Source organism: Mizuhopecten yessoensis, unplaced genomic scaffold (assembly GCF_002113885.1).
Source record: "Mizuhopecten yessoensis strain PY_sf001 unplaced genomic scaffold, ASM211388v2 scaffold897, whole genome shotgun sequence".
Taxonomy (NCBI): Eukaryota; Metazoa; Mollusca; class Bivalvia; order Pectinida; family Pectinidae; genus Mizuhopecten; species Mizuhopecten yessoensis.
Window position 1 is genome coordinate 334,686 of NW_018403776.1, and position 72,089 is coordinate 406,774.

The 72,089-nt window shown below is 35.8% G+C and overlaps 3 protein-coding genes across 5 annotated transcripts in view; 2 read left to right on the top strand and 1 right to left on the bottom strand.

The window, feature by feature from the left end:
• Positions 1 to 2,266: 2,266 nt before the first annotated feature.
• Positions 2,267 to 26,449, bottom strand: LOC110453882 (centrosomal protein of 131 kDa-like). The gene is made up of 20 exons (XM_021503088.1): positions 26,300 to 26,449; positions 23,134 to 23,289; positions 22,629 to 22,671; positions 21,522 to 21,603; positions 21,166 to 21,274; positions 17,975 to 18,685; positions 17,004 to 17,273; positions 16,321 to 16,519; positions 15,890 to 16,083; positions 15,335 to 15,514; positions 14,240 to 14,365; positions 12,960 to 13,066; positions 10,472 to 10,568; positions 9,932 to 10,149; positions 9,560 to 9,785; positions 8,965 to 9,188; positions 8,287 to 8,371; positions 7,821 to 7,907; positions 6,951 to 7,168; positions 2,267 to 5,974 (listed from the first exon to the last, which is right to left on the bottom strand). Exons 2-20 carry the CDS (start codon positions 23,278 to 23,280, stop codon positions 5,842 to 5,844), a joined length of 3,456 nt encoding a protein of 1,151 aa, XP_021358763.1. The 5' UTR covers positions 23,281 to 23,289; positions 26,300 to 26,449; the 3' UTR covers positions 2,267 to 5,841.
• A 212-nt stretch (positions 26,450 to 26,661) lies between these two features.
• LOC110453890 (CCR4-NOT transcription complex subunit 3-like) lies at positions 26,662 to 46,356 on the top strand. 3 transcript variants are annotated; one of them, XM_021503099.1, is made up of 19 exons: positions 26,662 to 26,832; positions 28,667 to 28,734; positions 29,265 to 29,351; positions 29,656 to 29,745; positions 29,973 to 30,101; positions 30,432 to 30,521; positions 30,748 to 30,861; positions 31,224 to 31,329; positions 32,376 to 32,503; positions 33,325 to 33,375; positions 33,857 to 33,975; positions 35,153 to 35,256; positions 36,393 to 36,488; positions 38,085 to 38,401; positions 39,304 to 39,406; positions 40,311 to 40,560; positions 41,377 to 41,509; positions 42,136 to 42,261; positions 43,177 to 46,356. In XM_021503099.1, exons 1-19 carry the CDS (start codon positions 26,808 to 26,810, stop codon positions 43,273 to 43,275), a joined length of 2,235 nt encoding a protein of 744 aa, XP_021358774.1. In that variant the 5' UTR covers positions 26,662 to 26,807; the 3' UTR covers positions 43,276 to 46,356. The 3 variants fall into 3 exon arrangements, with proteins under 3 accessions (XP_021358774.1, XP_021358782.1, XP_021358792.1); XM_021503107.1 differs by having other exon boundaries at positions 30,754 to 30,861; XM_021503117.1 differs by lacking the exon at positions 36,393 to 36,488.
• Positions 46,357 to 63,584: 17,228 nt separating this feature from the next.
• The window catches only part of LOC110453941 (inorganic pyrophosphatase-like), a 21,388-nt gene continuing 12,883 nt past the window's right edge, over positions 63,585 to 72,089 (top strand). The window contains exons 1-2 of the mRNA XM_021503195.1: positions 63,585 to 63,833; positions 69,640 to 69,761. Coding sequence (XP_021358870.1) covers positions 63,602 to 63,833; positions 69,640 to 69,761 — 354 coding nt within the window. The 5' untranslated portion in view covers positions 63,585 to 63,601. The remainder of the gene's footprint in view (positions 63,834 to 69,639; positions 69,762 to 72,089) is intronic.

Below are 72,089 nucleotides of genomic sequence, written 5' to 3' on the forward strand. Positions count from 1 at the left end.
TCACCCAAGTCCTACAGTATTTATTTTTGTTGTTGAAATATGTACCGATTTGAGTAAAAAATTGTTAAGTATAATGTTAACTTAAGTTTGTCAGGACCATGAGCTGATCTTTCCTAGACCGATTTTCAGTTAGATCGGCCTATTAGAACTTGTTTCTAAGTTTGAAATAGGTATTTTCAAAATAGTGGCCATGGCAGCCAAATTGTATTTCTGATCGACCCGAAAAAATAACAAAACTTTGTCAGGACCATGAGTCGATCATTCCTACAAAGTTTCAGTTTAATCCGCCCATTAGAACTTGACTTTAAGTTTGAAAGAGTTTTTCAAAATGGCGGGCGTGGCGGCCATATTGGGTTTCTGATAGACCGAAAAATTAACAATACATGGTCAAGGAGATGTCAGTAACCTTCCCATGAAATATTAATGAAATCCCTTTGCCAGTATTTCAGCTTAAGCTGAAAATGTAAAATGTTAACGGACGACGCACGACGGATGAAGATGGATAGCAATAGGTCACTTGAGCTAAAGCTCAGGTGACCTAAAAATGGTGATCTTTCCCTTTTTGGTAAGATTATTTCCAATTCTTTTCAAAATAGCTAATTGTTTGGAGGCCTTTCTACAGATCTTATAGATACATGGTCATCAAATTAAAATAAAGAGTCAATTTCCACACCTAGCAGAGTATTTTTACAATCAATTACCTGGTCTCCAATAGAAAAGGATTTAATGTTGTCACAGGGTTTTTTCCCTATACATATGGCCTGAAATTTGCTAGGATTTGCTTACATATACCATTTGCTGAAAACCAGTTTAGTAAAAATTTACTTTTTCTAGAGTAAGTTTAAGGTTTGAAGAACAGTTGCTGACTTTTTCTTAATCTTAACAACAAGGTTTCTCTGATACCTATAAGCTTCCCAATTTTCTGCATTTTTGAAGTTATTGTATTTATTAAATAACATTTGCTTCCTGTAAATGGCTTTTCTAAGTACACTATTGAAAAAAGGGGGCTTATTTACCTTTGGTCTTCTCTCCTTAATTGGTAAATGTTCATCAATTACATCTTTAAGCATACATTCATGGGCCCAATAAACACCATCAACATCATCATAAGTAAAAGCTACGTGAAAAGGTACATTACTTAAATCATGATTAAAACTTGCTTTGTTAAAATTTCTGTAACTACAAAATTCACATTTGTCCTTGGGTAGCCTAGGGGCTGTTCCCTTAATTACTATGCCAATATAGTTATGCCAGTCGCTAATGCCACATCCAAAATTAACTGGGTGGAAGCAAACGGTAGGACGGTTAGTGAGGATTACATCAACTAAAGATGGATTGCAGTCTTTGACATAGCAGGTTGGTGATGTGATTTTATTTGAAAGATAAAAGAGATCACACAAAAAATGTGAAACATCAACGTTTAAATCACCCACAATCATTACATTGTCATACTTCGTGAAAATTTTGTCTTATACGATGGAAGCGTCATCCCTAAAAGAGTTGTCGTTCATGGAAGGGGCTTAATATGAACCTACGAGTGCCCATTTCCTTTTTTGTACAGAACACTCTATGACAATTGATTCCACCTCACCGAAGTCTAAACCATCTCGCCTCCTAGCAGGAAGGTGATCTCACGTACGCTAGGAGACCGCCGCGGCGAGCGTTTCTGCATGTCTTTCCTGAAGGCTTTAAAGCCAGGTACATTAAAACATGATCACAATACAACCTATTGTTTATGACGTCACAATTTCTGCCATTGTTAATGATGTAACTATACATATATATATATGAAGAACAATCGTATGTGCCCACATTTTTTGTACTTCAGGGTTAGAAGTTAGAAATATCTTATAATTTTGTCCTGAAGAAGCCCACTATAGTGGTGAAACCGGTGACACTTCTTATAAACTACAAGACCTACCTATTGCTCCTTACCCTGTTGTGATTGAATCTATTTTCTGATGTACTCATTTTTACTTAATCCCCTGCATACTTTCAGGTATCACAACGAGGAATAAAGGACCAAATTATTCCACCATTAAGAAAACCACGGCGTTGGCTCTACACTTGCCTAAATTAAATATATGTACACTTTGCTGAACATCAAACTTAATGGGCCAGGCGTTGAGAAAGTATATATCCTTAGCAGGTTTCATCAACACCTAATTATTCTTTTAAAAGATATCATACATGTGACGACTGAAAAAATATCCCCTGTAAGCTGCTTAGCAGGAAACATAAGAGAATAATATAAAAACAAGCAGAATTTAGAGTTGAAATTATTTAATGATCTGATTAAAAAAATGGTACACAAAAATTCAAGTCTGACGTAAACATATGATAACACAGCATAAATAAATAACAAACTGATATTTCTGTACTGAGTAAATTTCACCTAGATTTTTTTTTACAACCAATTTATCATAAAACTGTTTTCAAACAAGAATATTATACATGTTCTATTAGTATGTGCTCTCAAGCTGAGGAGGTACAAGGTACATTAAGTTTCAGAACTGTCACGCGGAATATGGAGTTTGTTATTTTAGTAAAGGATGACCTGATCAACTTTAATAGGGTGTAAACGTATCAGATGATAATATCAATATCATTACTGTGTAATAAATATGATTTTTAACACCACTCTTAATACAAGTATGTAAATTAGCATAGTCCTTGTAACCATATCAAGTTACCATCGGGCAGAGCGACTCCAAATAATTTGGTTTCTTAAAAATACAAATACTGTAGATTAATACATATTTGCATGCTGTACCTCCATAAACTTACAAATAGATATGCATTGATGAAGACAGGATATTTGATTTGTCAAGTCTGCTTCCTTGGGGTCTGTATCACAACATATCGTCCAGATGTCTCTATTCAACCAAGAATTTCAACAATTTTGTTTTGTTTTGTTTGTTTGTGTATTGTTTAACGGCCCATCGACAATTTGAGTCATTTAGGACCAGAATATATAATAAAGTTTCTATCAATTTGAAGTGAAGCTTACCATTTACATGTGATAAGCTCATGCCTAGAATGAAGTCCATCCCCTTGATTAACCAATTTTACACCCAAATTTAACAGGAAATGTTCCAGTCATGAATATATGGCATAAAATTACGGAATAACACCAGATCTCATTTCCTCCCTCTTCCTACAATTTGACCTCTGTACTTGTACAGCATCAGCTTTATAAACGAGTGAGCCCTGGACTGGTAACAATACCCCGGACCAGTTTAAAATTTTGTTGTACCCTTTAAGACAATCTATTGTAGAAAAGAAACCTGTATTTTTTTTTTAAAGCACTGTATTCATAGAGTGTATAAACAAGATGCTGGACAGAAAAGACATTGCGCAATCGCATAAGCCATTATACACTTTATACCAGATGAACTACAAATTACATAATATATGACTCAAAATGTAGCATTGACGGATCATATTCACGTTATGTAAGTGAAACATTCGAAAAAGCATTTGACATTAAAATAGATAATTTGTAAAATCCATATCATATACTGTTCATGATTACATGGACATTTAATATCACAGACTTCCGCCAAAGGGAGATAATAAGATATCTCCATGGCAACATGCAATAGCTTATAGATAAACAACAACAACAACAATAACAACATGAATGCCTACAGCATGATAAGCACTGCATCAGCCAAATAAGACTGTAGTTGACATTTTTTTTATTCTATGTCGAGCCACGCTGATCCAGAGCTCCTCTTACATAGAACTGACAGCACCGTCTACAATAGACTAACAGGAATACTAAAGATATCTATATTAACATGGACCTAGAACTAACTACAAATAAGAATGTTACAGTTTAAGTCAGCAGTTTACTATACTTCAGAAGTTAGTGTAATTGATTAAGTTGAGGTGTCATGTAGACCAGTGGGAATCCTAACTAGTGAACTTACTGGGTTTACAGCTCTTACAGCTACAGATCAAAAACAGGGGGGATCTATTGAGAATAAAACCTAAGATTGATTATAACACATGATTTTATCAACAACAATACTATTATTAAACTAATACTGGTGAAGTTCTGGAATATGTAGGATAGCTGAAGTAAACTGTTTCTATGGAAAGCAACTGTTCTCATTCTTTAGTGAACTTCCACCTTCTTCAAATGCCAAATTTCACATAATGCTTGTTACTCTCCTTCAAACATCAAATGTTATCTAATAATAAAATCATATGTTAACAATCCATAGCACGCTATTAAAGAATAAACTTTAAATATCACTTCTGTATCTCTACTAAGACAATATATAAGAGCAGAATCTTAGGTAATGTTCAGGGTACAATAATAAGATACATTTTTTATTTTCTATAGAAATCACTGGTTGGACACATTTTCTGTCAATACTCACTGGTTTAAACACATTGGATTCTGAAGAAGCTCACTGGTCCAGAATAACAAAAATATTTGAAGCAGTGTAACCTTTTTGAAGGTCTACTATATACTTCTGGATTATACAGGGCTCAGTTTAGCCAGGTTACTATGTACAACCTCTAATGAATAGTATAAATCTATACAATAAATAAATATCTATATTTACAGTCTACACCGACTTTCTCTCAAATAACCATTGTTCCAGTAAACTGGAGTTATCTCATACCCTTAACATAGATCGTGACATGTTTCCATGACACTGACAAAACGAGGGGGGAGGTATGCAAATTTTCCAAATTGTGTGTTGTTATCAACAGTAAATGTTGGCGGAGCTAATCAAGGCTTATGCAAATTTCAAGTTGTTAATTTTGTTAAACTGATCAAAGGTTTGAAAATGAAATATGTATCAGCTATTGATCATTTATACACTGTCTGACTGACAGAAATTCATGTAACACCTTGGTCTTGTGTTTCTTATACACCGACAGAAATTCATGTAACACCTATGTCTAGTGTGTCTTATAAATTGACAGAAATTCATGTTAACACCTTGGTCTACTGTTTCTTATACACTGACAGAAATTCATGCAACAACTAGATCCATTGTTTCTTATACATTGACAGAAATTCATGTTAACACCTACACTACAGGTCTAGTGTTTCTTATTCACCGACAGAAGTCCATGTCACATCACAGTCCAGTGTTTGTTTCACAGATAGATGTCCACTTAATATCAGAGTCCCGTGTTTGTTATATATACACCAACAGAAGTCTATGTCACATAACGTCCCGGTCCAGTGTTGATTATCCCCCAAGAGTGGCTGACATAAAATCTTGGTTCAGTGTTTGTTATACACCAACAGAAGTCCATGTCACATTACGGTCCAGTGTTGATTATCCACCAAGAGTGGCTGACATAAAATCTTGGTTCAGTGTTTGTTATACACCAACAGAAGTCTATGTCACATAACGTCACGGTCCAGTGTTGATTATCCACCAAGAGTGGCTGACATAAAATCTTTGGTCAGTGTTTGTTATACACCAACAGAAGTCTATGTCACATAACGGTCCAGTGTTGATTATCCACCAAGAGTAGATCACTTAATGTCACGGTCCAGTGTTTGTTATACACCAACAGAAGTCTATGTCACATAACGGTCCAGTGTTGATTATCCACCGAGAGTAGCTCACTTAATATCACGGTCCAGTGTTTGTTTGCACTGACAGAAATCCACATAACATCACAATCTAGTTTTTTTGTCAGTGTCTGTTATCCTAAGCAGAGGAGGAAGCACTAACTAATATGAGAGTCACTATTACATTTGATACCGTACAACTATCACCAGGACTAAACATGACTTAACATCACCTGGACTAAAGCTATGGACTTATGTGTCTGTCTATAGTATCTTGCTCAGAGCCAGTGTCACTTGTTGAGTAGCTGCTTGCGCTGTTGCTGCAGCAGCCCCTCTAAATGGTCAGCTCGTTTCTGTGCAGCCTGGTACTGCTGTCGCACCTGGTTCAACACCTCTTCCTTCTTCACAATAGCTTGCTTAACCCTGAAACAACAATGTATCACTCATAATAGTTACCATAATCTGTGCTTTTTTTCTTCTTTTATATCCCCCCCAAATAAAATTCATAAGTACACAATTTGATGAAATGATGGGGATGTTTTCATTTTAGAGAGGCTCTTGTCAGCTACTCTGTCAGCTAAAACAGAAGACTCTGGGACATTATTTGATAAACTTAAAATGATAGGAAAATAAATAAATATTCTTTTAATCATAGTGCCAATAGGGTAGCCAAATATTTACAAACAAGAGGCCCATGGGCCTTAACGGTCACCTGAGTCCTACAGTATTTATTTTTGTTGTTGAAATATGTACCAATTTGAGTAAAAATTTGTGAAGTATAATGTTAATTTAAGTTTGTCAGGACCATGAGCTGATCTTTCCTAGACCGATATTCAGTTAGATCGGCCTATTAGAACTTGTTTTTAAGTATGAAATAGGTATTTTCAAAATAGTGGCCATGGCAGCCAAATTGTATTTCTGATCGACCTGAAAAACAACACTTTGTCAGGACCATGAGTCGATCATTCCTACAAAGTTTCAATTCAATTGGCCTAGCAGAACTTGACTTTAAGTTTGAAATAGTTTTTCAAAATGGCGGCCATGTCAGCCATATTGAATTTCTGATAGACCCGCAAAATAACAATTTGTCAGCTAAAGCTCAGGTGACCTAAAAACCTGTTCTCTCTGACCATCATCTTCTGTCCCCAACTTTGTGTTGTTGATGTCATGCATTGTCTTAACCAGGACATCACAATGCTGACATCTGTTCATGTTTTGTCTTAAACCTGTTGTCCCAAGGGGTGAAATTACGTGATGTAATACCAAAAATTGCAACGAGTTCAATGCATAACATGGTAATCATTGGATTAATACCATCCTCCAATACAACCAAGTGTTGTAAAAGAGCTGGAAGGATTTCTTCATGCAATATTTTACCAAACATAAACGAGTACTCTACCTGTTATGTACTTGTTCCATTTCATCATCTTTGAGTTTCTTTACTTCTTCTATCTGATCTTTAGATCTATCCAGCTCAATACGGTGCCGTGCTTTCATTTCAGACATTTCGTTCTTAATTCTACGGTTTTCCTCATCAGTGGTTACAAGTCGATCTGCAAATTCCTGCCGTATGATGTCCGAGACGCGGTCTCTCTCCTTGTGCATCTTATCTGTTAGCTGCAGCAGATTTGAAGGGTTATGTTTGTTTAATAGTAAATAATGATATTCAACATACTGGTCAAATTCATTTGCTTTACAAACAGTTAATAGCACTGCAATACCGGGATGTCTGAACAGGTACAATGTATTAGACATCTCTATTACATCGTATGCATAGGAAGTTTCACCATATCAACATTCACAATTTTCATGTATAAAGCACAGTTTAACTACAAATAAAGCTCAAAAAAGGTAATGGCCAACCATGAACAGTTGTATCAATGAAACGATTTGTGATCTTAAACTTTGGAAAGTAATTACCCATTAATACCTCACAAGGTAACTTAGCAGCTGATCACAAAGTATTCTTTGTCACATTAAGAAACAGTTCATTCATTTACTGGAGACACCCGCGGAAGAGAAATATACAAATGTAAATGAACCTGTAAGTAAGAGATTAAAAATATATTGTACCAATCAGAATTTCATTAAGCTTACCAATAGCACTTAACTCATTCACCCCTTAAATGTCATAATTAACTGTTCCAACCTTTGAACTTGAAGAGTTCAACTGTGTCTTCAGGGGTGAATGAGTTAATAAAGGATAAGAACATGTTTGAAGTTGACAAAGTTAAGGTCAGGCAGATATATCAGATGGTAGGAGACTTACTTGCTGTAATTGTGCTATTTCTTGATCTTTTTGCTTTAAATATACTTTCAGGCATTCATTTTCTCCTTCAACTTCAGTTAGTTTCGCCTGTAGCAGAACAAAAAGAAAAAGAATGTAGTCAAACTTATTAATAAATTAGCTTAATTTCATTGATGTTCCCATGCTTATGACAAACCTGTAAGCAAACTCATTAATTTCAGTCTGACAGGATACTATAAGTCTATAACAACACATTTTCTTGGAAAATCATATTTGTTATGTTACAATAAACAAAACACAATTTAAAAACTCATACAAAAGTGGCCTGATCTTGTTTAATTACTTCAAAGACAAATTTTTTTTTTAAAGTTAAAAAAGTTAAAAAAAATGATACCTGAGGGATGTACCCAGGTAAGAACACAAGAAATACAAAAAAAACTATAGACTGTCTTAACACCAATCTAAAAATGTACATGAATGACCATACCTTCATTTCATTATATTTTTCTAAAGCTTGCATTTCAGATCGTTCCAAATCCTTCATTTCTGCTTGGTATTTTTCACGTATCCTCCTGTGTAAAAGTAACATCATGACATATACTTGTAAAACCAACAGGAAAGCATTGCAAACAATTTCCCATACACAAATTCAAACATTGGATTCACAGAAACCAAGGTCAAAGGTCAAGGTTACAAAAAGTCATGCAATATGTTTTACTTGTTGAGGAGCATAGATGGGGTAACAATATTCCTTGCACCATTTGGTGGTGAGGCATCAAAATATTTGTGGTTAAAACCACTTTTTGAGATACACCAGTTACTATTAATGGAATTGCTACAATAGTTTGATATTGTCAGAGAAAAATGATACTTGTTTAATAATATTCACATATTTAAAAAAAAAATACAATGCCATTACTGTAGTAGTAAATGACATATGCAGATCTAGGATGTCTCTGAAAATAATCATGATTTAAAAGTCCTTTTTCTACATAAACCTGTACGCTTTCATACACATTAAATGACATTTAATACAAATATGCAACACATTAGATTTCCAATATTTTGACGGTCATTTTTCCTTTGACAACATTTCTTCCTTCACGTTGAGATTGATATTTAAGTGGTAAACATTACTTGGGGTTTAAATTACTTGTGATCTTACTTGATCTTATTTTCTGCAGCTCGTTCACATTCTTCACGTGAAGAAGTGGCATCGTCCTCAAGTCGAGAGATGACCATCTCAATCTCCTTGTCCCGGTCACGCTTCACTTGATCCCTGAGCTCACGCTCCTTCTGCATGCTCCAGGTGTCCTGTTTTTTGCGGTAGTTCTCCTCCCACTGCTCCTTCTCTATCCTAACCTTCTCCCTTATATCAGTTGTTTCCTCCTGTCACAAATAATAAAAGCATACTGTAAATCAGGAAAATCTGCTGCAATTAACTTTTTTGCTTTCTTTTGCCCTCAGTAATGACCTAGGGGCGATTTATTATTACAGCGACAAAACATAGCAATTTTATGTGAAGGTTGAAATTTAACCAGGTCAAAAATTGAGTTTATGGGGGAACGGTGAAAGTTTGACTGGGCGAAAATTTCCTGGTATCCTTTTGTTGACATCTATACTCAGAATATGTATGTGTAACAGATTTTGTTTTGTTGAAATGGATTGTTAACGGAGATTTATTTTCAGAAACACAATCATTACATTTAACTCTTATATCCCCATTCTGTTGATTCTAACAGCTATATGAATACACTTACATTATGTCTCCGTTCTTGTTCCTCTCTGGCCTTTTCAAACTCAGACTTCATGGCATTGAGTGCATGTCTGTGGCTATCCTCAAGCTGTCGCTGTAGTTTGTCAAGCTCAGTCCTCTGGCGTGAGGCCTGCTGTGCAACACGGTCCTTCTCTTCCTGAACTTCGGTGTATAACCGGCGACGCTGCTGCTGGTATGCTTCCTCTTCGTTCTGTATTTCCTTCTCATACCTACATGCCACAATCATATGAATGTATTGTATGATAATATCATCATCTCTGACAGGACTATTTCCAAAAAACTTTTACATTTGTAGACACTCTTAATATCAGAGTATAAGATTCTATATGGGAACCATTGAGATTCACTGACGTACCTCTGTTTGGCCAGTTCCCGCTCTCTTCCACACGCTGCTTCCTTCTCTTTTGCCAACTGGTCTCGGAGTTCTTCAGTCATCTTGACATATCTCTGGGCAGCCCGCTCATCAGATTCCAGCAACTCTGCTTCATGAATCTGTTTCATCTTCTTGAACTCATTTTTGTGTTTTGCTATCAGTCTCTGTATCTCTGGCTCCAGTCCCTTCACAGTCATTTCCTTTCACATACCAACAGGGAAAATGTACTCTCCTGTTCAATAGTTTTATTTGACTGATTCTTTACACAAAAATTTGAAATCACAGTCATTGGTGACATTTCACCAAGCAAGAAGACATCGAGTCTATGGTATCCCTTTTCATTTTAACAAACTAAATAGTCAGTACAATTTTCACATATGTTCATGGTTTTGAGGTTTTATTTAATATCAAGATTGTGCCAAATGCACAAGAGAAGTGTAGAAGTTTAAATTACACTTCAATAAAGAAAGACAATGTAAAATAACCATTCTTCATTCCAAGTTTATATAATTAGTTGTATACCTTGATTTTCTTAGTCTTGTCTTCAATCCATCTTTCTCTCCTTAGTTTTTCAGCAGCTTCATGCATATCTTTTAATTTCTTCATCTCAAAGGAATGCCTTCAAGGAAAATGAACATATATTGATCACCAATCACATATGAACCAGATACCTGTTTGCCATCCATTCTTTACAGCATTCTTTATTTTCTTTAAATGCATGCAGTCATAAAGAATATAATCATCATAGTCCTACAAAGTATTTACTTTTCTCGGAATTAGAAGTACAGCCTTTTGATAAACAAAAGGTCCACAGAGCCTGTATCATCACCCCTGATATATCAAATATATGAATCACGAATAATACCCAACTTTGGCTCTGTATCTATCTCTGAATCCAAGAGTACAACACTCTTCCTGAAATAAAACTTGAATCCCTTGTCCCAAGTAAGTCTTTAAGCAAATTTGGTTGAAATATGATCAGCTGTTCAGTAGGAGTAGTGCTTTTAATACTTAAATACCCAAATTACACTGTTTTAGACCCAACATTCAGACAAGCCATATTCTTCCTTTGCACAACAACTAATTCCCAGGTCATGGCCAAAAGAGTTAAGCTATTTACAGATTGGAAATGGTAAATCATCGTAAAGGTTTCTGCCCCATAGCTCCTATCTGAACCTGCCGTTCTGTATCTTGTACAGATTTGTGTGGTGTTTTATTTAAGATTGACAAGAGTCAGTCAGGTCAGACATGACTCTATTACCCTGGTATGTGTCTATTGTGCTTGTACTCAAGTTATCTTTTCTGACCACCCAGTATCTGAATACCCTGTAGAGAACACCAGTGTGTGATCAAGTAACTTTCATTTATAAAATGACGTCTAGTAAATAGCTTACTTTTCATCCATGCTTTTGAACTTCTCCTGGTATTTCCGGTCTATAATCTTCAATTCCTTCACCAGCTGTTCACACTTCTCACTCAGGCTCTTCTTGTCGTCAATCAGCTGTTTAAATCAACATATACTCACTGGTGTAATCTCACATCAATCAGCTGTTTAAATCAACATATGTTCACTAGTGTAATCTCACATCAATCAGCTGTTTAAATCAACATATATTCACAAGTGTAATCTCACATCAATCAGATGTTTAAATCAACATATATTCACTAGTGTAATCTCACATCAATCAGCTGTTTCAATCAACATATATTCTCTAGTGTAATCTCACATCAATCAGCTGTTTAAATAAACATATATTCACTAGTGTAATCTCACATCAATCAGCGGTTTAAATCAACATATACTCACAAGTGTAATCTCACATCAATCAGCTGTTTAAATCAAAATATACTCACTAGTGTAATCTCACATCAATCAGCTGTTTAAATCAAAATATACTCACTAGTGTAATCTCACATCAATCAGCTGTTTAAATCAAAATATACTCACTAGTGTAATCTCACATCAATCAGCTGTTTAAGTCAACATATATTCACAAGTGTAATCTCACATCAATCAGATGTTTAAATCAACATATATTCACTAGTGTAATCTCACATCAATCAGCGGTTTAAATCAACATATACTCACAAGTGTAATCTCACATCAATCAGCTGTTTAAATCAAAATATACTCACTAGTGTAATCTCACATCAATCAGCTGTTTCAATCAACATATATTCTCTAGTGTAATCTCACATCAATCAGCTGTTTAAATAAACATATATTCACTAGTGTAATCTCACATCAATCAGCGGTTTAAATCAACATATACTCACAAGTGTAATCTCACATCAATCAGCTGTTTAAATCAAAATATACTCACTAGTGTAATCTCACATCAATCAGCTGTTTAAATCAACATATATTCACTAGTACTTTCATTTATAAAATGACGTCTAGTAAATAGCTTACTTTTCATCCATGCTTTTGAACTTCTCCTGGTATTTCCGGTCTATAATCTTCAATTCCTTCACCAGCTGTTCACACTTCTCACTCAGGCTCTTCTTGTCGTCAATCAGCTGTTTAAATCAACATATACTCACTGGTGTAATCTCACATCAATCAGCTGGTTAAATCAACATATATTCACTAGTGTAATCTCACATCAATCAGCGGTTTAAATCAACATATACTCACAAGTGTAATCTCACATCAATCAGCTGTTTAAATCAAAATATACTCACTAGTGTAATCTCACATCAATCAGCTGTTTCAATCAACATATATTCTCTAGTGTAATCTCACATCAATCAGCTGTTTAAATAAACATATATTCACTAGTGTAATCTCACATCAATCAGCGGTTTAAATCAACATATACTCACAAGTGTAATCTCACATCAATCAGCTGTTTAAATCAAAATATACTCACTAGTGTAATCTCACATCAATCAGCTGTTTCAATCAACATATATTCTCTAGTGTAATCTCACATCAATCCCTGTAGAGAACACCAGTGTGTGATCAAGTAACTTTCATTTATAAAATGACGTCTAGTAAATAGCTTACTTTTCATCCATGCTTTTGAACTTCTCCTGGTATTTCCGGTCTATAATCTTCAATTCCTTCACCAGCTGTTCACACTTCTCACTCAGGCTCTTCTTGTCGTCAATCAGCTGTTTAAATCAACATATACTCACTGGTGTAATCTCACATCAATCAGCTGGTTAAATCAACATATATTCACTAGTGTAATCTCACATCAATCAGCGGTTTAAATCAACATATACTCACAAGTGTAATCTCACATCAATCAGCTGTTTAAATCAAAATATACTCACTAGTGTAATCTCACATCAATCAGCTGTTTCAATCAACATATATTCTCTAGTGTAATCTCACATCAATCAGCTGTTTAAATAAACATATATTCACTAGTGTAATCTCACATCAATCAGCTGTTTAAATCAACATATACTCACTAGTGTAATCTCACAAGTGCAACAAGAGATCAGTCTTAGAGTCATCCAGCAGGGAATTAGTAGGTCCCTTATATAGCCCTCAGCTCAAACATTGAACACACGTTTATCTGAAGATATTTGAGTGTCTGATGGAATTTCTTATTCTCTGACCGGGAACATGGCCTAAAGTCTATCAAGCATACATGAATACGTCCTTTTTATCATGAGGGAAGAATTGTTCAAACTGATATAGCATTCAAGTGGGTTTTTTTAAATTATAACCATAAAATGCTTTGTGATCAAAGCTTCACAGGTCCATTTATATGATCGATTACTATTTTCAAACTTAAATTTAAAAAAAAAAAAACACATCTGATGTGAAATATTAATTTAGAGATGACAATTCACATTGGATTTATTCTTCATGAAAAAATTCACAGTTGAATTATTTTGTGTAGACTTTATAAGTGCCATTCCATTTAAAAAAAAAGTGCCACCCCATAACGGGCATTTTATTTTCCAGTGCACTGCATGCCAAGATAATTTGAATTAATCTATCTAATGCACTGCACATATACAGTCGAACCTGCTTATAAGACCTTCTCCGTTAAGGGACCGCCTGTTACCTGTTTTAAGCACTTTAATGTTCCCCATCATAGTGATTTTTTTAATTGTGAACTGAACCTGTACGAAGAGACCACTTTTAGGGTGGTCTCTTTATACAGGTTTGATAGTGATGCAGCCTTTGCCTTCAATCACCCCACTTACTATGGATTTCTTTTTCCTCCATGAGGTGATATTTGCAACTGAAATACGTGTAGTCCTGACATGGAGTTAAACATAAATTCCAATAGCTGAACATTCTGTATTTTAAATAACAGCACAAACCTGATCGATAAATGAGAGATGTCGTTTTATAGTCTCTTCGTATTCATCCTTTTGTATTTCAAGCCTCTTTTTCATTTCCTTATCTGTTTCCCTGGCATGTCGAACAGTCAACTCTCGCTGCTGGTTCTACAATTCAGTTGAAATTCTTTAAGACATTTCTACTTTTACTTGATGAGACAGACAAACATAATTTGTATAACAGGTTTGATGCAAAACCTTTATCTTTAGTTGACCACATATGTTTAATAAGATTCATCAGTTTGGAGAGATGTCATATCAAAGTTTTACTTTATACACAAACAATGTTGTATCAAACGTGTCGCTACATTTCAAGACCAACTAGTCCCTTTGACAAGCTATGACTGAGTGAGATATAGTAAAACTTTGATATATTTGACCACATTTGTTTCATTATAAACAAACATGAAGGTTAATCTTAAAGTAAGTGAAAGGTTTATTCTGGTTTATTACATACTTACTCATAAATACAGGTATTTTGTATATGTGATACAACACAATTGCTCTAACCAATATCAGCCCTCTCTGTATCACACCCCAAAACCTGTATCAGTCCCCTCCGTATCAGCCCGCAAAACCTGTACTAGCCCTCTCTGTATCACACCCCAAAACCTGTATCAGTCCCCTCCGTATCAGCCCGCAAAACCTGTATCAGTCCTCTCTGTATCACACGCCAAAACCTGTATCAGTCCCCTCCGTATCAGCCCGCAAAACCTGTATTAGCCCTCTCTGTATCACACCCCAAAACCTGTATTAGCCCTCTCTGTATCAGCCCGCAAAACCTGAATCAGCCCTCGCCGTATCACACCCCAAAACCTGTATTAGCCCTCTCCGTATCAGCCCGCAAAACCTGTATCACACCCCTTTTGAAACACTTCTAATTTTTCTCATCTTTGGCCTTTGGGCTGATATTGGAGTCTCAGGTTAATACTGGGTGTGATATATAAAACGTATGCCTCTACATATTAAAACAAGAGGTCCAAAGGGCAGGTGAACTAAAAATCTCCTTCATACTTTAAAGGAATTAATTTAATGTAATATACTGTAGCTTGTCAATATTAGGTTATTTTTACGTACTAGAGCTTTCTGTAGCATGCTAACTGTCCTCTTTCTCTCATCCAGTTCGAGTCGCTGTGATAACATGGTGGAAGTAACTTCATTGGCAGCTTCCTGTGCCTGTTCAAGCTCGGCAAGCTGGTCTACAGAGGGTACAAGTGGAACTGGTCGGTCAAAATCCTCTGATGCTTTACTTATCTCCTGTCAGGGAATATAAACAAATGTAAAATAGCACCTTCACCATGACAATGTCCTCTGATATCTTACTTTTCTGTCAACATCGAAAAAAACAAAACCCACATAGAATCCTAAGCATTACAAGGTCCTTTGATATGGAATATTGTTGCATTGGACAAACTTGATTAAAAATCATATGAATTTATTCTAAGTGTTACTAGTTCATGTATTTTGCTTTGAACGTTTTATCAATTGTACACTTGCAAATTGTGGTGTGCATTTTAAGATCCTTGCAATGACGCGATACCTTTTTTACACTCCATTTCATGACCTTGCTCAGAAAAAGGTTCTTTGAGCTTCAAAACAAATATATTAGGTAAGAAAATCATGTCTGTGTACCTGTTCTACAGCGCTGATTCTGTCCGCTACCTGTACTTCATCCAGGAACGACATGATGCTTTTGAGCTTGTCATCACTCAAATAACCACTAGCAGCACCTCCCTCTCGCTGTCTGTTCAACTCATGGAGTTTATCAGCTGTCAAATAGGCAACGTCCTTCTCACTGGACTGGGCTACTTTCTCTAGCTCATCCACTGGAGACACAGACAAACATGAAAGTTATCAATACATGTATTTTCATTTTGCAAAACATTATAAGTCAATCAGCCCCTCAGCCCCCCAGATGGTTAGCTTTTTTTTATTACCTTTTGATCCCCATGGCCTTTGTACCAGATGAGCTAAAATACTTAAGTTTAAATAGGCCAGTTTATAAATATAAAATATATTTAACCAATATCTTAAGGTTATACTGTGTCATGTCATAGACCTACACCATGCATTCTTCCTCTCTGGCTTAGGGGTGACTAAGTGTTCCTCTGCTTCAAGCTTTTTCAGTGTCTCTAGAAGGTCGTTGAGTGTAGACTTGTTTGTGATCTCGCTGTCTGGCCCTCCGTACCCCTGACTCCGCTCTGTCAGCGTTAGAGCATCGCTGTCATGATCACTCTCCATCTGATTCTCATTACTTGCAGACTACCAAGAATAATGTATTAAGCATGTAGACTTACATTTCACATGAATCAGTATAAAGAAAAAAAACAACAACTTATTTTTGTAAAATCAAAATCCGGTTTTTCCTTCTGTTCTTATAGAACAATATTGCTTTATGTTTGATTTTCCTACTTACACTTACCAGTATAGCCAACTAAAGATATAAAACTGTTTGATTCTTGCTAAATTTGCTTTCTTATTCAAGGACAAATTTTCCACTTTACAGTAAGAGTTTATTCTCAATCAAGATTGAATGATCAAGGTAATATTTTCAGATTCATTAAAAACTGATCAAAATATTTTATATTAAATGAAGCAAAGCATAAGAATGTAAATGAGTACCATGTAAGCATGCTGACTAGAATTATAATTTAAATGTTGATAGTGTAATGTACTGTTACCAAAATTCTGACGAAAGAAAATACCAAAACAAAAATAACAGCAAAGCTTAACATAGTCTATATACCTCAATCAATTGCTCACTTCCTTCCTGAGAGCGTGCTGACAGAGTTTTTACGTCTGATATACCTGAACGTGCTGACCTAGCCCTTGCATCTCTATCTACATTATTGTCCTTCTGTGAACTACTAAAACTTTTTACAGGAGATTTCTTCCTTCCAATATTAGCCTTTGCAGGCGTTTTTGTTATTTTGCCACTTGCTTGTAAATATGATATTTCTGCCTCTGCTTTCTGTTTTACTTCATCTCTCTTTTCTTCCCTCTTCTTTTGTAATTCCTAAACGAAAAAGTCATTATTATAATTCAACACACATGAGTACTAGTATTATAAAAAAAAAATGTTAATTAGAAGAATTGCAGTTACACTACATACAATTTCATACAGCTTAATTTTGTAAGATGAGTTCTAATATGAGACAATTGCAAAAGGCCTACTAGTGGGCTTTGCATCTCTCACAATTGTTTACCAATGTTGTTTGTTTCACATCTGTGATCATCGAACATGATTGATTTACTCCTCTAGGCCTTAAATACTTAAGGAGAGTCAAGGTAATTCATTTAGACAACCTTGATAGCCCTTCACACCTGCAAAGTACATGGTAACTATAATTACTCTAAACTTCATGGACCTTTTTAAGTGTCTGTGATCTAAAGAGGTTAACACATTTGGCCAATGTAACATAGAAAGTGGATCAAGGTCATCTATAGAACCCAGTTAAGGGCCTTTTATTCCAATAAATTATTAGGTTTGTTTTGTTATTGTAAGCCTTATGGATCTTAAGAAGTCATTTAATTATTTTAATAAATTTTATATCCCTTCACCCAGCATGCTACCTTCCGACCAGGTGAGCCAAAAAAATGAAGACTTCATCAAATAATAGCATACTGTTTTAACACCAAATAATTTAGATATCGGTACAAGAATAGAGTTTCAAACAACAAACCAGGAAATCAATATCCAAGGTAATGACTACATACCTGAATTGCCTGTTGTCTTGCCTGTTTTGCTTTGTCTTCCCTTATCTTTCTTCTTTCATCAATTTTCCTATCTTCATCGTCCAAAAAATCCAGATCTAATCTATGTTCTTCTATGTCTTTTTTCTTCTGTCCTAAAAGTCTTTTGATTGCTGCCTCGCCTGCCATTTTCACAGCTTTATTCTTTTTCCTCCTTACAAGAATTCTGCGATACCACCTTTGTATTTTGATTGCTGCAGAAGTCAGTGTTTGTACATACTCCTCAGCTGAGACATTTCTCAGTATAGCTAAACCTTCCTTAACCTGGTTCACTGGTGTTTTGTGTTTGATATTCTGATAGGAGTTTTCTATACTTGACAGGGAAGCCTTTGTCCTTGGAGATTTCACAGTTATAACCATGTTGTTTGCAATACCATTGACTCCGTTTACATGGTTTATAGCCGAGTTACTGGTATTCACACTAGACGGTCGAGGTTTAGGTTTTCCATTCTTGTAACTGTCAGATTTTGCTGTATGAGACATTCGCTGGAGTGACTGTATTTTATTGAGACTTGATGACAGTATACCATCATTGTCAGAGTCTGAGCTACTGTGAACACTGCTCGGCTGAAAGAAGTTCTGTTGCATGATGGGTGACAGAAGCCCACCCCCATCATTGTTGACCCTCTGCGTGGAGTTGGTGCTTCTCTGACTATCCAGCTCACCCTTATGAGGCTATATGAAACAAATAACATTGTATATACAGTTGTACATGTTATAATGAAAGGTAAGGTGTGTGATGAGTGTAATCCATCTTAAACCAGGGTTTGTACAGGAATTTTACTATGAAATACAAGGCTTTTTTTGGGACATTTTCAGGTACAACAATTAGACAAACAAAAAATGTCTGTGTGTTTCCGCTATCATTCTCGGAAAAATTAGGGTAGGAAGGCAGGCAATTTTTTTTTTTTTTTTTGGAAATATTTTTACTACCTGATATAGAGCAGTAGTTCTGACTTTGACAGGGCATATCACTAAATACCAATAAAAACTTTAGGGTAGACACACAAAACTGGGGTAAATAGAGTTAGTGGAAACACAATTTTTTTGTATATGGCCTTAAAGCCTTAAACCTCCCACCATTAGCAAATTTTCAAAATACTGTGAACCTGGATGTCTCTAAACTAGCCTTATAAAATCAAACGACTCTAACACATAACACTGGTCAATAGTTCGAAAATCTAGATATTAACTCATAACAAATATTTCATTTTCTTGTATTAACTGATTTCATATTGATAATAGTAACGCCACAAAACCACAAAAAATAACATACCATCGTAGTTTAATGATCATTTAGAAATTTTTTGGTTAAATTTGTGGGTTTTAAGGGCCTTTTCATCATTTTAGGGCTTTTCAATTTAAAGAATGGTAGACAGAAGAAACAGTCGTAATTTTCATAATTGCAGTTGAAACAAGACGGAGATCACACACTCACTGCTTGATGTGATGGGTATTATATTTATATAAAAATTCTCATTAGAACTAGTACAGTGCTTTAAGTGTCCAAAAGAAATACCAGCAGTGCCTGGACAGACAGGTAAACTGATCTCAGTATTCTCCTTCAAATTTCATTGGAGATTAATGATTACGAACTCACCCATCAGACATGTGCAATTTCAAGATAAATTTTAAAACACTGGATGTTTAAATAATCCTCACAGTTACAAAATGTGCTTTAATATTGAACGAATAATGATCAGGTATTCAGGGTTCACTTTGCACAAAATTTTGATGGCCTAATAAAAGAATATTTATAGGTTTTTATTCAAAATCAAATTCTATGGTTATTTTGTAGAGTTGTAAAAAATGTTAACTTCTTTTAGAGCTTTCTGCAGCGACTCTTAAAGTTTTTAAATAGGTGAACACTTACTATGTATTTCTAAAGAACATTTCTGTAATACATTTCAAAAATTTTTTGTAATACATTTTCTATAAGAAACAACCTGAATATTCAAGCAGCCATAGCAAAATATTCTCATTAAATATTATACTGTACTACAATTATTTCACTCGCAAACTTTCTCGACTTCATCAGTTGAAACTACCAGTCAAATATTATTGTATGATTCTATGGTTTTTGATTCTTCTTCAAAAGTTGTTTGAAGTGTTTGACATATTTTTCCTTGTGATCTTGTAAGAAGGTCAAGGTCATTTTCCTTCTCAAACTTTGCTGGTTCTATCCCAAGACGCTACCAGCCAAATCATGAATCCATTCCTTTTGGTTCTTCAGAACAAATTGTTTAAAATTTTGTTGACTTCTGTGACCTTGAAAGTAGGTTGAGATTGTTTTCATTCGCAAACTTTGGTGGAAAGCCACCAGCCAAATATTATGATTCTATGCCTTTGATTATTCATCAGAAGTTGTTTGATGTTTTTGACATATTTGACCGCTGTAACCCTAAAAGTAGGTCAAGATCATTTTCATTCCAATCTTTGTCATGCTCAATCTTAAGAAGTTACCAGCCATATATTAAGATTCTATACCTTTCAGTTCCTCCAAAGTCGCTTAAAGTGTTTGACCCCTGTAACCTTGAAAATAGGTCAAGGTGATATTCACTCTCAAAATTTGCCAGGCTCCATCTGAGGAAGCTACCTGCCAAATATGAAGATTCTAAACGTTTTAGTTCCTCAGAAGAAGTCTTTTGAAGCATTTGACATATTTGATGACTGTGACCTTGAAAGTCGGTCAAGGTAATATCATTCTCAAAATTTGCCAGGCTCCATCTGAGAAAGCTACCAGCCAAATATGAAGATTCTATACGTTTCAGTTCTTCAGAAGAAGTCATTTGAAGTGTTTGACACATTTGAACCCTGTGACCTTTAAATAAGGTCAAGGTCATATATTTTCAAACTTTAACGGGTTCCAACCAATAAAGCTTTCAGCCAAAAATCATGACTTTTGGCCTGTCCGTTCTTCAGAAGTTGTTTAAAGGAAAAGTTAATGGACGACACCAGACGAGGGACGGGGTACCAGGACATAAGCTCACTTGCAGGTGAGTCAAAAAACACATGCTTTTCTCCACATTACAACATATTGTAATGTTCAACTAGAGAATATCTAGGTTTTCAAAATTCAAAATTGTTTACCAGTAAAAGAGAGAACTTGTGACTGTTTATATCGTGTTAGTAAAGCTGAGAACTCATCAACTTACTGCTTCTTGCCAGAGAACCTTGACAGCATTTGGTGAGGGTTGCTTCTGTTTTGATGTTGACTTTATCTTTGGCTGCATGGATGTCTCAAACAGAGCTAAGAAGTCCTCCCTTGAAGGTTAGAAAATTGAGAACTGTTGCACGCCTGACTGAAGAATTTAATAAATTTGCAAAATTTATTACTGATCTTTGTATTGAAGTTATAGAGCACAGCATGGACGCATTAACTAATAGAAGTGTTTGACTGAAACACTCTAAAACTATATAAATGGTGCTCAAGACCGTTTTCAGCATAAAATTCTTTATCATAATCATGTCAACTTAAATTCTAGTGTTAAAATATAAAATAAAGACATACCCTGGTGACTTGGCCGTCCTGCTACTTGCTTTACTCACTGAGGACACAGCACTCTTCTGACTTCTGTCACTCAAGTTAGGTACTACAATGCAGATAGATTTAGAGCATCTTCTGTAAGATATCTTCTTTAACAAATTTCAAGAATTAAGGATTTTTTTTAAAAATATGACACATCTGCAAATAACCAACAATTAATTGTAAAACAAGGCAATCCATAGTCCCCCACGGTAATAATTTCTATATTTAACAAACACATCATCCCAAGATGTTCTTTTACACCAAATCTGCTTACCATAGGTGAAAAATTAGTACAGAAGATATGGCCCAGACAAACTTTTTTAAAAGCAAAGGTCAAAGGTCAAGTAATAGGTCACAGTGACCTAATTCTTGCACTCTGCCATCCTAAGATGTCCTTGTACACCAAATCTGCTTACTCAAGGTGAAATAGTATAAAAGATATGCCCTGGATAAAAAAAAAAAAAAAAAGTAAAGGTCAAAGGTCAAGTCAAAGGACACAGTGACATAATTCTTGCACTATGCACTCTGTCATCCAAAGATGTTCTTGTACACCAAATCTGGTTACTCCAGGTGAAAGAAGATATGCCCCGGATAAACTTTTTCAAAAGTGAAGGTCAAAGTGGCAGTCATAAGTCACAGTGACCTATTCTTGCACTATGCACTCCGCCTACTTAAAATGTCCTTGTACACCAAAACTGGTAACTCCAGGTGAAAAAGTATAGAAGATATGCCCAGACAAACAATATCCAAAGTAAAGGTCAAAGGTCACAGTGACCTAATTCTTGCACTCTGCCATCCCTGGTTACTCCAGTGAAATAGTATAGAAGATATGCCCTGGACAAACTTTTTCAAAAGATAAGGTCAAAGGTCAAAGCATAGGTCAGTGAGCTTTTTCTTGCACTCTGACATCCAAAGATGTCTTTCTACACCAAATCTGGTTACTCTAAATTGGGGACTAATAAGGAAACAGGATAGTTCAAATATGTTTTTACATATACAAGTTTTATCTTTTTCTGTTATGTAATATAAGCAAAATACTTTTGAAATAAAAAATAACATACTTTTATTAATTATGTATAAAATATTTACCATCTGCAGAATTTTTCTTTAAATGTGTACTCCGTGATGTTTCCTGGAAGTCAAATACATTTGTTTTAGTCAAACATGCCCAGTAGTTGGTACAGAGATATCGCTCAAAGCAAATTTTCCAATTTGACCACTTTCACCTGGAGTGTCTGTCTCTTCATTTGTATAATTTTTGATATTCATGGTATATTATCATTGCAATTTGGTTGAAATTTGCCCAGTAGTTGGGAAGGAAGTCATTTAATTATAAAGCAAATCAGGTAATTTGACCTCTTTTCTTCAGTCCCTCAATCCCCAGGAACGACAGCCTCTTATTTTTTTTTAACTTAACTTCACCATGGGCTAAACATGCTATCAGAACATTTTAGTCAAAATTGTCCAGTGTCTTAGAAGTACGAAGGTAGGTAATTATAACAATAAAGCAAATCAGATAATTTTACTATTTTACCCAGCCCGTCAACCACACAAAGCGAAACTAGATATTTCTCAACTTCAATTTCAAGCATACCTTGTTTGGTCCTCTTTTATCACTAGAAAGGTTTGGCTGCCTGCTAGAAGAGGACTTTTTGACGGAGGATATCTGTGAACCGGTGAGGCTAAGATTCACATCCTCTCCACGGCCAACCTTACTTCTACTACTGCTCCGTGCAGACATCTTTCTTATCTAATGTAGTAAAAGTTGAAATAAAAATTGTTACAAAAATTTTGCAGGTATCTTAAATAGCCACAATCATCTATTTTTGAGGCAGGTACGCCTCTCCACCTAGTTCTCTTCTTCTTCTTTAGTATACAAAGGCTCCATCAATACTGATGATTGTGCCTTCGGGAACCTGTGCACAAAGGCATGAAAATAGGGATTATTTACAATGATTAGATAAACAAGAGGCCCAAGGGCCTTAGCGGTCACCTGAGTTATATCATAGATACTGGTAGCTTTATTTTATTGTTTAGATGTGATGTGGAAATCAGCATGTAAACTAAGTGAAATTCAATACTTGTCATGTCATCAATGGATAAGAATTTGAAAATATTGGTAAATGTTTCCTTTGGGGCCCCGCTCTAGCCCCTGGGGATGGGGCAGGAATCCTAATTTTACAAAGTAAAACTCTCATTTACCCAAGATGATTCTGACTAAGTTTGAGCAATTTTCTGCTGAAAATATATAAAATATATACCGAAAAGTGTTATTTCCCTATATAAACTATATTAAACGTTAACCCCTCCCCAAGGGAGAACGGATAGCTCGGGGTCCTGATATTTTCAATTTAAATAAAGCCCCTGATGATCTTTCTTTCCACGTAAAGAAAATCACTGTAGTACCTCTGAGTCTGGAGAAGAAGATTTTTGAAATATTGATTAATTTTCCCTTTGGGGCCCCGCCCTGGCCCCAGGGGTCGGGGTAGGAATCTCAATTTTACAATTTGAAACCATCTACCTCCAAGGATAATTCTCACCAAGTAAAAATAATTTCCTACAGAAAGTTGTCAAAATATACCCAAAAGTGTTATTTCCCTATATAAACTATAGTAAACTTTACCCCCTCCCCAAGGGAGAACGGATAGCTCGGGGGTCCTGAAATTTACAATTTAAGTAAAGCCCCTGATGATCTTTCTTTCCACGTAGAGAAAATCACTGTAGTACCTGTGAGTCTGGAGAAGAAGATTTTTGAAATATTGGATAATTTTCCCTTTGGGGCCCCGCCCTGGCCCCAGGGGTGGGGGTAGGAATCCCAATTTTACAATTTTGAAGCCTCATCTACCAAGGATGATTCTGACCAAGTTTGAAAAAAATCCATCCACTGGTTCTTGAGAAGAAGTTGAAAATGTAAAAGTTTACGCACGACGACGGACGAAAAGCGATTGGAATAGGTCACTTGAGCAAAGCTCAGGTGACCTAAAAAAAATAGTTGTGCAGAGCATAACATTAAAAAGTAAAAGCTGGCATATGTACTAGCGTATGATGAGGGCTTCAAGGGCTGCATAGGGTATGTGTGCCTGGAAGTCTCAGAGTGTTGTGCATTGTACTGCTACTATGGGAAGGAAATTCCATTGTTATTGTGTGTGGGAAGAAGGAATATTTGTAGGTGTCTTTTGTAGCAGATATATGTTTGTATGCATAAGGGTGTGCATGTCTGGTTCGAGGGGCTATGGGTGCGAGTATAGATGTTGGGTTTATTGCTACATGTTGGTGTACATACTATTTTGTAAAAAGAGTTAAAGAGAAAATAAGCTCTGCATGACCTAGGTATATAAATGAACTTTAAATAGTATGTCAATTCGTAGTATTCAGTTGGGTCGCAAAAGAGATTGACATGTTTTAAGTCTTATGAGCTATTTTTATGAAGACATCAGCCTTTATGCTTTAATATTAACTACGTTAACCTGGTTATTTACCTTTCTAATAGCTGAATTACAAATTCAATAGGCCTATATCTAAATTACATATGTATTTTTATCTTTAATAAGGGTATTTGAATATGACTTACCAGGGGGATGGAATTCAGGGCGACTATTACATCTTTTAGGGGGCTTGTTGAACCTTAACATTCTGCCTACCAGTACAGAATTGTGAATGATTGGAATAACCTGACAAGCATGGTAGTGACTGCAGGAAGTCTGTACATTTTTTAAATCCAGACTGAATGACCACTGGAAAAATCTACCCATTAAATTCACACCTTATTGTTATTAGCTCCAGAAAGACAAATAACTCACAGAAAAGCATACGTTATAATTTAGTGATACTGTATCGCTAATTTAAAAAATGCAACAAAAATAGTTATTGGGGGTATTAATGAAACTTATGATAACCAGCATAATGAAGTTATGAATATTCCACAAATCAGTAATTGTAGTGGTTAGAGAACCGGCTTAAATACCCATAGAGAAGTAAGAGACGAGTATGATCGAACCGCATTCAAATTCAAATAGAGCGTGGAGACTTCTTGAATTCCAGATGGGGTGACGCTTACCCTTGTGTACATAGTGGAAAAAACGTACAATGGAAGGGTAGTAACATTATTTGCTATCTTCAACAGCCTTAACCTTGGAAAAATGAACATTAAGATCATGTGCTTATCAGCAGTTAATGTTGCTGACAGCGGGTTAGTGAAATTGTTTCGCTACCAAACACGTCTGTATATTTATCAGGAATTTTAACTGTACAAAAAATATAATCAACACACTAAAAATCGTTAGTGTGAACGAACTTTTAACTCTTTAAACTTGTCACCAACAAATATGCGCATACCATAAAGTATCGATGACAACAAGATATAGGACAGTCTCACAAGTCTAAGACTTACAACGACTGGAAGAACAGTGCGAACAGTACATGTAGTATCTGTTAACGAAATTGTTTGCTAATGTGTGAAAACAGCAAGAGACAAGATTTAATATTCACTGTTTAGAAAACCTTTTTTGGGATTTACTGAAGGGGATATTTGTGTTAGTAACCACTTCCAAAGATCACGAGGAACTTGTATTATATGTTTGAAAGTAAATCTGGTCTATGTTCTGTACTGGACCAAAACAAGTAACTGTGCCAGTAGAGTAGTACTAATGACACTGACATAGGATAAGTCTGGTGACAGGACATGCAGAATATCTGGAATATTTGATGCGCATAGTCGCATACATTAAGAGATTATTCGTGCGCGATGAATGCCAAATTACCTTTTAAATTATCCTAAAAAGATAGAACATACGACAATACATCATGTCAGTCATTCAAAGGAATCTTGTCAAGTTTGTCGGAAATAGGCCTACTTGTAGTAAACAACACATGCGTAAACCATACTTATCCCAGGGTACATTGTAATAAAACTTCCATAAGTAGTTCTCGAGAAATTAGTGGGCAACTCAAGTATAAAATAGAATATATTTGTAGTTAAAGATTTTTAATTGTTTTGATATAAGAAATTATGTACATACGTTTTTTAGCAAATGCTTTTAGTTGATATGACTCATTTAACGTTCACGTGAGAAAAGCGATGCGAACTTTTTTTTACGCGTACTCATTAAATTCGAGGTGGTACACGGAACGACCAGAGAAGCCATTTTGGATTTGAGACTGAATAGAAAGATAAATTAAAACTATTTTGGGGTACCTTAATAGTGGTAGTCTGGTACCATTTGAGCATTAGAGCATGCGTCTATCACTCACATACGAATATTCATAGCTATGGCTGATAGGCGAAAGCTACAAGGTAAGAAAAGATCGAATGAATAACCCCTGGCGGAGTCAATCCGCTATATTTTTCCTTTCTCTTTTTGTTCGTCTGTCGCTCTTATTATTTGATGTACAGTAAGTATGCATAGTTGATATGCGTTATCTGTCCATGGTGCATAACAATGAACAATTTTGTCAGCATGCGCATCCATAGATTGGCAAAAGCATGAATCCATGTGATAATGCGGCTATGCAGTCGAAATGCACCGACCCCCGTATATATACTACTGATACTGCACAGTATTGTAAAGTCCAGAACTGTCACACACATGTGTTGGAACATTTATAACCCCCCCTCCCAGTTTCTATAAGATCACATTTGTAGATGTCGCGTACAATATTTGTCAATCGATATATGGTGAAAGATACAATTGAACATGTACATATATATACGCTTATCCTCTACTCTAGTCTGCAAATCTTTGATATCGAGTAGTGGATATTAGTGTCGGTCAACTTGAAAGGTTTGCCGACACATTACAGTTGATCAGTTATTCAAATAGCACTGTAGCCTTTTAAAACTTAGTTCCAGACTTTGACATGAATATGTTGCCGAAATTCTCTTCGCTTGAGAGGATGCACTGGAACTAACCGCATACTATTAGTATTCAGTTAACATCTGTGTTCAGTGGAGTAAGATCTTTTCAGAAGCAAACATTGGAAATGGCACTCTCGCATTCGCTGGTTGCAGTATAGAAGGCTATCTTTGGAGGAAATGTTTTCAAATTAGGTTTTTAGCTTTTTGTTTTTTTGGCATATAATGCTGTGTAACTCAGTTAGGTAAAAGTAGGAACTAAATTTGCAAATGCAACAATAGAATACAATTTCTAGAAACATATCGGTGAAGAACATATTTGGAGAATGCTGAAAAAGTACTGGTCTGTGATCCATTCTCACCAAGTTCCAATTCTTTCCATGGCAGGTGTATCAAGCTAACAAAATGAGAAATTTATTCATTTTTTTTCAATACAAACTGCAAAAGCAGTCTTGGTCTCTGTAACCACAATATTTTACCCGTCGGCTTACCTGTTTGATGAGAGATATGTTAAATGGGGAGAATATTGGTATTTTGAAAGAAAATCAGTGGAGTTGAGCACCCACAACCTAAATTTGAAAATAAATACAGAAATGAAAAAAATATGTTCTCGGGTGGATTTGAACCTGCAGTGTTTACCATTAGAACAAAATCTACACTAACTGGGTAGAAAATTGAGGAAAAAAGAGAAACCTTTGTGCTTAAACTGATCTATATGGGTCAAAAGTATGTTGGTCCAGTGGCCCTGGACAACCAAGATATTGAAAGCGGCACCTATATGTCTTTAAGTGGTAGTCTGTGCATGTTGGGCCCACAAAAAAGAACCAATTTGGTCCATCTATTAGTATCAAGATATTTGAAGACTCCTATCACTGTCCTTTAACTGAATTGCATAAATGCTTTGATTCACGAGGCAAAAGCCAAGAAGGTTTACATAATGATTCTGTAATTAAGGTTGTCATGTATGAGTGTACCTGCAAGTGTATTTTTGAGAAATATCTTCTGATCTGTATGGCTTAGTCTTTCAATAAAACACATTTGAAACAGCACAATTTTACTGTAGGTTGCCATATCACAACAACTACCTGATGACTGTTGGAAATTACGAAACCTGAAATTGAAAAGAAAATGTGGAAATTTATTATTAGCAATCGACTTCAGTTTTTATAATCCCTGGGGGTGCTACATCTAATACATTATTAGGTATAACCTTACCATGACCTTTCTGAAATATACATATAATATTGCTTATTCCTAGTGAATTTTTTTTGTGCAGGAGAAATCGACAGATGTCTGAAGAAAGTGGGTGAAGGTGTTGAAACTTTTGAAGACATTTGGAATAAGGTGAGATATATATAAATATTTGACTTGGGAATATAAAAATGTATTTTAACAAGCACATAATTATAAGTTTATTTAGAAAGAAAGAGTTGATGATTGATCGATTAATACTAGTTATCTATATTTTACATTGATTTTGCTCCAATGCCTCTTTCAAGAGCTGATTTTGCTCCAATGCCTCTTTCAAGAGCTGACATTTAGCCCTTAACTATGGTGTTCCCATTTCGATGAAGATATTTTAACCACTTGATCAGCTACCATAATATTTTGAAATATTGAGATATTCGGAAAAGGAAGATATTTTTTCTCAAACACACTGGCACGGAGATCCTTCAAAAGATAAAAAAATTAAACAACAACACTGCATTTAAATGGAAAAGTACAATGAATAGATTACATTGAAAGACCTTTCATTATTGTTTAAGATATATACGTAAAGAAAAATGAACTTGAGACAGAAATTAATGGGAAAAGTATTTGATGAAATAGTCTATGGATTGCATGTTCATTAAAATAAGATCTGCTTTTGTTAGATATCCTTGCAGGTGCATAGTGCTGCAAACACAAATCAAAAAGAAAAATATGAAGCTGATCTCAAGCGTGAGATTAAAAAGCTGCAAGTAAGTATAACATGGTCACATCTTGGATGGTGCAAATTTATCGATGGACATCATGTAGAAATATGTTTTAATGTCACATGAAAAGTACAAATTGATAGTTTTCAGACAACATTAATCTGTCTTTTTACACAATATGAAATACCTATTTCATTAGAAATGTGCATGTATTGTTATCATTTATAAGTAACAAAACTATATGAAAGTTGGTCAAATTAGAGAGGCACACAAAGCATCATCTAATAAGAAAAAATGATATGGTTTCCTAAATTTTCTAATGGCTTGAAATAAATTCATGTATTTGCAGAGATTGCGGGACCAGATTAAAACATGGTGTGCAAGTAGTGACATCAAAGATAAACGAACACTGGTGGAAAACCGGAAGTTGATTGAAACTGTAAGTCAGTGGAAACTACAATGCTTAATCAAGTTAATGATGAACAAAATTTCTATCATTCCTCACTCTGATGTTATATAAAAGTTAATATAAATAAAAATGCATATAAAAAATAGTTACTATCCATTTCATATATACTTCATGTTTGTTTTCTTTTGATAAACATTTTGATTTTAAACAAGAACAAAATTTGATGTATTCATTTTGATCATAATTTTTTCTTGAAGCAAATGGAAAGGTTCAAGATTGTTGAAAGGGAAACAAAAACAAAAGCCTATTCAAAGGAAGGCTTAGGGGCTGCTGCAAAAATGGATCCAATTGCAAAGGAAAAGGGAGATGTTGTAAATTGGCTCTCAGTAAGTTTTCTTCTTTCAATAGAATGTTTTATATTGATAGTCATCATTAGTCTAAAATCAAAAATTATTGGTTATTAGATGAAAATTCATTCAGCAGGATTAATCCTGAAATTAATAAGTATTTGCTGACAATAATAAGTCCTCACCAAGAAAATAAAAGAGAAATGTTCACTCTGGAGTTACACAAGAGGGGGGAAAGTTCTGAGCCTAGGATTCCAAGTTGGTTTCACTCTTCGTTTTTCAAAAAATTATCCAGTACTCATTTTCACAGAGCAGTCATATTTATCCTTTGAAGAATTTGTAATTTAACTCTTTATTTTGCTCTTTTAGACAACCATCGAGTCCTTACAAAAACAGCTTGAGCAATTTGAAAGTCGAATAGAGCAGCTGTCATCAAAAAAGAAAAAGATGGATAAAGATGTAAGCTTGAATTGCTATTTTGTGCAGTAAAATTATCTTCAGTTTACAAAAGTTCAAGGTTAAGGATCATTTATGAAAATTTTACTTTAATTTGATAATATTAGCTTCACAGTTTATAAATTATAATGTTATAAATATGCTACAATATTTAAATCCAAATAACAAGGGGGGAAAATCCAATGTAGGGGGTTCTTGATGTTTATGCAAAAATATTAAAATGACTTAGACACAGGATCAATATGAAGAACTGCGAGCTGCACAAGATCGACACAAGTTCCACATAAAGAAACTTGAAACAATCATGAGGATGGTGGACAATGATGCACTACCGTTAGACCAAGTGAGTGAATGTTTGTATAAACTCCAATATTTATTGCAATAAAATACTGTTGTATTACTGTTCTACTAAAAACAATCCTTCTGATGCAAGGAAAAAATAAAGGGGTAGGGTGATAAAATTGTGAATTATTGTACTGGACTTGGTTCTTCAAATGCTGTCAATAGAGTTCGCACAAAGTTGGTCTGCGTCCAGCTGATAACCGTAACAGCAACATTGTTACTACTTATAACATGCATTCAAGATCTCATGTTTGTATGTTAGTTGTCACAACAGAGTTTCAAAAATATATATAAAATAAATGGTTTTATATGAATTTTATCACTGCACTTCACATTTTAATATATGCAACCAACTTTTCTCAGATCAAGAAGATCAAAGATGATGTGGAATACTACGTTGACTCCAACCAAGATCCTGACTTTGAGGAGAACGAATTTCTGTATGACGATTTAGATCTTGATGATCTAGGTAAGTTTTAAGACTAGATAATTTAATGTATGCAATTATCAGGACACATGCCTCTGATTACTTTAGGTAATGAAATTGAACAGTTTAGTAGACATCGTCCAGGACGTACATCTTGGAAAATCTATCTTAATTAAACATTGCTGCCATAAGGCATATGAGCTTATGCATTAGCACAGTGTCCACCTCTCTTCCTTGGAGCTCCTTCACATCCTTAAGTATCACAGTACCACAGGAATTAAGTTTTATATAAACTAACGAGAGATAAATATTTTTTAAAGTTCTTCTGCTGTAAGGTTGCATGGATTTGAACCAAATATGGTCTGGAGCATTACTCAGCCAAGAGGTCTGAAGTTTCATAAATAATACTTTGGTCCCCTCTGGAGGCAGTCTGCAAATTGCAAAAATGGAATTACTTCCTTGCCCCATATACTCATCATAAGTAATAGTATTCTACAAAAATGCGTTTGCAAGAATCCAGTGTCATTTGAAAAGTTACCACTGATATTACTTCTTTGACCTATATAAATATACATAGATAGATCATCGGTAGTACACCTGTTGATGGTCAGAGCGTGCAAAACATAGTTTCATGGAATTCTTGTTTCATATTATTGAATTGTTCAGTACATGTACAAAAATGAAAACGTGCATTAAAAATGTATTAAAAAGAAACGAAAGGCCAATGCAATTGATTTCCATGAACAGTTGGTTGAAAGTATAAAGTTTTACCTTCAATAATGGTTTTCAACCAAATTGACATCGCTACTACTGTTTCAGTTTGGATTGAAGAATTTCAACCTAATTTCCTCTGGTACACTATTGTATAACCCAATGTTCATTCCTGTCGTTACCCTTATAAAGTATTGATTTCATTTCTGTGGTCAAAATGAACTCGGACACAGCCACAACAGTCCCAATGTCTAGTTTAGATTAAAAAAAAATTAGGTGAGCGATGCAGACTTTTATCTTTCATGTTTGAAAATTTGTTATTATTTGAAGGCTTGAAAAACCATGTTTCGACTACATTTGTTCCCATTGAATTTCAGGTTCACAAGTGCTGGCATCTTCACCGCCAAACGATGATAGCATATTGGATAAATTATCAAGTACGCCAACATCAACAAACTCTAGTTCTCCTTCACCTAGTCCTAGTCTTTCGTTGAATCATTCCAAGGTAAGTTTGTAATGTTATTAAAGCCTTTGCTACAAGAAGGATAGGCAGGTCTTAAAAAGACACCCATACGCAGTGGTAAAATTGCAATTGAAAATCACTGTTTTTGAAACTATGCACATTGAAATAAACACATACCGGTACTGTATTTGACATTATAAGGGCACCCCCAACCTTATTCTAAAAAAGAAACCTAGCATGGTACTGGGTTGCGACCGGTCATCCTGTGTGTTTTTGGTATATTTGGAAATGTTTGACAATTACGTATAGTACATATTAACTGAAAATTCACATAGTAATTCCTAAATATTTCATCTTTGTTACTAGAACAAAAATGTTTGAGTCCGTTTCATAATACACAATGAACACAAACAAATGATACCTAATTTTAGGTCGTTTCAGGAACAATTTAGGGCCATTTATCATGAATTTGTAAACAAAATGATAAAGAAAATTTACTGACAAAATACAGGGTAGCTCTTTTAATCTTTAATAGATGGAACATGGTTTTTTTTGTGTAAACGTCATGCTGAAATATACAACACTGGCAGTTTGAATGTGCCACAATGACAGGGAATAGTCACCCTCTTCAAGCTCTTGTGTCAATTCACAGCAAAGCATCAAGGAATCACCAGTCCACCTAAATCTGGATTGAACCAACAATAATGCAAATTCAATTTTGATCAGAAAAAATATTTAGGGACTCCAATGAATAAAATGTCACATCAAGATGTTGTTTATTACACCACTGAAAGCAATGCATTAATATGATATTCTAAACTAAGTCATGATAACCTGAATAATTGTGTATTTGTTTCCATCAGGACAAGTATGAAGAGCTGGACAGGAAAAGGCACAAATCCCAAAATGAAGATGTAAGTTTGTAATTTGGGGTTGATGAAACTTGCACGGAAAATTTACCTGAGCATGTTTATCTTTCCAATCCTTAAAGAAAAATCTTGAAATGGAAAAGTAGAATGTGGATGTATATAAATTGACACTGCACATCAAGTCGAGTCCTTGATTTTTTAGTTAATCCTTCATAACACACAGAGAAACCATGAGCCTCTGGTTAGCTTACACAAAATTAAAATAGGATTTTTTAAAAGTATATCCTATCACAATGATACTTTATATAATAGTGTTCTGTTTATATAATGGTGTTTTGTTGGTGTGCTGTATATCTGTTTTTACTGCATGCAGGTGAATAATACTTCAAAATACCAAAAACCAGTAGAACCATCTCAAATATCATTGGGTTTTTTGCACATTTTTTTGTGTGTGTTTTTTACCAAAATTTGCAATTTAGTTTCTCCAATCTTTGATGAATATAATTCTATGATTTTTATTTTTCAGAAGCAAAAAGCAACAAGTATAGTAACATCGTCCATGTCATCACCCTCATCAACAAACTCATCCTCATCAAGTGTAACTGTCAACAAAGTACCTACAACTCCTACAAAGATGTTTACAGGGTATGTGTAACTATCTGTTGGTTTTCTGTTTATATCAGAAATGTAATTTACATATGTTTTAATATACCTCATGTAGACCTAATCAGAGGTAAATCTATATTATATAACCTTTTTGTCTGTACTCTTTCCTCTCACTTTGTACACCTAAAGTACACAATGTCAGTGTGTTTTCTACTACAAGTTTATAAGTGGCTGACTCTTCTTACCCAAGTAGGTAATTATTGTTTTATATTTTCAACCTTAGGGCTAAGACACTTCTGTTTGTACATACAAAACACTGCATATCTGACTGCCACATATATATATGAAATCTATCACAAATAAATTAGGTAGATGCTCAGTCAATTTGTGACATATATATATATAGTGTTATTAGGAAAATGCAATTTGCCATATTGATGACATTAATTTTCTGATATTAACCACTCGGTCATAAAGGTGTGACCCTATTTGTAAACACAAAACACACTCCTGATATCTACTAGTTCATGTTTGAACCACATATATCTTAATTGCCTCATATGATAACCAAAGTGAAGACTTTTCCCCAAAAGGGAACAGATATATGGTATTCAACTGTAATGTGGTATACTGTGTGCCATTTTAATGATCACCAAGACACTGTTTCATGAAAAATGAGCACATAATAGGGGGAACAAACAATTCAAAACTAACACTATGTACATCTAGATAAGTGTCTGGCAGAAGCGAAGCTATAAATAAAAACCAAGAAATATGTTTCAATACATATTGCAGTATATTACACCCTCATATAAATCAGATTCTTAAACAAATCTGACAATTTGAGCTTATTACAGCTTATTCTGGACATCTGTTCAGCTGAAATTAGTATGCCCCTTTATTAACAGTGTTAAAGAATAAGTATATTTGAAGAAAACACTTCTCTTTGTGTCACATTGACTAAAATATGTCTACAAAACCCCTGCTATGTAGCTGTTTACCCTAGACCATCTAAACTTGTTTTGACACACAAGTTTGTTCAAAATCTTGTTAAAACATAATTTTTATTATTACACGAAAATTTCATGTACAACTTTATGATGAGAATTGAAAGTCAATATTATACATATATCACAAAAGGTCATTCTTGGTTTCAGCTGCTTAACTCATGGTAAGAAATGTTATATCATTATTTGCCCTGTTTTTATTTCAACAGGAATTCAATTGCAAATGCAGAAAGCAATCATCGTCCAAGTTCAACGCCACCATTGACAGCATATAATGTTGCAGCAGCAGTGTCCCAGCAAAACAATAGTGCAGGTGATTAGATTGTTCTCTCTTAACAGTGACATGTCAACTAAACTTCACACGGGAAGGTTACAGGTTACTTAAGGATACTTAACGTCTGTCCTCCTTGTTTGTCACATTTCTGGGAATAATGTAGATAGGATTTAAAGATACAAAAGCCCAATGAAAAAACTGTTTCTGCTCTACTTTAGTGTCTAACTTAGCCATGTATTTCACTGATTTTATATAAGCACATAAAGTCAGTAGTATAACTTTCAAAGTTTATAGAAGTAGTTTGCAAATATAAGTTTTGCTAAAGTATGTTATATCTTCTGAAACCCACAAGTGGAAACACAACACCTGTTTCGTTCGGCTTCAAGGTACTCTTAGGTTCACAGTGTTCTAGCTTAGTTCTATTGAAAACCGTGTGGCCTCAGGTTTGTTAGACACCAATATTGCTTATGTAAAGTTTGTCTTTCTTAAATTATCAAGATACAATTTGTTAAATAGTATCCATCTTTTGCCCGTATTATTCACATCAAGCAAAAAATGACTTGTAACTTCAGAACTACAATAATTGAAGTATGCTTAAACAAAAATGATAATTTTGAACCTATTGTTCATGTTTTGTGAGCATAGTTCTTGCTTTGACTTGTTACATATGTAACTGTATATTTTATGACTGTTTTCTGAAGTGATGTCACTCTTGTTGGTAATGCTGTAGTCTACATTTCTCACTAACAGCATTGTCATGTAGATGTTCTTCACTGCAGGTTTGCATGTAGGTTCTGTATGAGCAGTACATGTGATGGCATGACTCACTATAATTCTTCCCAGCCTATAGCTCCTCTCTTTATAGAAGGGGTCCTGAAACAACATATTGTCCTTTAATATCGAAATAATCTGGACATTACTACAACACTGTACACTTTAAATTTTAAAAAATGGGAGTTTCATTATACTGACTTAACTAGCATGAGGGAGATTCTTCTCCTTTGCTTATCTCAACGCAGCTTTATGAGTGTTTGAAAAATTGTTGTGAATTCTAAAATTGCAGTTTGGATTCTTAATTTTTGTTCAGGTAGGTTATTCTTTCTGTCTATCTATTCAGATATAGCTAGTCCTAGTTTGGTTCTGCTAGACAAATACAAACTGCTTCTATATTGTAGGTCTATCTTTCCCACGACTTTTCAACCATTCTGTGTGGCAGCGCAATTTAGCTGCCATGAAGCTATCATACTTGTCTGATCGTTTAAGTCAAGCTGGTAAGACTTGGGAGAGTTCATCAATCAAGGTTTAAGGCAGTTTTGGAGATAGTGATATTTTCCACACTCTATAGAAGATGCATGTGGTATGTGGTGGACTATTGTATAGATCACACAGTTAGCTTTACAATCTGCTTTGGTGGGATATGCCAGTCATTTGGGAGTTAGGCTTTGTCACATATCTTTAATTTCCAATAAGTAACACAGCATTGCATGATATTCTCCAGTACTTCATGCTCCATACAGAAGATAAAAACAATAGCCATCATATTAATCATTATAATTAGTATCATCGGTTGTTGGCAAAAAAAATGCATAATTCTTTGCATGTTCTGTTAGTTCATGAAACATCCACTTTAAAATTTGAGTTAACCCTAGGCTGCCGTAAAGACATTTTGACTGTTAAAAAATATGTTGAAATTGGACAATGGTGAAATGATATCTACTTTCTTCAACTGAATTTCTTATCCCTGTAGCAGGCATGCATTACTAAACTAAAGCCAAGTCCTGAAAGTATTAGAATGATCAAATGTGCTTAAACATTTTGATACAATATAGTGTTTACACTTTCAAAAAACAGGTTTGCTTTCACTCTCTCTCTCTCTCTCTCTGATTTCCAAATACAAATTTTATTGTTCTAGATTATAATAAATACTCAATTGTTTCTTTTGTGTTTCACATGTCATGACAAGTTTTGGTCAGAATTGGGGTTTGAGAGGTGGGGTTGGTTGTCATCAGTTCCAAAGAGTCATTTTGTGGTTATTTACGAAATATTCAAACTATTATAAACTTCGGTGCTGTGGCAGAAGGTTTTTCTAAAAAGACATAAAATAACTGTTTAAGTGGGCAAACAATGAAGATTTCTTGTGAAAAACTTTTCAGAGAAACATTTTGCTGTTTAACTCTTAAAACCTGGCTGTGAGGATGATAGCATGTTTGTCAGGCTTTTGCTTTTTGGATGGGTGATGCCAAAAATAGGTCAAACAAAGGGGTTGAGAAACATGCAATTGCCCAAAATATCCAGGTGATCATCATGATGACTAAGTTTGATCCATCAGACCACTGATAATGTCCCTATTTCAGCTATTCTCTTTCCATGATTCCATTCATAGGTAATGTGTTATGACTTTGACAGGGTTTTGGTATTTTTAATGCCTGTGATCCGAAACAATTGCCTTAATCTTTATCCAAAAGATCCAGAAACATAGCAAAACAAGTGCCTTCAGCCATCTATGCCTTTTTTTCAGGCATGACATTGACTACATTAGTTACCAACTGTGATGTAATATGAACTCGGAATGGAATGCAACAGCTATCAATTTTGTCAAGTTCAATTTTCTATATATCCTGCTCTTCATATTACAGAAGTGTAATGAAAAAAAGTTAACTTGTCAGTAAAAAATGGTTGGGAATAGCTCAAATCTTTTCATTTGGATATCTCAAAGGGCTTTGTAATAATAAAGGCTTAATATTGTGGGTTGTGAATTTAATTGAAGATATGTATAACACACTTCATTCCTACAGAAATGTTAAGAGATTAAACACCGATTTATGATTTTGCATTATTATTTACATTTTATTTTTTATTTTTTGTAGAAACAAAGATTCAAGCTCCTCTTGACCATATTAATTCTACAATAAGTAGTGTGCCAGTTACATCAAACTCAACAATAACGAACTCTGTCTCTTCAACTGGAAATCCCGTCTTACCAGCTGTACCGATCCCAATGATATCAAACAGTGTTATGTCATCTTCACCTAACACTATTGTTTCAAACAGTGCAACAAGTAGTTCCTTAATGACTTCTTTTCAACAGAACTCAGTGTCTGTCAAACCTGAGATGCAAGTTGTGATGAATGGACCTCTTAGTGCTGTTGGACCATTACTGAAAGGTGTTACAGAGAATGATATTGTAAGTATTCTACAAATATATGTAGGTTTTAAACATATATTGCAAGGTGTGCCTGCATGTAAATCAACAGCATGAGTGAAAGATATCAAAATATTAGCCACACTCCTGAAATATATTTGGTATTACTGAAGACACTGTTAGATATCCCCTATGTTTTGTTTTAAGTTTGCCACTCAATATGTGTACACACTAGTTTCACTCAACATCAACAAGGCAAGGGGACTTTAAAGGGATAAGTGTAGACTATCTTCAAAACAGCATCTGCATCACAACTGGTACACAAAATTTTGCCTGGGACAAATTGGAGTTATCATTCTTGCTCTGTAGAAACAGACGTACTTCAAGGAAAAAATGTCAACAACAAAATTATATACAAAAACATCAATGCAGTATATAATGTCTGATGTAAAAATAAAATGCAAATATGAAACATTGTCAGTCTTCGGTGACATGGGCACAATTCTGAAGAAATGGGCCCATTTAAACAAGAAGGGATCAGACTATCTCCATGAAATGAACAGGTGGAGAAAACATTGGGACTGCTTTAACAAAGGAAATTTGGTTATTAAGGGCTCTGAAAAACTTCCAAACTTCCTGAAAAGGAACTTTGTACATATGTCGCAGTTAAGACATGCCTAACTGTCATAATTGTGAATAAATGAAAATAGAAATGATGAGCAACAACACCACTGAATCCAGTACAAAATGTAATGTTTGATTTACATCCTAAAATAATTGTGAATAGTTATTTTTAGCCTGTTAGTGTTACCTGAAATAATACTTTTTGGGAAAAGAATGCAAAGAGGTGGGGGAAAAGAGGAATGTTTAACTTAACTTAATTTTACGAACAACAAATAAAGCAATGTGGAAGTCTTTATGATAGTAAAAGCTTTACTTTTCAGGAGTCGATGTCATCCTTAAAGTCAATAGCGCAACAGGCTGTGTTAGATGCGGGTCTAGAAAACAGGATTCCAACAACGCACACAACAACACTAGATGCAAGAGGTTGGTTTGATGTTTGTGAAATTCTGTTTCAGCATTTTTTGACCAGAAAAATAAATGAAATTCAATTTATGATTCAAACTATAAATTAGAAAAAGGATCTTTGGAATGATTTGTCAAGTGTTAGATATCTAGCACATTTTTGATTGAATTTTCCTTTTATCATTTAATTTGTGACTTTACAATATTACTACTATGATTTCTTCGAGTTAATCATGGCAACCTAGATATTCCCTATCTAAATTAGCTGTTGAATTTCTGTGGACTTGAAAGGCTATAATTTAGGAATGGACCAAATGCCCTTGTATTCCATATGGCATTATGTTATTATTACAGTAGCTCACTGTTAGTGTATTGCCAAATGCAAGTTAATATATTAAAAAAAATCAGTTTGATTCACAGGTGATAAACTCGGTTACTGTTCTATAGAAAAAAATTGTGATATTATTTTGCTCTTTGAAAGAAGGATACATTGGAAAATTTCAGGATGATGTGAGGGGGAAGGCATATAGACTACTATTGTCTAGGGTATAACTTTTTATATTATACAAAATAACTTTATGAAACTTGGTAATCATGATGAGGACATTCAAGTTTTGTTCAGTTGTCTATAGAGTTATCCCCCTTCTCAATTAGGAGACATTTCGTTAACATCATGTCACAAGCATAACTTTTAAAACATTGTATTTCTTAATAAAACTTTATACAAACTGTAAGTACAAGTTTGTTTGCAGTGCACAAGCTTTACACCTCTTGTGTCTTTAAAAAAGACTTTATGGTGATATTTCACTGTATTTGCCCAACCAAAACTTTCAAAGTTAAGTATTTTTGGAAAGCATCTATCAAAGTTAAGTATTTTTGGAAAGTGTCCATCAGTTCCACTTATTCTCTTGTGCTTTATTTCCAGTACATGTACCATTCAACAATACAACATCTACATCATCTCAGGTGGCAGCACCTCAGCCCACCTCCCCATCACCTTCATCGTCTTCAGACCAGTCACAGCAAGCACAGACCACGACAATACACCTCAATCCTCTGTTGGGTGTGGCACCCCTGGGCCCTGTGCCACTAACTAGGGAACACTACTACCAATTAACGATGTTAGAAGCAGCATATCACCACCTTCCACACCCGTCAGACTCTGAAAGAATCAGGTAGGTGTTGATAGTAATACAATATGTTCCACCTGACCTCTGTGCAATCACTTACTTTTCCAGTTTTAGGGGGTTAATTTGTCCAGGTTGTCCCCATATTAAATCCTTTGAACCATATCATCGGATTGACAAAGAGTTATTGATGTGTGATAAATCTTGTTTAATAATTATTGTTAAATTAAAAAGATATACATCTTATCTCTTAGACTTTGAATTAGGTTACCTGATGTTTTGACAGTAAAATAAAAATAAAAAATGATGTTTTAAACCCCAGATTTAAAAGAAGTTGGGTATAAAGAGGAATCACCTTGGGCATATGTCCGTTTCCTGAGCATATCTTTGTCACTTTGTTATGTATGGTCAAGATTTAATGAAGTATGCTTTGAATAAGGTACAGTTGATGAACTCCAGGCTATTCCAAATTTGAATATATTCTAAACTGAATATTTAAATGTGTAGTGATGACAAGAGGTAATCAATTGGTGGTCGTTGGGGGTCACAAAACATTGTGTTCTGCCCAACATTTACATCTGGAATAACCCCTTTTTATTAGCCAACTTGGAATAAAGCACCTTTCTTTAACTTTATTTTTTTTTATAAAATATTCATTTAGAAACTTTTTTTTTTAAGATGGGTCAATTTTATTTTGTGGTGGTCATACATGCTGTAAAACCTGTTTTTTTTGATGTCCTGGGGAGTGGACTGGTTGTTTATAAACAATATTTCATTAAATGTTATGTTGTTTATAAATTTTATCATTGTTAGGTGATGTTGTATATGTTGGCATTGTGTGAATTGTTGTGTTTGATATTTCAGGCATTATTTACCACGTAACCCATGCCCGACTCCTTCCTACTACCCACAACTTTCTCCACCACATACAGACTCAGTGGATTATTTTCAACGATTATCAACAGAATCATTATTCTTTATTTTCTACTACATGGAGGTAAGGAATAGATATTTTTTTTGCAACCACCTTTTTGCAATAGCAGATTTGTATTTTACCATATCTTTACTAGTTTAAAATAGTTCCAATTTAGCACTCACCTGGTCACTGGAAATATCAATAGGAGGGAGAGATTCAAAACTGTAATCATGGCATGATCTGAGGAGCTAGACCAAATTCAAAATCTATTTTAAGGGACTTCTGGCTACACACAACAAAACTTATTTCCTTATTTGGCAATATACCTCAAATCTTTGCAAGTTCAGTAGCTTTTCGACTTTTACACCACTTGCAAAATGTTGCAAATTATTTCAGAAATGGAATTTTACCCCTTATAAACTGGATAAATAAATGTTTTATTTTTTCTTTACGCACAAAATTAAAGGATTGCTCAACAAAATATAGGTTTGTGTCGTCTATAGATCATAAAGAAGAGGAACGAAAAATTATAATTGAACATGGCGACAAATCACATGATCATTGGGTATCTTGTGTTTTGCCAGCAGCTATAGACATGACTTTTAGTCCCTATTTCCGATGTTCAACCCTTGCATAACTGAACCCTAGTTGGACTCTTGCTTGCTGGCAGAATATACCTTTCACTTTTAATATATTATTCTTCACAGGGTACAAAGGCTCAATATCTGGCAGCAAAAGCTCTTAAAAAGCAGTCGTGGCGGTTTCATACGAAATATATGATGTGGTTTCAGCGGCATGAAGAACCAAAGACAATTACGGAAGATTTTGAACAGGTATTTTGATAGAGATTTCAATAGAGAAACTTTGAATAAAGACTTATATTCCTTAAATAATTAAGACTTTATATTCTATGCACAGGTATATTTTGTGAGTTGGTTTCATCATTTCATCAAAGTTTATGATCAGTGTTATTAAAAATAGAATTTTCTTGACCAGATCCTACCTTCAGACCAATTGAACAAATCCACATACCAAAGCTTAGACTTTGGTTGACCTAATAAAAAGGAAAAACTGTTATGAATTTTAGGAATGGTCCATAAAAAGTCAAGGTTACCCTTAAAGTCTAGTAAAAGTTTTCACCAACTAACTTCACAAAACTCAACCTTGAATCCTAATCAAATTGGGTGTGATGTGTCTAAGGTCATGGTCACAGTAACTAAATTTGTGTCTAAGGTCATGGTCACAGTAACTAAAATAGAATTGTCAAAATCTGACTTTAAAGAAATGACTTGCTACCAGAAATTCAATAGCAAACATTTCATTAGCACAGCTTCTTTCTAATAATAATCTAAAGAATCATGTGAGGCTGATTGAAGAAAAATATATATGTGTAATCTGCTAGCATTTTATATGATTTATTTGCTGTTATTGATAAAATGATATAAGCAACAATTTAGGAAAAGAATATAATCGCCTAATGCATACATTTAATTTTAATTAGCCCACAGTTCTCAAATTACGGCAAATTGCCAACAACCTTCATTCTAGAGAAAATATCAGAGACTAGTACCCATACATTTTCTCATATTAAGTTGCAAAAAGGCTTCATACACCTATTTATTAGATAGTGACTAACAAAGAGTCATCTTACTTAATAGACCAGTTTGTTCAAGAAAGGATATTCTCCAGAGAACTCAATAAAGGATTATTTTAAGCACTAAATAACTCTTCTTTAATTTCCTTTTCAGGGCACATATATCTACTTCGATTACGAGAAATGGGCCCAGAGAAAAAAAGAAGGATTTACCTTTGAATACCGGTATTTGGAGGATCGAGATTTGAACTAAAGAAAGTGTGACAATCGAATTCTTAAGAGTTCTGTTTCATGAATGATTCAGTTTCCATGGATCTGCTACAACTGCCAATCATGAGTGACATGGACAGGATGAGTGAGAGGATGAAGTGTGAATGGTACATTGTGAAGAGTACATTTGTTGATTTCAACCTCCATGTACACTCAACTTTAGTGATCTACCAATAAGAAAGTAGTGTTTGCCCATTACCTCCCAAAGTGACAGATGACATGCAGTAGCATGTTGCAGGACATGTTGACAACAGCCGTGTAGGTTGTCTGTCTAGGCAGCATATTGTGATACACTGTATATTGTACTTTATGAGGCAGGAACCTCTTAGTCTACCTGATCTCGCTTACTTCTAGGGAGGGTAAAATGCAATCTTATCGTACTCGATTATTGTGGTCATTCTTGATAGTTGATGGAATGTTGAAATCTTCACATCACATCTGTTTAGAGTGTTTGTAGAACTTTTGTTTCCTAGTTTGGGATTGTGTAGCTGATTGAGTTTAAATGACTTTGTGCTCCATTTGGCTGTTGAATGTTTTTATCATTTCAAGTGTTGGTTGAGATATGTGGCAGCTTTGAAAAGAATCTCATATTGCATTTCAATTTGGATTAATTACAAAAATTGTTCTACACTTTTCTCAAATATTGCTAACCAAATGATTTAATATATTGTAAACTATCTGAAATTACTCTTTCAAAGTGAATTTTTCAGTATTTTTTATTTTATTACCCTCATTTGTATGGTACTACGGACAAAATGGTAATTTTGACATCACAGTCATGATGTTTTATTTACTGGATTGTCCTAACCAAAGTGCACTTGCCTGTCTTGTTTGTACAGTTCATGGCTTGTTCTCAGCCTGACATCTGTCATGTCTTGGTATGTTGTCATGTTGGGAGCAGGACCACTGTGGTAGTTGTAACGATACTCATTCTTTACTGATATTTATTGACATTGGAAGCCACTGTAGGATATGTGCCAAACCTTGATTACTGTACCGAGAATCCTGTCTGTAAGTAGAAATCTAGTCATGACAGATAGTCTGCTACACATATCAAAACAGAATTCCTGGGCTAACTACAATGTTGTAGTGTATATCCCACCAGATATCACAGTATTCCCATGTACTATGTACATAGCATAACACGTATCAGATAGAAAAGCAATCATTGAGTTAGTGCACAGGTTCTTTTCATTCAGTTTTCCATTTCATTATTTAAAGTCTTTATTGCTGCTGTTGAACTGTGATCCTAAGATAGGGAGAGAATCGATAAGATAAATGTGTTTTAATAGCCTTATAATGATAGCAAGTGCATTTTTTTTAATCCTGGCTCATATTTCAAACTAAATTATAGGGTTTACCTTATTTGGTGAGGCAGGAGACCCAATTCATTTACTGAAACAATTGCAAATGTATCCTGTGTTAATTGGTTTTAAATAGTCTGACAATTAAATGTGAACAAAATGCACATTGCCAGTATTACTTTTGCATACATCTAGGATTGTAGGGATCAGTAATGTAACCCTATTCCCCAGATACATTGGATTCCTTTTCGTATGTTACCTATTTAAGTGATGTTATACATTCAGGGCTGTAAGAGCGTGATGAAGTGTATCACTGACTAGCCTATGTTATGTAAATTGGACTAACCTGGGTGGTAGCTGTACCCCAGCATCCCTGGCTAGTAACAGTTTACAGCCTAGAGCAGGTTTTGTGGTACGAAGGTGGTATGCATTGATCAGCTGTGATGTATTGAAATTTGGTTGATAGCACAGAGATTATTTTCAATTGTTAACAGATTTTGTTTTGTCTCAGAAGTGCTGCACCATTAAATCTGTTGTGTTGAATGTTTTAGAATTTTCACGGACATTTACTTCATAGATGTACAGAACAATATATTGTGGACCAATGGTCTTTCCCTGTAGATACAGGCCTGTGTGTAAGAATTTTTATGTTGTTTGTGAGAAGGAGTGTGTATGTTTGTGTGTGTGTGTAAAGACTTGTAGGTGCAATTCATAATAAAAGCCAATTTTTAAAGTATAAGTGCGAGTGTATAAATGTGGAATTTTTATCAGTTTTACTTCGTCTCTTTCCTGTAGTCCTGTATTGTAAGTTACCAGAGGATAAGAAATCATATGGTGAAATTTGTTTAATTTTGTTAAACAATCTCTTGAGATCTATTGTAATTTTTATTTGGACATTTCGTTTTTGAGGTACAGAGATCAATAAAAGTAATGGAATATGGGCCACTTAAAACAATGCATGCTGTTCCTCCCAGATTTATACGTAATAAGTTATTGATTACTTGAGCAAGTGTAGATGCAGAAGTGGATGAGACAATTTTGTGTTCAGAGTTATATACTTCAATCAATCCATCATCAACATTTACTGTACATTTGAGGTGTAATATTTAACTTATCTATCTGAAATATATATCAAATCTTACATGATTGATTTTTTTTTCTCTTCAAGGTTAAAAAAACAAACGTCAACAATATTTTATTTCCAAATTTTGATTGGGACTGAATACATGTAGAAGTAACAGAATGAGTAGCGAGTGTTGTCACATGTTGGTTGTACAGCCACAGATGTCTTGGTACAGATTTTCCAGCCTGGAGCACAAATTCATGTGTGAATGGTGTCCTCAACATTGTTCTGTGTTACGAGAGAGAGAGAGAGTGTGGTGAAGATGGGCAGTTTTACATCATGTTTGGAAGGTAGTCTGACCAATCAGGGAAGCTGATTCTCAATCATCATGTGATAGACATAGTCATGGTGGACGGTGTGAACTGACTGAGCTGGCTTTCGATCAAGACATTGGTTTTATTTGAGTGCACAACACTCTGTATACATGTCTTATTTTTGTACAGATGTAAAGTGCTCGGCCTGTGCTTGTCATTGACATTGGTCACTAGGCACGGACCAGGCGTTTGTCCGGCCTAGTCTGAGGCTAGTGACCAATGTAGATAGACATGACAGTGTAGGCAAGGGCAGGTAAAACTATGGTGGAAAAAAAACGATAAAAAATTAAAAAAATGACAAAATGACTTTGTCAGTGACTGATGCTCTGTCTTATCTTGTTTGTTTATCTCATGGTCAAGAAAGTGTTTCCTCAATAACAAACTGGACCAAAGATTAAAGTTCAATGTTGTGTACCTGCTGACCATATTCATGTCCAGAGAAATTGTGAAACATTACAATTAAAAGTGCATTGTTTTATCCAACAATGAGGTCATAGACATCAAAGGTGTCTTAGCTTGCTCCTTCCTGAAATGTGTAGAGCTATCATCATGTAAGACTGACCAGTGTTGTTCCTTCATGGTCAAGCTTCCATTATGTCAAAGGTCATTATTTTCCTTGGTTAGATGACGGAGTATATATGAGGTTATTTTAACATTTGCCAGAAACTTCAAAGGTACCATCATAGACACCAAGTCTGATAACTTACTGTCTCGTCATTAACAGTAGGGAGCTTATGTGATGAAAACTAACAGAAAATAATAGTGTGTCCACCTCTATGGCTCTATGTACAATGAACTGCAAGATTACTCCTTTGTTACTTTTCTGTTATATATATATGTATTATTTTTGTATCCTTGGCAAGTTAAGAAAGGATAAACTAGGTATTGTTCTCCCTACAAGATAAAGTTATTATATACATGTATTGAATAATATATGAGTCACATAGGTGATAAAACTTATATAGCACACCCAATTGTGACATTTGGTATCCTCAATTCCTGTCCTATGTTTACATGCATTTCTGTAACAGGAAAAAGAGGAGTGTGCTTCCACAAGGCATGGAACCAGCAACTACCAGCATCCCAGTCCACCGATCTACCGGTTGAGCTGAAGGGAACTTGTCTGGAGCACAAAGCTAAAATGCGACCGTGATCCTGTGTACAATTAAAACCTCCCGCATTTCTATACTTGATCTGTAATTTCGTGGTACCTTAGCACTTTTGGCTTTATTATAGGATGTTTATCCATGTGACGCATGCAATGGTTGCTGTTCCAAGATCGGGGCATAACAAAGTCCTTAAAATGGTAGAGGTTAGGGCAAAGATTGGTTTCACTCTTTTCAGTATAATGTGACTTGAATGGAGTACTGTTTTGGATGCAGTCGGCATGGTATTTCAATGAGGTAGGACTGAAAAGTCGGCATTTGGTACGTGCTATCGCATGGAGCGGATACACCAACACACATGCATACAGTACACCATGTCACTGACAGCAACGACGCTAAACCCAATATATCGATGCTTCATTCCGAATTAGGGAAAGTCCTTAATCTCGTTCGTATTTCAAAGATTAACTCATATTTTGCGCTGCTCTTTTCATTCCCGAGTAGCAACAGATCAATTATAAACCATCGAATTCCCATTGCTCAGTATCCTATCGCAGTAAATCGGCGAGCTCCAAAATTATTTGAGCAAGATGGACATAATTTGAGCAAGATGGAACGGTTTTGTGAATACGGATTCAGATCAACACCATCAGGTTTCCATATATTGTGTCCGCTGGTAACAAATACATTATGTACATCTTTAATTCTTTATAGGCTTTGATGAGTTCATATATACTGTTAGCGTGTAATCAATCAGCTCGATCAATACAAAATTCTAAAGTATGGATAATAAAAAAGGCCCTATTGACATTGCGTGTGAGAAGATGTGTACACTGGCGCGTCGCGTAAATAAAAATCACACCGTCCTACTAGCTCCAGGCCCAATTAAAGTATTCGCGGGGTGCGCGGCCCACATTTTTGGTGTTTGGTTTAAACGATTTATTTTCAAAGTCGATGCATTTTGTGACATTCAAAATTAGTACAGCAGGGATAAAAACATGCTGTAAGCTTATGTTAATTCTTTTCTCCAGTTTAACCGTAAATCCAAAACACTGTTCCACGTCGTCTACGCTGAACACGTTATTGCACGCAAAATCTTACAGCACAACCAGTAAATTTTCATGTGTGACGTTTCGATTACAGTTCATATACTCCCGCTTGGCTTTTTCAAACAAATGGCAAATGTATGTAGATCAATTAAGGCATTAAAAATACCAGAAAAGTCTGTTCGGATACTTGATATGCTTATGCGCATTGAGGTGTTCAGAATTCCTGTCCAACAGCTGGCAAAATACGAGAGAATTCCTCTAGATTCGTTTCGTTTTGGATAACTGTATTAGGAATGGGCATTGAAGATCAGTTAGAGTGACCTGTCCGTATTTTGATCAGAGGTCCAGGGTTCGAATTTAGGTATTTCCCCGTTGTAATGTGAATTTTTGTCTTTGGAACACTATTGTAAGTTTTTTTGTTTATTTCGTCTTTATTTTTCGTGATAGTTCCTCAAAGCATAGGTTTCTTTTTCGAAATAAGTTTTAACACAATTATCTTGCCTGCTAAAAAATGTTACAATTTTTGCAGTGTTACGGGAAGCCTTAATAATGCACATAATTGCAATCTAATCGACCAATCGATTCGGCTACGCCTCTAACCGCTTTTCAGACCTGGCCCGCTTCTATATATCCACATGGCTTGTTTATCTGCTGCTTGAACAGGTTGTCCCCTCTCACCCTCGCGGGTTTCCGTGTTTCTGGTGTTCACCAAGTCGGACCCTAAACCCCTGGAATGTCCAACATACCAAAGAACCACGGACATGGGAATCCATAGAAACTGATTGGGGCTGGTCACACTGGTTCCATTGGTTTAAGTGTTTTCATGTCTCTCGCAGACATTCTTTGCTGCAAAAATGGTAAATCAGAACACCATGTCACCATGTCAAGAACTCAAAAGATCTTGCGGAAAGTGTCTACGCTCATAATTCAAAAAGACTACGAATCATTTTACATGATAATAAATCGAAGCACCAGAGTCAGGAAACCAAGGATTATGTACAACTAAATCCCGCGTCTGAGATATCATCTACCAGCGCAGCTGTGGGCAATCCAGCGTCTCCCATTGCCGTTAATGATCAAAAGCAAGAAGCAATAGCCTTGCCGCTTAGATAGCAAGCCGAACAATCATGCGACGAAGAAACAAACGGCGCATAATGCTATGACCTCCTTGGGAACCTTCCGAAAGAAAGTTGACAGAACTGTTAGTTTAAACTTTATTTTATTATCGGTATAATATTCCAGTAATGCAAACATAATATACGTATAGGATTCGAAAACAAGTACAAAGTACTTATGTTAATACGTCTCCTTTTTTGTAAAACGGCAATTGGACGGCACTGACGAATATTGTGCATATAGATTTAAGTTTGTGGAAGAGAAGAGGATGGGGGAGGATGAAGGGAGAGAGGTGCAAAAGGGTTTAAAGAAAGTGTTGTTGAGGGTAAAATGTATAGGGGAGTATATTACATTTACTGCATTTTGAGAGGAAAAACTGGTTGAAGTATATTTTTTGGATATGGGCACATGTCGAGGACTGTACATGTCACTGAATTCAACACAGTTGAACACACAATAAATTAATTGCATATAATGAAAACTTTCCAATCCGACCCCTGAGTATTCCGACATCCAGTGGTGAACAGCAACCTGGTGTGATTTAAAATATTAAAAGTATCATCAGACACGACTATGATGGTTTGTATATATATATCCATACTGATGTGTCGTGACATATAGCGGCCGTACCAGTAAGTCCCATTATGTAAACATACGTGTAATCAAAAATTGAGAAATTCAAACTTAAAATCGTTTCGACTGTTTGATGAAATGTTGGACACAGTCGAAAACATCAGGATTTCCGTACAGAAGAAGATTTACATAATAGTCGAGAGGAATGCTTCTGAAGCATTGTACTCTTAATTGTTGGTATTTCGGACAGAAAAGGAGGAAGTTGCGATAGTTTCAGCAAACTAATTACAAGTACACATGGGACTACCAACTAGGTGTCGTCTATATAAGGGACTAAAGAGAGAACTACAGTTCATCATTAATCGTGCGTAAAGGTTTTGGCTGAATCTACTTTTTTTAAGATTAGTTATCGACGGGTTAGGCTTTATGTTATCGGGAAGTGCATTCCATAGGTAAATAGAGGAGGGTAAGAAAGAATATTTGTGAAGCTGGGTTCTACAGGTTATTTGGCAGTAATTATTTGTGTTTCTAGTATTGTGAGAGTGCAAGTCAGAATGACGAGCATGTAGTATGTTAAATAGATAGGAGGGGCACTGACTATGGACAATCTTTAGGAATTTTTTATGGGGTTTTCTTCGAACAGATAGAGGATCCCAGCCAGATTCTAAATAAATTCGGTCATGACTAGTTAGTTAAGTGGCCCCAGTAACAATTCTGACTGCTTCGAGCTATATTAATTTTCTAATAATTGACTTTGTCCAATCGTTATATTGTCCCATATTACATCACCACATTCTAAAAGGGGGTCGTAGAAAAGTAAAATACATTGTTTGTAAAGTCATTCTGTCAATAATGAATTTGAACTTCCGAAGAATACCAAGATTATATAGTGTACATGGTCGGTCCACCCTCCGCTAGCTGAGGTAAAGACCCCGATGTGTTTATGGCAGGGGACTTCTGTCAAGGGGATGTTATTCATTAATAAGGAGGGTTGAGTTGTTGTATTATTTTTCTTACTTACAATCATTGTCACTGTTTTGTTAGGGTTAAAGTTAAAGTTAAAGACAAACCATGGATTTTTTTTAGATTGTAGTTCAAAAGTATGGCACTGAGATTCGGCAAGTCCAATACAACGTAGAGGGGGTATCATCGGCAAATAATTTTATTATAGAATTGATATCTTCAACAATGTCATTAACGAAAACAGCAATGGGCCTAAAGTTGACCCATAGGGAACCCCGGCTGTAGTAGATGCTAAGCCACTGTTTACCATTAGTACATTTCCTGTTATGCCAAAGTTTTCGAGTTTAGAAAGAAGACCACGATGCCACACTCGGTCGAACGCTTTGCTAATGTCACAGAATACCATTCTGATTTCTTTACAGAACCGTTAAGTTATTGTTCCACAGGTGTGGTACGATTGTTACAGAACAACAGTAAAAAAGGAAAATTCCGGAATGGGTAGTCAAGAAAATGTCAATAAAAGAGAGGAATAAATCTAGAAGGACAGCTGATCATCCCTTATATAAAGGGGTAATCCCAAACTATCAAGGGGGTATATAGCATGACCATGTAATAGCAACGGCCATAAGATCCCACAAGACGCTCTTATAATTATCCTAGCACACCATAAAGGAAGAATTGCATGAAGTAAACGTCGAAGAGACCGATGAAAACATCGTATATCGGGGAGACTGGAAGGCGGTTAGGGTCCCTCGTATCGTATATCGGAGAGACTGGCAGGCGGTTATGGTCTAACTTAATAAACATCGTATATCGGAGAGACTAGAAGGTGGTTAGGGTCCCAGGTAATGAACACCAAAAAGAATAGATTCCTTATTAAATATGTAAATAAAAGATCACCAAATCAGAAAGAATGGTGACAATTCCGTAGTGATGAACAGAGAGCAACACATGATAAAGAAAACAGTTTTGGATATTCCTAAAGCGTAGCCGAATCGGCTTATCTATTTGACTTCCAACTCTTACATTTAACACCATGGCGTCTGGCGACACTGACAGAGCACATACCGTCTTGGTCAACGAAACGAGATTCTTATAAACCAGCAAGCTAGAATACTGCACATGATTAACAACTAGTTCCCACTCTACCAAGTACAGAAAACCATAAATATCCTATACAGATAACTTTATTAAATATGATAATTCTAGACACATATACACGTGATTTTTGTTAAATTAGAACAAGAGAAGCTGAGCTCACGTTGCTCACAGTACGATTCAAACTTCCATCGATCCTACAGGAGCCTGCTTCTTTATTGTTGTCATTTTGCCATCAAATTACTTCAGCTATTTCAAATAAGCAATAAAATATTGAATCAAATGATCATTTCATGTATGAACCAACTAAATCTATACCAAAATTTAAGCCTGGTAAAGTCATGTATTTTTGTTGGCTCTAGTCATACTTAACTTGAATTGAACCCTGGTCCAGATAACAACAGTACTAAGCACAGGTGTGGTACATACGACAGTGCTGTTAATTGGGACCACATGGATATCATGTGATCAGTGCTGCCACATAACCAGTCAAAATGTACACACAAACATATAAGGGCCTTAATGTTAGTGATGCCAGCTATCGTTGTATTGTCTACAATCAACAAAATTACAGCCCTACCCTCCTTGACCAGTATGTAATACATCAACTCCTTATGATACACTGTCTCTGCTGGGTGACTTGGGTAGCATCAATTTCCAATCTACACGGAATAAACGTCTCCTTGAAAATGTCTTAGATAGTACTATGCGATGTCGAAATCTTTCTTCGGATTATAAAATCTACCGAAATGATAGAAAAAAGTCTGACACGGACAAATAGGTACACGACGTTACAACAAACAAGGACGGTGAATATAGTCGGCAGTAGAACACTATATCTGCTCCTTCTGCCACACTAAAACATCTGATGTACGAGATACTTTAGCTACTCCATCAAAGAAGCCACCAAAATAAATAAAAATGACCTTCGGATGTCGTCGTGGAAGCGCCGAAACGACCAATGAAGAAGGAACCCACCTGACGATGGAACTGGTCTGCATCTGGTACCACCATGGATGTATGCAAGGTAATCTATTTCTAGTTACCCGGTGACTACCAGGGAAGTCTGGTTGGCAACTGTGAATAGGACAGCGACGAACTGGAGAGACGGTGGCATCTAGGAGAGTGTATTACAGGTGTTTTTTAGGCTTAGCAGGCCAAAGAACATCTTCCGTGAGGAAGAACCCATCATGTATTGCTATAGACAGATATATGTTGAGATACCCCAGGGGTCGCACGAGAGTGGGGGAGGATAAGCGATTTATCAGATTGATGACGGAAACGACATTGGAAACATCTAAGACAAAGAGAATGGAAACCGGCAACAATGGTTGTATGTGCGGCAAGGTTTGCAAAAACGAAAGAGTATTACGAATCCATCAAGGAAAGAGAAGCTGTCAAATAACTACAAGTCAGGAACCAACGCACTGGAAATCCTGGTGATACGGAGGAGGAGGTGGTTCAGGAAGCCAAACTACAGTGATTTGGTTTGGTTTTATTTCGTTTAACGTCCTATTAACAGCTAAGGTCATTTAATTAAGGACGTGCTTCCATGTGTATTGCGTAAGCGTGCAATTGCGTATGGTTGCTGGAGACAGGGTATGTTGATGTACTTGCCTCCTTGGAATAGCGCGGATCTGATTCCGACATTATAGTCCTATCTCACTGAAACACCATGCCGAGTGCACCCAGCACAGCATTCCGTCCGGTCACATAAGATTGACAACGGATAAACCAGCTGTTGCCATTACCCTCAATGCTGAACGTTAAGCAGGGAAGAACAACTACCATTTTAAGGACTTTGGCATGTCCCGGCCTGGGGACAGAACCCATTGCCTTCCTCACCTGAGCGAACGCTCAACATTAAAGCGAAAAAGTGAAGTATTGCTAAGAAAAGCAAAAGGAAATAAAAGGTAGCTAGAAAAAGAAAGAAAGATAAAGATCCCAAATGTTGCAATGGGTGCAGCAGATTTATTTTGGTCGCAGTTGTGTCCCCAAGTATAGGGCACAAAATGAATTCCCCAATTATGCATGGGGTTCCCACAACAGTCGCCTCTTACGATACATGCAGTGGGTAAAAACAGGTGAATTCTATTCTCGACACCCGACCTGCAGGGGTGCCATACACAGTGACCACATCGTCTATGCGAATGAGGTGGAGAAGGAAAACAATGGAGTAGAGGATACTAAAACCACACATGAACCATTAGCAACAGGAGGTAGAAGGGCAAAAGTGAGATGGCAAGCTGCAACAAAGAAAGGAGCAGTTTGATTCCACTCTAGACAACATCTTGCAAACAACGTTGGCAGACTCTTGGTGTAACGGGTCAGGAGAGAAAACGGGTATGTGGTAAAGCAGGCAGGGAAGCAGAAACATCGTCCTTGTGGATCTAGTGGTGGTGGTGGTGGTGGTGGTAGTAGTAGTGGTGTCGGTTGCGCATGACAGGCAGGTGAATGGACGTCTCAGGTATGTGCTCTGATTTTTTGTTGTTGATATTTTGAGCATTCTACGGACATTTAATTTATGGAAACCGGACAATTAACAGACTGAGTGGGTCTGAATGTGTTCGACAAGATAACTATGTGATGTGATGGGCAGAAAACGCAAAGGAAGCAAAAGTAGGACTACAGGTATCTCCCCACCCGACAAAGTATACGTTCGGCAAATGGCTGCCCCGACCCCCACCCCGATACTGTCGTCAGTAATTTCGGATGTCCATGGCTCGCTGTATGGTCGTTATGACCAACACAACATTGTAGCGGATGGGAGTGGTTATTGTGATGGCTATAGTGGTCAGTATTCACCGATGTCGGCACCCGGTGTCGTACTGAGACCGTCGCCTAGCACGTGCGGAGTGTCGCCTGGCCTGTATAGTACACCCGTACACCGAGGTAGCCCTCCATTACACAGACATTACCCCAACAGCTCTCCTATACTGCCGCCACCCCCACCGCCGCCTCCTCCTCCTCCTTCTCTCTCACATACTCCACAAGTAATGCATATAATGAACGATCTTAATGGGAGACTTGCACAGCTGGACCAAATCCTGCCAAAACTAGACCTACTTGATCAAATAAATGAAAAAGTGAACAATTTTGAAAAATGTATCAGAAACCTCCAACAAGAAATAATAGAGGTGCGACAAATAGCGGAACAGAACAAAGGTGTAAATGATAAACAGGAGGAGCACCACTACAATTTAGAGGAACGTGTTTGCTCTATGGAGAAAAAAAATGAAAATTTAAGGAAAGACAACAACGACATGAAAGAAAATTTCCTGAAACTAAAGACGCATTCTATGAAATATAACTTGCTGTTCTCAGGAATTCCGGATAATGAGGGTCATACTGAAAACACTGAAACTGTTCTTAGATCATTTATTCAGGATCAATTACAAGTAGATAATCCCGACGGCATATCATTCGACAACGTACACCGCCTGAGACAGCGACGTGACGGCAAGCCTCGTAGCATAATTGCCAAATTTGCCAACTTCAATGACTTGGAACGAGTCCTCAAAGAAGCTCCTATCAAGCTTCGAGATAAACCGGAGTTCAGTGTTCAGCGGCAATACCCTCCTGAAATTGCCCAAAGACGAGCCGTTCTGTACCCAATAATGAGGGAACAGAAGCGCCGTGGCAATAGGGCTACCCTCAGTTACGACACGTTATACGTCAATGGGGAACCCTATAGAGCCCCACCCCCAAGGAATCCGCACAACGGAGCCCTACCCCCGGGACGGAACAATGAGCACCACTAGGATCACGTCACAAGAGGTCAGGAGGTACAGGACTTAAAATTCACGTTTGTTAACATTTGTGGTGTCAGGTCTAAAATCCTGTTACCAGAATTCTCTGATATTGTGAAGTCTCACGACGTCGTTATATTAGCTGAAACTAAAACTGACGATCTGGACATTCTTAAAATGCCAAACGGCTATGATTATGTAGCTAAAAACAGACCTAACACAAAAAAAAAATCTGGCGGAATAATTACAATATTTAAAGAAAAGTATAAATCATTACTTCTATTTCCAAAAACTCCATCCGAGTTCGTCCAGTGGGTAGAGGTACGTGCAAGTAATAACATATCCACTCTATTAGTGGGCTGTGTGTATGTACCCCCCGAAACGTCCAGGTATGCTTCTAATGAAGCATTTTTAGAGATTCAGGGCGAAATGATTAATTTAATTAAAAATGACAAAAAAGTTATACTTATCGGAGATTTTAATGCCAGAACTAATACTTGTGACGATTATATCGTTCCAGATGAACATTTAATTGAAACATTGAATATACATGAAAATGACGATTTGCATGAGTATTTATATGATTACGAAGAGTTAACCCGTTTTGGGGTACCGCTTCAAAGAACGAGTCAAGACCTAGCAAGACCAAATACATTTGGTCGTAATCTGCTTGATTTTTGTAAAAATAATAATTTATACATTGCAAACGGTAGAGTCGGCAATGATAGACTCATTGGTAAGAATACTTGTAAATATGTGAGCGTAGTTGATTATTTGATTGTATCGTCCAATGTTTTTCCTCTCTTATGTCACTTTGAAGTTTTAGACTTTGATCCTTTGATTTCAGACGTGCACTGTAGACTAAAATTTACCATTCAATATTCTGAATCCGTATACAAAAACGAGGAACCGGTTCATCTTACTGAGAGAATCGGTAAATGGGTAAACGAAAAACAAACTGATTTCGTAACTACAGTACATATGGACGAGAGGGGCAAATTACACGAAATTAATTCAAAAATCAAAAATATACACGAGTCTCCAATTGAGATTATATCGCGAGACGATGTAAACGATTTAGTAAATAACATTGCTGAATTGTTTTTGAACTCAGCAAGAGAGGTTTTTGGAACAAAAAAAGTGCACAATGGGAAAAAAGTATTCACCAAAGAGGATAAACCCTGGTTTACCCGTGAATGTGTTAAGAAAAGAAAAGAATTTCATGAATCTAAGAGAGATTACAAAAACTTTAAAAGCCAAAGAAATCGGAAAAGAATGAACAAAAAAGGTAGAGAATACAGAAAACTCATTAATAGTAGCTATAAAAAGTTCCAAGAAAATATTGAACATGAAATGAGGAAAGCTTCCAAATTTAAACCAAAAGCCTTCTGGGATATTTTGAATAGAATTGATAAGCCTAAAGGTCGTCGTAAAGTTGATCTGACAATAGACGAACTACATGACTATTTTAAAAAATTGAATCTTAATAATGAAACAGAGGAGGAATTTGAAATTCCACCTGTAAATGAATGTTTGTATGATAATATTTTGAATGATAGAATTACTGCTGATGAGATTGTTCATGCTATAAAACATTTGAATAATAACAAAGCTTGTGGTATTGATAATATAGTCAATGAATACATAAAGAGTACGGTTGACACAATGTTACCTGTATATATTGATATGTTTAATATAATATTGGACACTGGTATAATACCGGAAAGTTGGAGTACAGGAATAATCAATCCAATCTATAAGAACAAAGGTGATCGCAAAAAGTTGGATAATTACAGGGCTATTACGTTGGTCTCGTGCTTGGGAAAAGTTTTTACGTCGATTTTAAATGCAAGATTATACAAACTATCTGATGAAATTGAACTCATAAGTAACGCACAAGCAGGTTTCAGAAAAGGTCACTCAACACTAGACAACATTTTTATTTTACACGTTTTGACAACGTTATATTTATCCTCCGGTAGAAAACTATATTGTGCATTCGTTGACTTTAGAAAAGCCTTCGATTCGGTGTGGCGAATAGGCTTGTGGCAAAAACTACTCAAATGTAACATAACTGGTAAAATATTTAAAGTTTTAATTAACATGTATTCTGATACGAAATCTTGTGTGAGAAATGGGAATGAAATGTCAGAAATGTTCACTTCAAATGTCGGACTAAAACAAGGTGAAAATTGCTCGCCTTTTTTATTTGCAATATTTTTAAATGATTTAGAAGACTATTTATTGGAAAAAAATGTCGATTGTTTACTAAAGATTGATGAACTTTGTCATGATCATATTGGTATGTACGTAAAGCTTTTTGTTATTTTATATGCTGACGATACAGTGTTAATGTCAGAGACAGCAGATGGTCTACAATCAATGCTAAATAAATTTCAGGATTATTGTGAGAATTGGAAACTAACGGTAAACACACAGAAGACAAAAATTGTCATCTTTTCTAAACGAAAGAATACTAACAGATATCGATTTCTATTACAGGATAATGAGCTAGACATTCAAGATTCTTTTCCATACTTAGGTGTTCTATTTTACTATAATGGGAGGTTTGTAGTGGCAAAAAAGCAATTAGCGGAACAGGCCCAAAAAGCACTATATGCCGTATATAAGAAAATAAGAAATGTTTCGTTACCCATTGATTTACAATTCAAATTGTTTGACTCGCTAGTTGCTCCAATTTTGCTATACTCATCAGAAATATGGGGCCATGAGGATGTTAGTATACTTGAAAAAATACACCTCCAATTCTGTAAACGAATTCTTGGTCTACGCAGAAATACTTGTAATTTTATGGTATATGGAGAAACGGGCAGATACCCTATTGAGGTTGATGTCAAATTAAGAATGATTAAATTTTGGTATACACTTACCTCGAGTGAAAATAAGTTGTCTAGTCGAATGTACAAATTGATGTACTCATTACATGAAAATGGACAAATCGAGTTTAAATGGTTGAACTATGTTAAACATATCCTGGATAGCGTAGGTCTAAGCTATGTTTGGATCCATCAAAAAACCTGTCTGCCCGATATTACTTATTTAAAAGCTGCAATTATACATAAATTACACGATCAGTTTATTCAATCCTGGTTTAATAAAATTGACACCTCATCCAGAGGACGATTATACTCTACATTTAAATATCGCTTTGGTTTAGAAGACTATTTGATCAGATTAAACGCAAAAGATAGGAAAATTATCTGCAAATTTAGAACTTCAAATATTAAGCTTCCAGTAGAAACAGGAAGATGGGTGGGAATTCAAAGACAGGACAGAATATGCCCACTTTGTAATACTGGTATTGGGGACGAGTATCATTACTTATATACTTGTAATAACGACACTTTAGTCAAAATAAGGGAAAAACATATTCCGGCCTATTTTTATACAAGTCCAAACCAACATAAAATGAAAGGAATGTTCACAATCTTTAATATGAAATTGTTAAAAAGTGTAAGCTTATTTGTTCAAAAATTAACAAAAGTACTTTAGTGTCTCTATTCTTTAAGTTTTTCTTTTGTTTGCTAGTGACATTTTTATAAGTTGAACACTGAATTATTTGTATGTAACTACACGTATATATATTTTTTATGTACTATGCTATGGTATAGAATGTTTGCCTGTCATGCACTCAAACTATGTTATATATACATGACCTCTTGTTACACATATTATGTGTGTCTGAGTGAAATAAAAATCTTGAAATCTTGAAATCTCTTGGTTTTGGTGGTTTGTTGTTTTTAGCTGGTTTGGTTAAAGTCGTAAAACGGGACGGGTATCAAGCCCTTGTTTGATAGGAAGGCTTGACTGTTGGCCAGAAATATTTTGCCCGAGGACCCCCAGAACAAGGTTCAAAGAAATAAGCTTGCAGAGATTGCCTCCTAATTTTAGTAACTAAGTTTTCTATAGTCTTCCCAATTATTCTGGGTACGATATTTCTTATAACGATTAAAAATAGTTCTTTCTTATATATAGCTCTTCTGCATTACAAATGGACATTTCTTCTTTCTCACTAACCTCTCTTTGATGGGAGCATGTTCATCGATGACATCATTCATGAGACGTTCATGGGCCCAGTATATATCATCGATATTATCGAATATATAGGCAACATGAATCGGCACACGACCCATCAAAGTTCCTAAAACACCTCAATCTTTTCCTTTCCTTTGCTTGGATTGTCCCTTGTCCCTTAAATACAGTACATTTCATATGGTGCCAATCACTAAGTCCACAATCATAGGAAATAGTCTTAAAAACATACATGTGTTGGTTTGTTAAAATTACATCAACCAGGCTAGAATTACAGTTTTTCATGAAGCAGGTTGGAGTTTTAACGATAAATCACTATTGATGTTTGCATTACCAGACTGACTACATTATGATAATGTATACTAATTGAATCCAATTTAATACTTAAATCATTGTACACTAGCTGTTTTGGGTTAGAAGGGGATTATAAACTCCCATTACAGCCCATTTACTATTATTGACTGTAAGTTCTAGAACAAGTCTTTCCACAGTTCCACACTATAGGTCTGGCCTTTGACTACATGGGATGTCAGACCTGACATAACAGACAATACCACCACCACCACTTGCTGTCCTGTCCTTCCGGAAAGTCCGGTAACCATTTAATTGAAAAAAAAAGTCTGACTAAAAGTGTCATTTAATTTTGTCTCTCGATCTAACGATGTCTAACGATGTCTAACGATCAGACCATACTGGATTATATCCGTTGAAAAGGGACGGTAAGCTAGTTCTTGACCCTACCAGCGAGGCCTAGGTACTAAACGCACAATTCCAATCTGCATTATTCCCTCTGACATCTTCACTGACCAGCAGTTTCGCACCAGTTGTAACATGTCGGCTCACGATGCATATCCCACCATGCCTGAAAGTGTTATCCATGAAAGAGGTGTCCTCAAACTCCTCCAATGCCTAAATACAAGGCCTCATGCCCTGATGACGTCAAACCTAGCCCCGATCTTAACTCTGATATTCAAACAGTCGTTGACAACCAATATAGTCCATCTGGATTGGAAACCTGTCAACGTGTCACCTGTGTATAAAAAAGGTCAAAAATCCAATCCAGAAAACTATAGGCCAATATATCTAACAGGTATCTGTAGTAAAATCATGGAACATACACATATGTAGTGGTCTCAAACACCATGACACACGCCGATACAAATAACATCTTGTATCATCTCCAGAAACCTTGACAAAGTCAGTCATTCTCTATAATCCATAAGTTAAAACATTATGGTATAAGGGCCAATGTTACAAACTGGAGTGAGTTTTCTTGCTGGTAGGACCCAAGCAGTAGTGTCAATGTCCATTCTGGATAACTCCATGGATCAGTTCTTTGACACAGATTATTCCTTTTTTCATTAAAGATATCCCTATAACAATGGGTATGAATGCTACAGGTTGTTTATTTGCAGGTGACACTATTGCATATCTGGTTGTTAGGTCAAATAGTGATGTTGTTGTAACATTGCAGGAAGACCTTGACAAACTGGCGCTCTGGGAAAATCCATGGAAAATGGCCTAGCTTCTACCCGAGCAAATGTAATGTGCTACATGTGACTAAAACTAGGGCCGTTTTCATTTAAACGGTTGAACCGGTCGGACCACAGTTGTTCGTTTATTGAATAAGGTCGGACCTAGTAATCTGATGCTGCTTTCAGGCGAGCCCTGACAAAGCCTTGCAATGTCTACATAAACATTTGCAGGTCCGCCAGTATTTATACCCGAAATTGTTACATTTAAAAACGGACAAACCGGTTGTTCCGCATAAACGAGCAAGGCCCTAGATGTCCTAATCTAGATGTCCTAATCTATAATAAACATTAACCAGTACATATTTTAGAGCATGTAGGTCAGGCTAAGTATATGAGTGTCACACTGCAATCTGACCTCAGATGGGACTCCCGTATGATAGCATCTGCTCAAAGGCAAATTCCATCCTAGGCTTCTTGAGACGAAATCTTAAAATTGGCTCAACATCAGCCAAAGTGCAGGCATATAAATCACTAGTACGACCATTACTAGAATATGCTTTCACAGTATGGGACCCGCACACCCAAACAAATGACAAAATTGAAATGGTGCAGCGCAGGACTGCGCGTTACGTGCTAAATTAGCACAGGTACAATTACCGTACCTCAAGTGTGTCTGAAAAGTTGGACCACTTCAAATTGCGCCCCCTATTAAAAAGACGTAGAGATGCTCGTCTTACCATGTTTTATAACATTGTCAATAGTAAAGTTGCTGTTGCAAAATCTGACAGACCGTCAGAAAATCTAGGCATGGAAACGAGCTCTCTTCCTAAATTCCTTTCTCCAAAACTCTGACTAGAAAAGAAACTGTCTTCCCTCGAACTATACTCGATTGGATACTGAATCTAGCCTGACAGCAAACTCTTTCAAATCAAGCCTCTACCGTCACTTTGCAAAAACAAACACAAATTCTGTGTCATCTGACATTAATCTTCATTTTTAGGAAATAAAAATAAAAACCAGGCGCGTAACAACCTATGTAGCAAAAAAGCCCGGGCTTACACATTATTTTTGACAAAAAAATAAATATAAACGCAACATAGACTATATGATATAAAATATTAAAAAGCAATGACAGATGTTTTGTATCTGCTATAAAGACCGCCAACTAAAATGCTTGGTTGCAATCAAAGTCTCTAACAAATGTAGAACTGAGGGTATCATATTCATTCGGCATGGTAATCGCGCCAGTGAAACTCTAGCCTTGCTAATTATCGGTGTACCCCAAAATCTAACTCTAGTTTTCCCCGTGAAATAAAGTGTGTCTAAGGTTTTTCTTACCGCTTTTATACATATAAAGGGAACTGCGTCAGTGCAACTCTATCTATGCAAATTATTGGTATACACATCAGTAGTACTCACTAGCCCCCCCCCCCGTGAAATAAAATAAACTGTTCCTATGATTTTTATCCCCTTTATTTTATTGATACAAAATACATATGGAATGGTCATAAACCATGGCTTTATATTTTACATTGACCAGTATATTGGTTCTTATGTACATAATGTTAAACTATTCCTAGTGATGGCTTGTGATACTAGTCTCATATCCCTGCGCAACCGGAGTCACAGTCGCGAGGAGAAACGTCACACTCTTACAACAACTATCCCAAAATCCACATGATTTTAGATTTTTCTTTTCCGTGGAATAATGTTACCGAACTCCATAACAGAATTAGCGTAGATGAGTACCAATCCCTACGTACCCAAAAAGAAGCAAAATATTTGGAAAATAATAGGGGAAAACGATATTTTCTTGCTTTAAAATGGCCATTAAAACTGGCGCCAGAACAAGGGAGAATGCGTCTCATGTGTTCTAGAAAACAAAATTCTCCTTGGGGAAACCCCCAGACCCACACCAATGGGAGGGGGAAAACCCCCTCCCATACCATCCTCCTCGAGCTACGCGCTTCGGGGTGCTGCCTTCGGCAGCACACTTCATCATTGGGCTTACACATTGAAAACCTGTTTGTTGCGCCCCTGAAAACTATTAAAGTCAACGGCATAAAGCTTTATTTCAATCTTGGCACTGGCTGGCTTTCGTAACAAACTAAACCATGAGCTGTGATAAATGATACTAAAACGAAAGTAGCAAAGTCTAAGTCACTTTTAAAACAAGTATGAAATAAGAATGCAAACAGAACTACAACAGATTTGATTTGACGGAAGCCGCGCAAATCCACACGAACATTCAGTGGAAGAAGATTATGATACCGTTAGGTTAATCTATATCTTTGTATGTGCTTGGAAACCTCCAGCCCGGCGTTTACGTCAATTTCTTATCGAACGCGCCACACTACCTGTTCTGATTTGCCGATCCGGGATCTTGATGCGTGCGCATCAGCTATTGCCATACCTTTCAATGCAACGTGTGCGAACAGCAACTCGATTGGTGACTGTCGCTCTAGGAGCTTGTGTAAAGTCAGAGACTTGCAGTGTGTTGGCCAACCGTCCGAAAACTTGCTTACTAAGGAGACATATCCACACAGCTAGAGTGATCATGTCGTACTCAATTGTCGAACGAGGAAGCCGTTTCACCATGGACTATCGGGTGTTCTTCAGTAAGTATGAATAAACTCGACTTATAGTATGATGCACGTGCTGTTTTAGGCATAAACCGGCATTCACTGTACATCAGACATGTATTGTTGCATTGACTCTGATTCAAGTTGGATGTTAAAATGTTATTGCAAGTAAAACTGACCTCTGCTGTATTAGCTGTATAACATATATCATAATAATTGCCAAGTCGTGGGGTGTGTTTTTGACGGTGTACCGTTAATAGGTGTATTTGAGCTATATTTCGAATATCTGTCACTAAACTGTTACTTTTGCTGTTAACAGTACATAAGTAGCAGTTAGAATTGACCAATCACCTATCAAATAATGCACAAGGAGTGACTGTTTATCATGTTTATGTTAATTGAGTAAGCTTGAGCTTCAAAATTTCAAAATATATACATTTTCACACTCTTACCTAGTACTAACAGGTCCAGTACACTCTGTCGATTGAGCTATATAGCTATAAAGACCTATATAGCTATAGAGACCTATATAGCTATATACACCTATATATTATAGCTGTATTGAGCTATGTTTTCATTAAATTAAAGCAAAGTCGCATAAAACAATAAGGTTTATGGTAATGTTGAATACAAAAAGCATACAGTTAGATGTTTATTTTCATTTTTCATAAATGTAAAATTTCCGATGTTTTTACATCATTATTTTTTAAAAAGAATCCTTATATTTTATGTCTTTTGTTATCAACCTAAATGATACAATCATCTTTTAAAAGCGACTTTATTTCGTTTTCCTTAACAAAGAAAATCACACCAGGGCGATTTTAGAAGTAATTGACAGCACATTGGTCTGCTTGATAAAAAGGTTGTAGTATGAACTTTTTCTGTTGATATCCTGTGTAACTTGAAGTTAAACTCTGCCTAAAATGTCGTTAAATTATCAAGTTAACGTAGCAAGCGCAATCGAAATCTGAATTCACTGTAATGTTGGAAAGTTCTCTCTTCCAATATAGGTTAGCCATCTTTAAATAGTTTTTTTCATTGGTAAGGATTTGTTTTTTTCAACAATTATGCAATATTTTGATATTATACTCATATATATATATGAGGCATGAATTATGTGTAATCTAACAGATTAGCACTTTTGAATTTGCTCCATCAGTTGGCATAGGACCCCTTCGTAGCTCTGACGACGCAATAATGAATACATAAAAAATCTCTCTTCGTCAGAAAGTTGTCAACCATTGCATAAAAAAAAGATTTCAAGTAAATTTATACATAATCTAAATAGACTGGAAGGAAACAACAGGACACATCCAGTAAACAGTGTAACAAACATAAGATGCTGCTCCATTGGAGAAAATAACTGTCTCTGACATAAATGATTCCTTCCTGCATTCAGCATATAAGTTTAGTGCTACTTGGGTATTTTTATTTGTCCTATAATGTGATGTAAAAATGTTAGCATTAAATTCCAATGAAATTTTTAAAATCATAACACTTGAAATCAGGTACAGTGACCTGGGTGAAAAGACAATTGAGGGGTGCTGTCAGAAAATAACCACTTCCATTTCAGCCTCTTATACATTTGCTGAGAAATTAACCTCCCTATTGATAGAGTTCATTTTAGTGACTGACTGAATAGTATGGTAACTGAACCATATTGAAGATACACATATTTATGTATATTAAATATTTTACAATTCATTAATGCCTGTTAATGATTTATCACTGAGCTGTCAGCACATGTAGTCCAGCCGGGGACAAAATAATGGATATTCCAATTTCCAAGTTCTAGAAAACAATGGGTGTTCCCAAGATTTCTAGGAAAATAGCTGACTCAAATATGTATCTATAAAGGTGTTGTATGAATAATAACTTCAAAATTATTTGTCAGAAGATGCATTGTTCTTGTAACCAATATATAATCAAACCCCAGTGTTTGAGAAAATGTCTAACTCAAACCTAAAATGATTTTTTTTACCAGTGAGGCTTGTAAGTACTGTGTTGTTAACTGGGGGTAAACAGAATCAATATTAAATTTAGTTACCTAGAAACACCAAGCTGAATTTTCAGTATAGACCCAAGTTCTTGGAACAAGTGAGTCAATGTATATAAATAATGCCACGTAGACTTCTAGGAACACTACTGACTAATCTTTATACAGGTACCTTGTATGAGTAATCAAACTTATCAGTCAGAACTGTATGTTAGCTCAGACATAGCCACAAGTCTAATGCTGATTTTTTTTTTGTATGCATGAAATATCTATACTAAGGAATCGACTCCACAAGAAACAATAAATTTATTTCCTCTTTGGATTAAGAAGGGCAGGGGTCATCGGTTATATACATATATAATATTGAAGTGCCCCACCACATATGAACTGGACTTTTTGGGGGAAATGGGAAATTGCCCATATTGTGGCTCAACCAGTTCTGTGAGTGACTGTAAGTTTGCACCCCATCTGTCTATCTTTCCATCAGTCCATCTGAAGAATTTGTACGGGGATTTTTTTCTGTATTACACTTTGAGTACCCATATTTCATATGCAAGGACATCCTGGGCCCAGTATTCATGAAACCATTCTCATGCTCACACTCAGATTTTGTTCTCAAGCCCAACATCTTGTTTTTGTGATAAATCATTAAGAAAAATCACAGACTTGCAGCGGAAAACAGTTTTCAGTGTTTTTACTTTATTTTTTTTACGGTATTACACGATTTAAGTGAGTTACAAAAGTTGGCTTGGTACAAAATACATGCTTGAGCATGAGTATGGTTTCAGGAATATGGGCCCTGGTATAGCAGACAGTGTCGAGTGCAAAACGTACCTCAATGTGACCTGTGGTTTGACCTTTGAAAATTTGTCCATGGCACTTCTTTTACACTATTTCACCTGTGTAACCAAATTTGGTATGCAAGTAAATCTTGGGATGGCAGAGGGTCAATCAAGTACAAAAAGCAGGTCGCTGTGAACCAAGATTTGACCTCAACCTTTGAAAAAAATGTTTGGTGCACATCTTCTGTACAATTTCACCTGTGTAACCAGATTTGGTGAGCAAGTACATGGTTTGGATGGTGGAGTGTCAAGCACAAAAAGTAGTTCACTGACCTATGCTTTGACCTCAACCTTTGAAAAAGTTTGTCCAGGACATATTTTCTATACAGTTTTTGTCTGTGTAACAAACTTTGGTATGCACGTACATCTTGGGATGGCGAAGTGTTAATTGCAAAAAAGTAGGTCACTGTGACCTAAGATTTGACCTTTGGCCTCTACATATGAAAATTTTGGCTGAGCATATCATCTCTTCTATTTTAACTGTGTAACGAAATTTGGTGAGCAAGTATATCATTGCCCACTCATTGGGATGACAGAGTGCCAAGAAGTTGTGTTTTTGGCTCACCTGGCCCAAAGGGCCAGGTGAGCTTATGCCATACTGCGGCGTCCGTCTATCCGTCCATCCGTCAACTTTTTCTTTTGAATGACTTTTCTTCTGAAGAAATGGAAGACCTAGGGTCATGATATTTGGCCTGTAGGTACCTTGGATGAAGTGCTATAATGTTTCCTCATTAAAATGACCTTTACCTACTTTCAAGGTCACAGGTCAAATATGTTAAAAATTTCAAACAACAATATCCTTATAACTATTTGGACTAGAGTCATGATACTTGGGTATGTTATGTAGACCAGCAGTGCAAATCTTTTTCTTAATTACAGTTATATGTTGGAAGGTCAACCTAAAGTGCTAGTCAGGAGTCGAAGGGTCAACATGGGCTAAAAGCTTTAACAATCTTCTTCTTAAGTTCCATTAGGCCCAGTGCCATGATATTTGGCCAGTAGGTACCTGGGATGAAGTGCTATAAAGTTTCCTCATTAAAAGGACCTTGACCTACTTTCAAGGTCACAGGGGTCAAATATGTTAAAAACTTTAAACAATGATATCCTAAGAAGCATTTTGTCTAGAGTCATGATACTTGGGTATGCTATGTAGACCAGCAGTGTGAATCTTTTTTCTTTATCATTATTTACAGTAATGAAGTCAAATGTCAACTTCAAGTGCTAGCCGCAGTCGAAGGTCAACGTGGGTTTAAAGCTTTAAAATTCAAATTTCAAATTTCAAACAACATTATCTTAAGAGGTGTTTAAGACATGTTAAAATGCCTTGTATTTTAGTTGCCAAATTTGGTATGATGTTACCTATATGCCAGTTTCATGTAAAAAAGAGACAGGTGAGCGATACAAGGTATCTGGGCCTCTTGTTTAACCTAAATTTGACAACAGCTTGTCCCTTCATGACTTGGGGAAAATATAGCATTATTTGTATTGAAATCGGGAAGATATTCATAATGTTTTGGTCATTTTGGGAAAATAAGGTACGGTACGTTTTAGCTAGGGGATAACAGTCTGTATTTGGCTGTAAAACTGAGCCAAAAGAACTGCTGAGTACATAAAGTAAGTCACTGTGACATATGCTTTGACCTTATCATTGAAAATGATCATCCGTGACATATTTCCCATACTTAATATTTCACCTGTAGTAACCAGATTTGGTATGACTTGGCTCGCCGAGTATAAGAAGTATGTCATTGTGACCTATATTGTGAGATATTCTTTAAATATATGTACAGCTTGGTAAATAGAAATAATTACCAGTGACTGACTATGGATTACCTTGCAATACTTCGCCTTGTTATTTTCTTTATTATGCTGAAGTGTATTTGTAAGGTTCAGCTGTCACATGTAACACAGCTGTTGTACATAGATTATAGTTATTTCATTATTCAGCAGCATTTTTATAGGATTAAAATCTCTCGAGAATCCGTGAATCATGGCTTTGGAATTGTGAGAGATATAATATAAACTTAACAAAATATTCAGGGATTAAAGATATAAATGTGTGTGTGCATATATCAATTTGTGATTAAAAGAAAAATTGAATATAATTAAATAGAAACAAAAATTAAATATAATTAAATAGAAACAAAAATTTGTATATCATATAGACATGTTTGGTCATCTCTTATTACCTTGACTCACTTTCTAGGTCACAGATCAAATGCTGAAATACTTTCACTTTCCTGCTTTTAGCCTTGCAGGTGCTTGGGTACTTGCTGAAGTTAATAAGGTTATGGGTATCTCCCCTGACAGGGACCAACCAAAGTCTTTTTTATATTTGTACTTCCATGTCAAGGTCCCTGCTTGACGTTCAGCTTCAAGTGGGTGGTGGTAAGGACGTGTTAAGTTTGGTGGCAGAATAATGTGTCTGGGTGAGATTCCTCACATGTTCAGGTGCGACTGTCCAAGTGTGATGGCACTTTTAATAACACCTGCAAAGGAGTAGTTGGGTGGGGTGGAGTGGGGTGGGGTGTGNTCATTTGGAACAAACTGAACGCACATGCAAGATGGCAGTACAGCAATAATAGTGTTTATATAGAAGGTACATGGTTGGTGAGATTGAATTTCTGGGACAGACAAAGCCAAATCACATCCCATGAAGCAAATAGTTGGTATCTAGAAGATGCTGGGACGAGTATTAGTTTTCTTGACATGTCCACTGTATCATACATATGAATACTATCATGATGTTTAGATATGAATTCACCGTCTCCATCGCTGGTACATCTACACACAATACAGTTCCTCTGTTGCGGTACTTTTCAGATTTTGATTTGCAATTTCGATGTTTAGTTGTTTGTGAATGTTGCTGGGAAATCCATTTTAGAGAATACATTGTGTATTTCAGAAAGAAAATATTTAAAAAATGAATATGCAACAGGTACCCATATAGACTCATTTTACCGATTGTGACATTGGTTACTTGATTATGTTCCTTCTTTTCTAGCTGACTCCCAGCAGAATGTGATTTCTCCATTCCATGATATTCCCCTCTACCCATCCAGTAGTGACCAGTCTGTTTGTAACATGGTTGTGGAGATTCCTCGCTGGTCCAATGCCAAAATGGAGGTGAGCTTACAAATATCACATTTTTTTTTATTAAATACACAATTATTTTGCAGATTAAAAGTTCCTATTTTCAAATCTTAAAAGCCAGGAAAACTATTTCTCAAATTGCTAGAGGGAGATTTCTGAAATAATTCAAGAAATATCCTTTTTGTCTTTGGTATCACATGCTTAAGTTGAAAATGATCACACAAACAAGATGGCTGTCAGGCAATCATATTGGAATTTGTCAGCTATTTCTAAAAAAAAGTGTAGAAAGTTCTTGAATTTTCTGTGTTTCTCTTTAGTACTTAGTTGTGTATGTTACATTTTCAGATCTAGTTTTATTGGTCCATTTTGATAATTCTACTACACGAATGCATCAGGAGGAGCATTCTTAGTATAATCCTTTGTTTTACATTTAGTTTATATGATTGCTTTGTGGCATGTGACAAGAGTATATATTGTCCCACTACCTGAGGTACTCTTAATGTACTTTCAGTTTTATTTGATGACTAGGCCTCACTAAACTTAAAATTCATTTAATCTCTTTGAAACCTGTAAATGTTGATCACTGTGACCATCATTTCTAGGTTTACATGTCAATTAAACCTACTGTTCCTGGGACTCTCTTTTTAAGACGGCCCACATAGACATGAATGGACTTTTTGCATAAGCTTTTTTGCTGAAATTTTGGTTTTATTTGGGAAAGACATGGTTTTGAAATACACAGAACTATTTACTGAGTAGATAGAATTGTTTCTATGGTGCCCAGTAGGACAATTAAAGAGTTTTCAAAGCTATATTTTAGACAGGTGACATTGTAATGGTAAATGTCTGTCACACCAGATATAGTTCTAGCTAATTGCTGAACGGCTATTGACTTCCAAACATCCATTAGCACTGTATGCAAGTCCAAACTTGAGTAGCTCCATAGGGTACATAGTCCTCAACCCGGGTATTTGCTATGTAGTCTGCATTGTCAATATTTACTAAATACAGTGATAAACTGCTGGAATCAATGTACATGTATTACAATAATGGAACTGTGTTTTAAATGATTTACTTTGGGAAAAATTCAAATAAATTCATGTGAACTGAACGTTTGTACAGTACCCTGGAGTTATTGTGTTGACAGATGTAAACCTACCGTCATATACAATTAAATAAACTCTCGGCCAGCTTGATTAAAGGTTGGAGAGGTATACCAAGTGTGTAAATATGCTGTGTTGTATAATGGAATAATAATAATAGTATACAACATTTGATATAGCGCCCTATCTAGCTAGAATTTAAGCCACTCTAAAGTGCTTTACATACAGTACATAGATATACAATTTATACAATCAATTTAATTTGCATATACATTAATTAATACAGCAGTAAAATCAAATAATTTTATAATCTATTGTTGTACATATTGTTGTACAAAACTAGAAAGTCAGCAAGCACTTTAAATTTGTAAATGTCTATACAATTTTATTGCATTTAGTGAAATAAGTTTATCCAAGAGGCATTACGTATTCAAACATACCTGAAGCTAAGTGAGAGGTTTAAATTAAATTTGATACATATTAAAGATTTGCATTGATACTTGTATTTTCTGGTACAGTTAAAGCCATAATTTTATGCAAATATCTTCATTGTATTACTGACATGCTATCATCCCTAATTACCCCTAATTAAGTTCTCTTTGATATAAATAGTTATCTCTGATGCAAACTAATGTTTGAGTAGAGGTTGCCGAATCCTGCAATGAATCTGCTTTGTTTAAATGAAATGATGAACCATTCAAATGCTCATCTATCTTATTGAAGAGGATTTCTGATTGTTAATTGATCAACTTATGTCATAGTGCTGTAGCCTCGATTCGGCCAGTACTGGACAATAACAGTCTGGTAAGAAGGCTTTCAGTTGACCACTACCATGTGTATGTAATCCTTTAACAAGACACTCCACCCTTGGCATATTCTAATTTGTACCAACATGGTCAGTTGATCCTGTGAAAAACTAGCATCCTTCCATGGGAAGAAGACCTTTTCAGATGCCATGTTCATGCTTGAGAATGAATTCTTTGCTCAAACAACTATAACATGCTAAGCTCCTTCATATTTTTGAGGGGGGGAAAGAAGACGTTTGAATTATTAATCACCAGAATGAAGAATTAGCCATAAATGCATAATCTTGAGTAAAGTTGAGCATTTAAAAAACAGTTCCTATCGATACAGGCACTGGCTGACCTCTGGCCGTCTCATTAAGATCTTACTGTTTAGATAAGGTTTCTCCATGTCGATAGCCATGTTAATTTAAATTATCCTATATTGATTAATCTTTGATTCCCCGTGACAGTAT

Coding starts and splice junctions, on each gene's coding strand:
- LOC110453882 (XM_021503088.1), bottom strand. CDS start 23,280: ATGTCTGCACGGAGCAGTAGTAGAAGTAAGGTTGGCCGTGGAGAGGAT. Junction 17,274..17,974: donor CAAGACAACAGGCAATTCAG/GTATGTAGTCAT, acceptor TTTTTCGTTTAG/GAATTACAAAAGAAGAGGGA. Junction 9,189..9,559: donor AACAAGAACGGAGACATAAT/GTAAGTGTATTC, acceptor TATTTGTGACAG/GAGGAAACAACTGATATAAG.
- LOC110453890 (XM_021503099.1), top strand. CDS start 26,808: ATGGCTGATAGGCGAAAGCTACAAG. Junction 26,833..28,666: donor TGATAGGCGAAAGCTACAAG/GTAAGAAAAGAT, acceptor TTTTTTGTGCAG/GAGAAATCGACAGATGTCTG. Junction 39,407..40,310: donor AACAACACTAGATGCAAGAG/GTTGGTTTGATG, acceptor CTTTATTTCCAG/TACATGTACCATTCAACAAT.